At 40.2% G+C, this 63,969-nt stretch overlaps 4 protein-coding genes across 5 annotated transcripts in view; all 4 read right to left on the bottom strand.

Moving 5' to 3' along the window:
- Nucleotides 1-8,744: 8,744 nt before the first annotated feature.
- On the bottom strand, nt 8,745-11,964 carry sox7 (SRY-box transcription factor 7). Its single transcript, XM_080883926.1, has 2 exons — nt 11,433-11,964; nt 8,745-10,475 (listed from the first exon to the last, which is right to left on the bottom strand). Exons 1-2 carry the CDS (start codon nt 11,662-11,664, stop codon nt 9,484-9,486), a joined length of 1,224 nt encoding a protein of 407 aa, XP_080740052.1. The 5' UTR covers nt 11,665-11,964; the 3' UTR covers nt 8,745-9,483.
- A 3,443-nt stretch (nt 11,965-15,407) lies between these two features.
- pinx1 (PIN2 (TERF1) interacting telomerase inhibitor 1) lies at nt 15,408-36,745 on the bottom strand. The gene is made up of 7 exons (XM_080883536.1): nt 36,586-36,745; nt 35,892-36,001; nt 35,643-35,735; nt 35,349-35,430; nt 32,863-32,952; nt 27,708-27,790; nt 15,408-17,015 (listed from the first exon to the last, which is right to left on the bottom strand). The coding sequence occupies exons 1-7, from the start codon at nt 36,602-36,604 to the stop codon at nt 16,359-16,361; spliced, it is 1,134 nt and encodes a 377-aa protein (XP_080739662.1). The 5' UTR covers nt 36,605-36,745; the 3' UTR covers nt 15,408-16,358.
- Nucleotides 36,746-43,154: 6,409 nt separating this feature from the next.
- Nucleotides 43,155-48,496, bottom strand: tdh (L-threonine dehydrogenase). Its single transcript, XM_080881785.1, has 9 exons — nt 48,347-48,496; nt 46,607-46,801; nt 46,210-46,252; nt 46,019-46,089; nt 45,190-45,339; nt 44,911-45,083; nt 44,604-44,694; nt 43,928-44,197; nt 43,155-43,811 (listed from the first exon to the last, which is right to left on the bottom strand). The coding sequence occupies exons 2-9, from the start codon at nt 46,791-46,793 to the stop codon at nt 43,672-43,674; spliced, it is 1,125 nt and encodes a 374-aa protein (XP_080737911.1). The 5' UTR covers nt 46,794-46,801; nt 48,347-48,496; the 3' UTR covers nt 43,155-43,671.
- A 3,191-nt stretch (nt 48,497-51,687) lies between these two features.
- mtmr9 (myotubularin related protein 9) overlaps nt 51,688-63,969 on the bottom strand; it is a 13,088-nt gene continuing 806 nt past the window's right edge. For both annotated transcript variants that reach the window (XM_080882480.1, XM_080882479.1), the window contains exons 2-11: nt 63,840-63,969; nt 61,907-62,015; nt 61,628-61,753; nt 61,356-61,529; nt 59,693-59,910; nt 58,631-58,792; nt 58,394-58,535; nt 58,067-58,287; nt 57,670-57,821; nt 51,688-53,623 (exon numbers count right to left, since the gene is read on the bottom strand). The exon at nt 63,840-63,969 is cut by the window's right edge and continues 55 nt beyond it. In XM_080882480.1, the coding sequence (XP_080738606.1) occupies nt 53,460-53,623; nt 57,670-57,821; nt 58,067-58,287; nt 58,394-58,535; nt 58,631-58,792; nt 59,693-59,910; nt 61,356-61,529; nt 61,628-61,753; nt 61,907-62,015; nt 63,840-63,969 (1,598 nt within the window). In that variant the 3' untranslated portion in view covers nt 51,688-53,459. The remainder of the gene's footprint in view (nt 53,624-57,669; nt 57,822-58,066; nt 58,288-58,393; nt 58,536-58,630; nt 58,793-59,692; nt 59,911-61,355; nt 61,530-61,627; nt 61,754-61,906; nt 62,016-63,839) is intronic.

The raw sequence follows: 63,969 nt of genomic DNA, 5'->3' as shown, positions 1-63,969 counted from the left end.
AGTGACAGCTAAAAGTACTCAAACACCTTCTTCTTTTTGCATGATTAAACCAAGCTGTGGCCCTATCTTTTTATTTGCTAAGCTATTTAGCCTTTTAGGATAAACTGAATATCTACTACTTTGTCTTAAGGGTACAAGACCTGCTCCTTTATTAACCATAAATTGTTGAGCCAAATGACCATATGCTACAAATCAATCAGTGGTTCTAATAGCTTTTGGATTCATGAAAGAAAAAGTTAAAGCCAATGATAACCCTCCTTTGTGTGCTATTACATTTATAGCAATATACACACTTTGATATCTGGAATTACAAACTTACAAGAAAAAGTAAGTCAGCAAAAATCTCACAAAGGAATAGACAATCTATTTAAATATTAATTGAATTTTAAGAGGAGGAATCCTTCAGTAAGATTCATAGAAAGCCATACCTGTTCCTATACCGAGTTACCTCTAAAACAACCCCATTGTGGCATTAATGTGCGATTGCACAGCCTGTTGAGTAACAATTTTAAAAACCCTCGGTCCACGAAGGGCCTTCCCTTAAACCCTGGATCCTCATCTTAAACCCAGGATTTAAAATTTGTACCAAAGGTTGTGTGAAAACTCACTTCACTATTAAATATGCTGTATTACCGCATATGAACCCAGATACAAGCATAAATAACAGGTTTAGCACGTTGAGCCTGCCTTCTATTGAATGTTGGATTCCATACACAGGAAATGTAATCCCCACTACTTTCCTAATCTAAACTTTGACTGTTTTTTAAAAAAAAAATACATAACACTGTTTTGAGAATAGTTACAAATATGGTTGTTCAGCTTTTCTAATTTAAAGCTATACTGTGATGAAAAACCATGTTACACTGTGCTAAAAGGTTAGTGTGAAAAACTCAGACCACAGAGACTGGGAGGAGAAAATACCCTACCTTGTTTTTAACATTGTAGGGCACGAAGTTTGCGAAAAAAGGAATGATGTCAGAAGTGGGATTCGAACCCACGCCTCCAGGGGAGACTGCGACCTGAACGCAGCGCCTTAGACCGCTCGGCCATCCTGACAACTACGTGCTGTACACTCGCAGTCTCATATGAATCATAAAAGCATACTGCCTAATGCCACAACTTTCAGTTATAAATGTTTTAATGTTAACACAAAACGCGTAATATGAATCTAACAATGGCGGGAGCGTTGATGATTTACCTCTCTTGCTTTATAAGATGATTAGGGCAGACGCAGCTACAGGAAACTGACGTCTCCTCTAAAATAACGCTGTTCTTGTGTAAGCAAACCTAAACACAAACCCGTTGTTCTCCCGAACAAGGGAATATAATCTACCATAAACGAATATAAACTGCAGCATAACCCACAGGATAGACATAAACACACGTAGCCGGGGCTTCGTAGTGCTGGGATGAGCAAATGGCTTAAGCCTGCAGTACCTCACATGTCCGCTAGAGGCTGACGCCGACAAAACTACACTTCGATTGGACGCCTAAACGTCTCTGTAAATTAGCAGGTAGGTCGTTTTTTATTTGGATTTCCTCAATGGGAAGGACAGAAGCTAAGCAGATAGAAGGTTGCTATTTGTTTCAAAAGAAGGGCAATTTATTTTTCACAAGGGGGAGTGTGCTGTGGTCCAACTCGCTGCAATGCAAACAATTAGCATTAAAACTGAAGAGCCACTAAATTGGTAGAGGGGAAAAATGAACTGAGTTTTGTATTCGCTGGCTGTGTTGGATGAATATAATGCAATGACATGACAGTAGCTGGGCAGAAAAGGTAACCGTTATTAATAGCCGCCTCATCCATTTAGCTGTTACTCACCGTAATTTGTGCACTCTCGTTATTTTTGTCTGCAAAACTATGGTCCAACTAATTTGTAAATTAATTTATTTAAGATTGCCATGGGCTACAATTATTTAGTCCTTTTTATCAAAGCTCCTAACCCTTTGGGAATTCTGCCCCTTCTGAGTGTAAATGGTGTGATATTAAAGTGTGTGCAATGTGCATAAAAGAGCTGTGATTCTGCAAAAACTAGATATAAATATTTGCAAACGTTTGTTGCTTTTCTGTGTTGTTAAGGAACTGAGAAACATTTTAAGTGTCCAAGGAGCCTGCTGCCAGTTTGCATGCCAAGCTCGGTAACAGAGTTACTTCTGCATTGGAAAAAAACAAAACAAAAAACTGAACTATAGTGTAAGTTACTGTAAGACTATTAGCCTTAATGGTTTGTGACTTCCAGTCCAGCCTTTGTGTGGGCACTTGTAGCTCATAGTGGGTACGTGACTCTAGCTGCTTAATTTGCTTATCAGAGCTTTCAGCTATCACTGCTCTTTAAGTATTCTGCCATCTGTAATAAACATAGACCCATCCAGCTCATATCCTGTTTTGAACCTGTCAACATGGTACTTTAGCTCAAGTGTCTGAACTCCTGGGACAACTGTGTGACTCATTTCCATGTGTGTCATTTTTGATGTTGAGTCTTTAAGGAAACAGGGCCGAGCATCCAGCAGGAAGGGATTCCTTCAAGCTCAGACATCAACAACATCCCGAATATTAAAGCCATAGAGTAAAGTCAGAGGAATGGGAGCGAGGATGGAAATTATGCCAGACTTACCCTCTGCCAAGGTCAGTCACAAGCAGTCTTACCCAGAAATTTTGAGCACACATCAAGGCACGGGAAATGCTGTGTGTCAGAAATGACGTACTTCATCTCTGAATAAGCAGCGATACAGCGATGCTTGTTGTTCCTGTGTACAGGAACTTGCATCATTGATCAGCCACGCGAGACAAAGCTTTCCAGGCCTTGGGCGAAGGAGACTTTAAATATGATTCCAGAGATGTAGATTTGGCACATTTTATGATTTCGATGATAGTAAAGAATATTATAGATGCAACTGACCAGTTTTGGGGGTTTTTTTTGCTACTGAAAATTTTAATCCATTTAATCCAGAATCATCAAGTCCATAGGTTGTGCTGCAGGGTTGCAAACTATTTCTCTTGAATGCAAAATGTATGTGCTTGATAGAGCTTTAGACACATGAAATACACAAGTTTCTTGATTAATTTTAAAGAGTAAGAACTCTTTTTTGTGGTAGTGCATTGACAGTGATTTATACTGTTGAGTACTTATATCCTAATCCAGTGTGGGAATCTGGGAAGTCTGATGGCGATAGTGGAACTTCTTTATAGGATTATCCTGGTAGTTTTAAACATGGCTTTTATTTTTAATATTTTGTGGTGTCTTCCTTTTGTTGGAAAATAAGCCCAGACTTAACAGAATAATTACAAGACCCTCACCAGATACCATATTTTACTTCTTTTTTTTTTTTTTTACTATATTTTCTTTTTTTGCACACATTCATCATTAAAACAGCGCAAAAATGCCTTTAAATTTTTTGATTGTTACATTGTAACCACTGCTATAATGTAACTGCATGCATCTTATGAATGATAAGTGCTGAAACATCAAACCTTAATGGCTGTCCTCGTGTCTCACTAGCTGTCATCAGACAGCCTGCTGGTTTGCTTTGTCTAGCCTCTCCAGTAGCTGTTAAAAGGGGCTCTCTCACACTGCTGAACTTATAACATCACTCATCTAAATCATTACTGCGTCTGCTTTTCAGGATGCATGCTGAGTAAACTCTGTTAGCGCAAGAGAACACAACCAAAGCTACAAATGGAGTATGTGGGCCTCCTAAAATGGAAAAGATGGGGCATGATTTAAGCTCAAAGGCATGCTGCCCTTTCACTTAAAAAGAGCTATGTTCCTATGTTTGGACAGCCCTTTATATTATTGTATATATATATTTTTTTTACATAACTGTGTATAAAGGGAAAACAGAACCATAAAAATATATGCAACCAATTTCTAGGGTTTCCAAATTAGAAATTAGCCATTTACCTGGATATCACGAGTATCAATTAAGAATAGCTGTCAAAAAATTAAGCATTGCAATCCATATTGTAACTAGCACAATGAAAACATGGATCAGCACAGGTAACGTCGCCCCGTTTATTCCCACACACGGTTTCAGTTCACACACACAACAGATAAGTACCGTATGTTCTATCTCTTAAATGGAACAACCACATTGCAATTAGGAAGCACAATAGGAACATCCTCCTCCACATTTAGGTGAAGAGTTATACCACCCCAGGGAAAATCTGCAGCAGTCAAAAACAAGCCAGATAGCGCTACAGCATACGTGCTATAGACCAGTGCAAGCCATGCTAGTAGAGAGAGAGGCACCAATGCAGGCCAGGCTGCAAAAATAGGACACGCTCTGCATTTTTGCAAACCTCATGTTAGGAAAAAAAAAATCCATCTGTAGTAGTATACATAAGTTTTCATACCTTTTTATTTCTCTGTGCTGTTTCTGCTTTGAGATATTAAATAAACATTTTGAAAGCGCTCATAAAAGTTTACTGAAATGCACAGAGGAGAAAAAAACGATTTTTCAGTCCCTTTTTTGTACATTCTGCAGTAGCGCGCAAGCTTTACCGCCTGTGCTGATTTGGTAATCAGGCCGTGCTTATGGGTAAATGGAAATCTAGCCTTCTCCTTCCCCGGGTTGGCAGCCATGTGCTGGCCTCCCTCTGTGCTTTTGCTGGTCGTCTGTATCTGCTTAGAACAGGTGCCGGATCCCGTTCAGCTGCAGCATTCACAGCACAGGTACGGGTGGGAGGCCCTTGGCTGCTCGTTCAGTCCCCCAAGTTTTCCAGGGGTCCCCATCTGTGTCCCCGCACATCCTCTGCCACATGGCACCTGTCCCTCGACGAGTCTGGTCCATTCTTCGTCCGGCGACGTACACGCCTGCCTGCCACCCCACACTCTGCCTGTTGTTGAGCCACAATGAGATGAAGAATAGCTGCACCCATAATCCCTTGCTGTGAGATGTGTGTGTGTGTTTGTTTGTGTGTGTGTGTGTGTTTTCCCTTCTTTTTCCTCCTTTGGCCAGATCCGGGGCCAAGTACAAATTGTAAACAGGTTATAATGCTGCTGTAACACACTCCAACTGGAAATGCACTCCAACAACATTTAGCGTTTGCTGATGTAAATGTGTCTTTATCCGTCACATAGAGTAGTTTAATTTGGTGGAAAGTTCAGTGCATTTACCGCTGACGATGACGACGACGTTGTAATGGGTTTGCTGTTTTGTGTGCTCGCAAAGCTTTGCGGGAAAATTCCATCAGAATTGCTCGGAACAATAAGTTTGCTCCATTGAGCAGCAAAAGCGAAATCTATTTTAAGGAGAGGTCACTTGTGATCACACAGCATTCAGCAGGAGCAGCTAGATAATTCAAATGCACTATATTTTTGCACTATATTTTTACACAGGACGTAGGTTTAAACAGCGTCTTAGTCTCCATGGTATGCCTTAGTCACGTAAAACAAATCAGCCACATCCTCTTGGCCTATAGTTAATGCTAACAACGTCATATAGCGCAAATGTTCATCATCCAAATATGACGATACTGGACGCTCCCTCTCTAGCTACACTTTAGTCCAACCAGACAGACAGCCTCCTCAGTTCCTCCAGAGGACACAATATCCAAAGTGATCACTGATCACCTCGGTCCCAGCAGATGGATAATACTTTACACAGCTGCGAAAGCTCTGGGCTCCGTCCACCCACACCAAGCTTTTCTCTGTTACCTTGACAGTTAGTGTTGCATTGGACCAGTGAGTTGTTTGTTTGCCTAGGGAAGTGACATGACGGCAGAGGAGGAAATAGGAAACATAACAGACTACCTGACAGACTCATTCCATGGGCTTGACCTGAGACTGGAGCTGAGCCAGCCAGCAATCAGAGAGAAAAAACAAGAGGAGCCTTTTTTGTTTGTTCAGTCTGTATCCTTAAAATCATTGAAATTGTAAATTTGTGATCCTGCACATGTGTCAAAAATAAAATTAACCAAATTAAAGGTATTATTAAACTCAGCCGGGGTGGAGAAATCAGCTGTAAGAGAAAAAACTTAACTGCGCATGTGTGCATTAAATCTAAAATTTACATGGTTCACCACCGCTGGTTGACACGTCATTTTGTCTTTCCGTTCTTGATGATTTATTGCAGTTGGGAAAACAGCAATGGCCGTCTTTGGATTTCAGCAGATGGCTCTGACTAAAGGTTTAGAGTGCTGATGAGTCAACTTCGAGCAAGGACAAAAATTGAAGATGACAAACTGAGTGTTTCCCGTAACCAATAGTTTGGCAGTGGAGATGAGTTTGAGATTAAAAAAAATTGCTATTTATTACCTGGCTGCATGCGTTAGTCAAAAACAGCATGGCTTGGAATGTAATTTTAGCACGGTTATTTGCATATGTGTGGAGTTTGAACTTGTTGGTTTAAACCACTTTCATAAATGGAAGCTATGTATCTCTCAATTTATGAAAATTCAAATAAGCTGAACCTATAAATTAGGGGTGTCAAACATAAGGCCTGGGGCCCAGAATTGGCCCACCGAAGACACCAAACTGGTCCACTGGACAGTTCTGGAAATTTTGAAGGAGGGAATATATTTTAGACTTTATCTGTGTCTGCTTTGATACCTCTTTTATTTCCACTCGTCCTACTCCAAAGTGAAAGTAACAGATAATCAATTAAATGATGGGGAGTTCATGTTTTTTTCACCATTTACTATAGAAATGTATTATTTATGCAGTGGGTTCACAAGGAAAAAAAAACCCAAAAAGGGCACATTCTGTCAAATAAAAAACAGTTTTTGTTTTATAACTGCTGGAGAGTAATTTTACACATGTATTTCTTACAAGTTAAGCCCAAAGCAGCACTTCTTTATCATGTGGAAAAAGACAGATGTTTTTCTTGAAATTGTTGTTCTTTTTCTTGAATTAAAATACCTCAATGATTAAACGTTTAGTTAAACTTCTCTGCACTGACAGAAACAGGAGTTTTACTGCTCTGGCTCACTTAAGATCAAAGTTGGCTGTACATGACCTACAATGTAAAATGAGTTTGACATTCCTGTTTTAAATGATAACAGCTAAATAAACTATTGAGAAAAAAATATTAATTAGAAAAATGTATTGTATAATAATAAAAAGCCAGGACTGTGTCTGTAATTTAGGAAAACTACTTCATGTATATTTATGTGTGTATATTATTAGGCCCTTTAGCTGTTGCTGAAATCTACTACCACTGAAAAAAAACAGCCTCCTTCATTCTGAACAAACTTCTGCTTTGTTCTGTAATTTATGTCAGATGATACTCGGTTGATGCTTGCATTTTTGTCCTTGTCACGGCGTCCTACCCTGAGGTGGTGGATTTGATTGTTGAGACATTGCTGGTCATCTTTACCAAGGGAGTCTGCACTAGCACCCTGAGCTGACCTTGACACTTGTGAGGCTGATGCCCCATCAGCGATTCCCTTCTCACCTTAAATGCCTGGGGCACCACCCGTCCGACAATCAGAATATGGTTGCGTGCATATTGACCCTCCACAGAGTTTTAAACCCTGCAGCTACAGAGGGTAATGATGTAACCTCAGAGAAATGAACACCAATACCAGCTGGCTGCAAAGACGAGTATATGATGAATGTTGTCATTCTGGCGCGTTTTATCACATCTGCCATGAGCTGTGTCAGAAAATACACAATTGTGGTTGACTGTGGGTAACTATAGGGGTCAGAGTTAGTGTGTGTGCTCACTACAACTGTTGTTTCAGGATAACAAGCCTGCTTTAAGCTCATTATTGTGTATGTTTGTGTGATGTGTCTTTATATTTGTGGTCAAGGTACAATAGGCCAGGTTGACAGAGACTTTCCCCGAAAAATAGTGGATAAGTAAAGACGGGTAAGTAAGATGCTAATCAACACGGCACCGTTTCCTCCCGCTGCTGAACAGCGGGTTCCCTTCCCTCACTCTGACTCTTTAATGCAGGGCCCAGCCAGGCCCAAACATCCTGACGGAGAGAGGCTTTTCCCTTATCAGTCAGGAAACACCGCTCCTCCGCCACATCCTCTTTACAAGAAGCACGACTCAACCATTCCCAAAAAATGCAGGAAGACCAGCCAGACTCCAGGATTTGTCAAAAGCCCCCTGAATTCCTTTTATCGAAAAAAGAAAAATTCAAGAGAACAGAGAGGTTGAGAAGGGGAGGAATGGAGAGTTTGGAGGTGGGGGGGAGGTAAAACAGTAATTTTTTTAACTTATTTTTTCCACAGATTACGAAAGGTCTGCATCAGCAAGATATAACGTGGGGTGAGGGGGTGGGTGTAGAAGGGGGGGGGGGTCCAGCGTGCCGAAGAATGGCACCCAGAATAAGACTATAGGAAAACAAAGGATGGTTGAGATGGAGGCGGGCGCCGACGAATGTGCCTGTTTTACACTAATCCTCTGAACCGGGATGAAATGAAAGCGAGAGGAGACGGATGGAGAAAGATGATGTAGGGTGGAAAAAGCCAGCAGGGGAGTGGGTGTGTAGAATGGGCCTCTCACAGCTAGACAGAGCCTGAAATAGAAGAATACACGGTGTGACACTCAATTCAAAGATGGATGTGATCTTTCTCCCCCCGCCTCCCCGATTTGTTCATGGAGACTAGCAGGACTCCTGCTATCCTCAGTTTTTATTTTATTTAGAAATCTAAATGTATTTATTAGGACTTAACTAGCACTGCCTGAACTTACCTTCCCCAGGTCAGATATGAATCTCCTGTTTATAAGAGATGCTCAAAATTGTGCCTTTTAAAAATCTGCAGGCTCATTATCCAAGCAGCAAATGCCTTAATATAAAAATTGACCTTTATTTTTAAATTATTGTCTTTCACAAACCTAAATCAGCATACAGTTACAGTTAGCATTATTATTTTTCATTGTAGAGGTCGATTATATATTATTAAGTACTTGAGAAGAAGTATAAACGCCTTTCTGTCATCATCATATACATCACTTTGTTAAATTGCATAAGAAATGTCCAAACTAAAACCTCATTCAATTACAACTACTGAGGTAAGACTCCCAAACTAATGAGAGCAGGAACATGATACAAACATTCGAATGGAAAGCGCTGATAAGAGCATTACAGTTAGCATTTATGCAAAACATCAAAGGACTTAAATTAGCTTCTAAATAGCATCTGTACATGACTCGCTGGCAACAGTAACTGGTGACATTTACAAGTGGACAAACAAGTCTTTTGTCTTTCTTTTTTTTCCGACTGTTTTACTGGTTTAGAGATTTCATGACAACTGGAGGTGGCATACTGTAAGTGTTTTGTGTCTGCATCCCTGAGGTGTCCATCTCCTTCTCTTCACAGTCCTCCAATTGCTCTTTGTTCTTTCCCTGGCTCCAGACAATCATATTGCTCTGTAATCAGTTCAGTTTTTAATCATGGTTGGATTCATTTGCCCTTAGATGCTAAGGGTTTCCCTTTTATCAGCACCCAAGTGCAACATCGTCCTAAATTTCTTCAACCTTTGTAGTGTCTTTGATCAGTCACGCATTCAATAGGAGTTGTGACCACGCTTACGAGATGCCATAGTTGTTGTAGTAGGCCGCCGTCGCGTCTGCTAGCACGGAAATGAGGCTGGTTTCTGTGGAGCTGCTGGGACACGTAGTGGCAGAAGTGGTGGCGGCAGATGCCACCTGGATGTGTCCTGTAACGGTCATGCCACTGCCCTGCTCCGGGTGGAAGCCGCTCGCGGTAGAGTTCAGGTACTGGTCAAACTCATTGCGGTCCACTTCACCGAGAAGCTCAGCTTGGCTCAGCTGGTCTAGAGTCTCCAGGTGACCTTGTGTCTCTGGTGGGGGGGACAGCTGACCCAGGTGGCCCTGGTGGACCCCGTGGTGAATCTGGGGGAAAGGTGGGGAGCTGTAAAAAGACAGGGGTGGGCCAGGGATCAGTCCACTGCCACCACCAGTTTGGGACATGTGAGAGATGTGACCTAAGTGTGAGCCCCCACAGTGAATCTGGGCGTGAGTGTAATCAGAGTGGTAAGGGGGCGGGCTGCCCATGTGTGTCTGATTCTGGTGGTGCTCGTCTGGACAGGAGACTGAGGAAGAACAGGAAACAGAGGAGCTACTAGATGTTGAGTAATAAGAGGGGGGTATTTGCTCGTGGTCCACCGCATCTAACGGGGACATCTCAGGAGGGGTGGGCAGGCCGTAAGGGTAGGTGTCGAAGCTGCTGTTGGAGCCAGCCGGGTCTCTGAAGCTTCTGACGCTGGGCAGAGCAGGGCTGGAGCTGGAAAAGCTGGTGACGGCTCCATTAGGGCTGCCCTCGTCTTTGTCGAGGGGGTGGCAGAAGGCTCGTTGATCTGGCAGAGTGCTGTGGTCAGGAGCCAGCCCGCTCAGGAGGAACCCGGGGTCGACTCGCTTGCAGATGCGTTTCAGCTGTTTCTTCCGGCGAGGCCGGTACTTGTAGTTGGGGTAGTCCTGCATGTGCTGCACCCGAAGCCTCTCTGCTTCCTCAACATAGGGCCTCTTCTGAGGGGGAGTGAGGGCCTTCCATGACTTGCCTGAATGCAGAGGAAGAAGAAAAAAAATCTCAATCTGAATATGGTTCAACAAGTTATAAAATGCAATATATATGCACTAGTTTAGCAGTCTTTATTATTATAAAATAAATTAGCATCTTTTAACTTACAAACAATTTATAAATAACTGCAAAAAAATTATTTTTAAGTTACAGAATCACATTTCTTTTAATTCACAAGCAAAATATCCAGTTCTGAAAATAAGGCAATTAGAAACGTTGGCAGGCTACGGAAAAATTAAACCTCATTGTTTAGAAATCGCAGTCTAAATTAACGTCTCAGGTTTGTGATCATAAACAAGAAATAAAATCAGTGTTTAATTTCACCGCAACTTTCTGCGTCTTTTGTAGCTCTGAATTACATTTAAGAAACTTACCAACACGCATTAAATGTCCGCTTTCAAGCCGAACGTCAGTTTTTAAAGATAAATACAAAAATAGACACATGTGGGCCTCACAGATTATTTCCGATTTCCGCAAGTGCCAGATTTAAAGTTTAACCTTTACCAATAATCTAAGAAGCTGTTAAGAAGCAGAATAAAACGCTAATTTTTCTCCGCTTCTGTCTTCTGCCTCTTAACGAATTTACTGCAAACTAAACTAAACTAAATACACGCGGATTCTGGCGATGCGCTTTTGAAGGCAGCTCTAACTGCGGCGCAGTTTCATTTACTTTAAGAAAGACAATGGGCAATTTATTCCAATTAAATTTTAAAAAAGTTTTAACACGTTTTTTTTATGTCATTTTAAATAAAGCAGCTCATTTGGCACTGCCGGATACGTGTATTAAAACGTGTTTTACTACAACCGAGGCCTAAGAGAGGAAAAGTAAGTAGAAGTGAAGTGTGTAATAAGTAGCTTAAAAGTAATAATTATAATGATGATGATAATAATAATAATAATAACAAAACTCGTAACTTTAAATAACTTTTTTCCTCACCCAACATTTTGCTGAGCTCGGCATTGTGCAGGTCAGGATTTTGAATCGCCAGCCGTTTGCGCTCATCTTTGGCCCAAACCATGAACGCGTTCATGGGTCGTCTGATCCGCGGCTCCGGCGCCTTTTCCCCGGCATTCCTGTGAGGACCATGCCCGTCGGCTCCGTCTCCGTCTCCCGGAGGACACTCGAAGGACTCCGGCCACGACGAGTACGCGCTGATGAGAGCAGCCATCTGCGCGCTCTCCTCTGCAAACTTGCGATGCGCGTCTCTCAGAGAAGTTGTGTTCTCACTGTCGGCTAATTAAGCGACCGAGAAACTACACAGACATGCTTAAGTGATGATAATAATAATGAGAATAATAGTACAATTAAAACTCCACGGCTGCTTGACTCACTCACTGGATCGCTACGGATTTGGGAGAAAGCAAAGATGTGCTCAGGCAGCGGCTCCTCTTCTGAGTTATGGTTCAGTCTTTCCTGGTGGATGGGAGGAAGCGCTTTATATTTGACTAGCAGGTTCCAAGAAAAAAACCCGCAGGACTCTCGGCTCCTCCTTGATTGTAAGTTGCGCCCCGTGGAAGGGAAGAGAGAGAGAGAGAGCAACATTTCAACACTACCAACTCTTTAAACTCGCCTCTCTACAAAACAGCACTTTCATCCTCTGACAGATATCCCATTTAAGAGATAGGTCAACTCATAAAAGTAATTCATGATTCTTTCGAGCTATTGATCACCGTTTGATCATCATCAGCTGGATTTTCACACAGGAAAATAAATACTTTGCAAACCTCATTGTTGTTTCCTGTTACAGGTGCATTAATGCTCACGTGTAATGATGAAAAAGAGGGTTTTGCAATTTTAGAGTTTTTACGAGTTGACAAGGAAACCTTCATAGAAAACACACCTAACCTGCTTTTGCAGTCTACGCAAGGCTTTACTCACCAGACTAAACTGGTTAACTGGTGTTTCCAGATTTCCACTGAACTCCAAGAGCAAGCAGCGTGACAAGTAAAACGAACACATACCTTTTAAAACTGAGGGAGGACGAAAACAAAACAATTTTATTTAAATTACTGTACCTTGAAAAGTAATTTGGTCATGTTTTTGTAGTCCTTAATAGTTTTGAGTGATTTTTTCACAATTAATCTTCTCATGCTCCCACAAAGAATCGTGATGAGTCTTTTTCTGAAGTTGGGGCTGTAGATTAATTTCTGGAACCTGTAAAGAGACCACGTCACACACACACACACACACTACAAACAAATCAGTTTCCTCCTGTGGCAAGAAGCGGCTGCATATCAAATCCTGGAGTTCCTGTTGACAGGATACTCTTGGGCTGCAGCCATGGAGCAGCTCCCACTCTCTCACAAACACACTTGTCAAGTCCGGACGCTGATCACAGGTCAGATAGCGTCTTGATCTATATCACGCATGCAGACTACACACTGGAGGAACACTTCTTTTTTCCTTGCAGGTTGAGTTCACAGGCATCAATGTTAAGTTGCAATATGCATCTTTCGGTTGGGTGGCTGTGTCTGCTCCTTACACATCAAACTGAAGTGTCAGCTTTGTGTGAAACTTGCAGTGCACAGGAACAGGATACGGCACCTGAAGCCACAGATTGTGTGTGGAGCAGGCACATCGGTGATATATAGCGCCACACTTCCTCTTGCCTGTCTGACAGGGGTCACACATTGATGTGTAGTCAAAGTGCCAGTGAAAGTCAGCATGGAAGGAAAGTGAACGTGCGAGATCAAGAGCTAAACATCACATTTGCAATTTGGAATTAAAACACATGAGCGCTCAAAGTTGAGGGATACTGAAATGACTAATAGCTCCTGGTATTAACCGCTGTGTGGGTGAGAGCTGTATCAGCCTGCTGTTCACCCTCTAGAAGACATGTGGCTACTGAATACCTGGCGGGGTCTGCCTCCATACCAGACGACTGCATGTTTTTAAATCGAGCCTATATCCAAACCTATTTATTAATAGACTATTGTGTTATTATAAAAGTAAAAGCTTTGTCACCTGTCATGCATGGCCTACTGCTACACGTCCCAAGATCATCCTTTTACTTTCAAAATAAGTGAGGAAACGGAGGTAAGTGGACAATTGCATGGCATATTCTGTTAATGTTAAATAGTTTGTTTTTAATGAACACCTCCGTGCCCTTGCTGAAATTTAGGAGGAATAAAAATCTACATTTCTAAAACCATTTACTCTTTGATAGTTTTATTTTGTATCTATCCACAAACTCATTGTGGTTTCTGTGTGTGGTAACTAACTGAATTGCATAATCCACAGCTATTGATTGCAGAGGAAAAGATACCCGGGACGTCTTTTCGTCACAGGATGACCAATCACCATCTTCACTTTCAGAAGTTTCCGTAAAACCTAAAATAGAGACGAGGAATACTACAGTGTTTTCATGTGCAAGACTGGACGTCTTAGTTTCCCTTTTCCTCCTTTGACTCATACCAGACGACTGCTGAACAAGACAGACTAGTTGTTAAGCTGTCATATTCGGAAGATTTCATAACATTGTGCGTCACATTTGAAGTGGAAAAGGTGAATCTTCCAGAAACCACCTGTGTTTGAATATACGTGTGTGAATTTCTTTTTACTTTTTGAAATCTCTACAACCAAGCAGATTTTTTACCTCATCTCTTTCTTAATGTTTTTTTTTAAGTGCTCTTACAGTGTGCCGTGCAAAAATCTTGACCCATCTGGCGTTTTAATCCCACATTGCTTCAATGATGTTGAGCCCTGGGGAGGCCAATCCATGAATGATAGAGTTCCACTGTGTTTTCTATCCAGTTATGCTTTTACTGCATTGGCAGTGGGTTTGCGATCATTGTCGTGCTGAAAAAATGAAGCTGTTGCCTCTAATACAGTGGTGTCCAAACCAGGCCTCAAGGGCCAGTGTCCTGCAGGTTTGAGACATGTCCTTGATCCATTACAGCTGATTTAAATGGCTAAATTACCTCCTCAACATTTCTTGAAGTTCTCCAGAAGCCTGGTAATTAACTAATCATTTGATTCAGGTGTGCAGAACTAGGGTGAGCTCTAAAACCTGCAGGACACCAGCCCTCGAAGCCTGGAGCCGGCCAAGCCTGCTCTAATAGGTTTTACACTCACTCTCTCCTGACCTCCTCCATAGATTAGTTGATTTTGATGACCAAAATTTTCTAATTTGGATTCATCATTCCCTAAGTTGCAGTTGATCTTCAGTCCAGTTCTTGGGTTTACTTCAGCCGCTTCCAGTAAAACCATTTCAACTTCAGTGTGGATCAAATGAAGGGCCAGATGCATCTTTCAGGTCTTTACTGTTTATCTGTTGTTCCTTCTTTTCTTTTTCTTTTTTAAAGACTTCTTGTCCAGTTTTCTCACATGTTGAAGGACAGACTGCACACCATGCTCAGATATGTCAGGTTTTCAGGGAATCACCTTGTTGGTACAAAACTATTACTTTATGCTTGTCAAACAGTGTCATTTTTCATTAGATTCCACTAAAGAAATGGGAACAAAGTATGTTCTTACCACAAGCTGCCGGTAATCATCCAATTCAAAATTGGTTCTTTATCAAGTTATATCTTATGTGTAGAAGCTCTGGTTCACCATGCAAGTTTTTTTTTTATGGCTGAGTGATTCATAGGTCAGTAATAAGTGGTTAATAAATGGCCAGGGGAGGGGGTGAATTTACATACACATTATACATACACTAATAAATACAATCCTCTGAAAATGGTCAGGTACAAGTATTGGACTGAAACCAAGTGGAAGAGCAGCCAAAGAAAAGCTTTGCCTGGAGGACTATTGCTCAAGAGCACTTAAAAAAGTAAGAAGAAAAGAGTTTAACTCATTGGAAGCAAAACAAAGAAATCAGAGGTGTCTCAATACTTTTGCACAACATTTCTCTTGACCTATGGAGAAAAAAAAAAAGGGACACATTCAAAGGGTGATGGACATTTGGATTTATTAAAAAAAAAAAAAAAACAAAAAACTTCTGTAGAACTCAAGTCAAGAATTCTTTCATATATCTGCCAAAGCATTATCAAAGTACATCAGCCATGTGACATCAAAGAGAAAACATGTTTCCGTTTCATTTTGTAAAGCTGACAGAAGCTGTCTGAGTCACTTTAATAAAATAAAGGGGCATCAAAAGTGGTGGGAAAAAAATAAACCACTGTGAAAATGGGCAAATAGTAATGCATTTACATATAAGATGGTAATATACAAAATTATATTTTCCAAAAAATGCATTTTTATCATAGGAAATGTGGGCGATTCTACTCATTTTAATTCATTGGGCAAGAGAATTCATAGAATGAAGCACGTGTATCATCTAAATATTATTTTTATTTTAAAAAGGGATTAGACGACAGTCATGTCAACTTCTCTCTATATTAAATACATTTTTAAACATAGCTGTATGTCTATCCCACTTTAATATCTGAGCAGTAAATATGAGGCTAACTTTGCTAAAGATTGGAAACAGGAAAATGGCTAGTCCAGGTGTACCCTTCTGACTTGAACACTGGTGGTAAAACATGTTGGGGGTTTTATGGGAAGCTCCAGACCTTTTTCCTAGTTTGTATTTCCTGTTGAGCCATGATAGTGGTGTTTTTATTCTCATCTCACTGTCAGCAAGATGTCCATACTATCTCCTCCTACAGCAGTGTGTTCCAGAGGCCACCAGTGCAAGGTTGAGGCTTTTTATAGGCTGCTTCAAGGTTTTTTCCAGTGACAAACACTCCCTATCAGTTTTTTCTACAGTCACTATCTAAAGAATAATAATAAGAAAAAACCAGCATCAATGGATGCTTTAACAGATTATTATGGTGTGTATATACAAGGCATTTAATTTCACAATACAAGTACCCCCTTAGGAGTCAGGAGAATAGTGCAGTACTGAGTCACCCTGCCCTAATGTAAACCCTGCTCTTGATGCTTCCTTTTCTTTTTCTTTTTGGATTTCTTTTCCACCAGCTCTTCCTTCCCGTCTTCTGTTGCTACACTGTCCACCTCATCTCTGCGCTTCTTCTTTTTCTGCACTGTATTTAAATCTAGCGTTTCATCCTCTGCGGGCTCGTGTCCATTTAGTAGCTCACTTTGCTCACTGTGTTTTTTAAGCTTTTTCTTCTTGGTTTGTAATTCTTCACACTCAGTGCTACAGGTGGAGCTACAGTTTTCATTTACTACTTCTTCACTTTCTGCCATTTTTCTCTTTTTCTTTGAACGTTCTTTCTCTTGATCCTCTTTGTCCACTACTGCAGCGGGTGTGCTACACTGCTCTTCTGCAGCCTTTTTCTTCTTCTTCTTCTTTTTCTTCTTTTTGGGCTCTTCTGTATCATCATTGCTGTTGTGGTTGAGACCGACTTCCTCAGATGCATTTGATGTCTCAGGAGTATCTGCATTCTGGGCCCCACGAGCCTTTTTCAGCTGAGCCATACGCTGTGCAAAGTACTCCTGCATAGTGAGAGTACTCGTGACAGTCTTAGTGATGGCTTCTGGGTCCTGGTCAGAAGGATCAGGATTCACGCCATCCTCCGCCTCACCCTGCGAGTCACTGCTGTTGCTCTCCTAAACCACAAAGACACGAGTAAGAAGGCAGAGTCAGGCTTTGATGCATCACTTTGAGAATCTACACAGATAAAGACAACAACCAATGGTAGAGCGAGGGGGGGCTTAAGTGGTCGTCAATCAACATGTAAAAATTACCACGGCAGACTTCAGTGAGTGAAAAGAAAGAGCACACAACAGGATGCTAATTTAACAATAGTTGTTAAAGCCTTAAAATAAGCACTGAACCACATTTATCACCCAGTCATTAATAATCTTCATAAATCCATCAATCCAGCTGTGGGTGTTTGTCACAGTTAGCTTCTTAAACAGTCACCCATCAGTGATGGCTCACAATAAAGAATTTCAGGTACTTCCATTATTTTCTAGTATGTTTCTAAATTCAACAGTCCAAAAATCATCTTCTATTTTGTAATTGTTGCATAATTTCCCTCCTAACATTGATCCTTTGCTCATACTGAGGCTGCGAGCTCGTGGCTGGCTCTGCGTAGCTTTAGCCACTTTCTCTTTGTTCGTTTCTTTAAAATGTCACTGATCGGCTGGCTGAGGGTGATTTAAGTGTCTGTTTAGGTTTATTGTTACAAATGTTTTCCTGGTGGTCTCCAGTGGTCTACTTTGACAAACTTTGTCTTTTCACTCACAATGTAACACTTTCACGCTAACAAAATGTTTGTGTGTTGCACAAGTGTGTACAAAGCTCTTTGTCAGCATCATGCGTGTTGCACACTTATTAATGCACAGAATAACTCATGCTTTGCGTTATTATTATTAACCTTTGTTTTACAAGTAAAGACTTTAAAAATTCTAGACCTTATACCCAATTAAGCCAACAATGCCAGCATATGATAAATATTTTTTTAAATCGCTGTATTGTGGTGTTGGAAAAACTGTCGATAAGAAGACTAAGTGAATGTAGATTTTTGCGTTTACTAAATGTCACAGTGGTATTTCAAAAAGATTCAAACAACTTCAGCCGACTCATTGGCGATGTAGTGCACCTGTATGTGCCTGCCACTAAGATGCATCATTAGTTTAATTCTGAAATTAAGTGAGAGGTGCTCGCATCAGTCATCGTCCCCACGTTGATCGGAAAGGTTAAAAAGTAGGACAGTTAAGACTCATTCTGCCGACCTTTAGGCTCCACATTAAAAGAGGACAACTTTACAACTGTGAGGAACAACTACACTCCAGATTTTAACTCCACAGCATGAACAATTTGTCACCTCACCCCTGTGAGCCATTTGTCTTCATTTTCCTAATGGCCTACTCAATGCATAATGATTTGTTCAGAAGAATACAGAAGCTCCTCTTGAGGATCACACCAAACAATATAGCCTTTCCATATTACCTCGGAGATGGTGAATTATTAGATGGCATTTTTCAAACCCTACAGATTAGAGATAAATTGAAAACACTGTTGTGTCGAGTCACCTCGTGGTTTTGGCCTTTAAGCTTTTACATTATGATTACACTACTCTGACCCTCGGCAGTGATTCAGGCAGATATGCTAACTAATGTTCGGGTAAAACAATGCATGTATGTTCTGGGACTTAAAAAGGCCTTTAATGTAGAGTGAAGTTACTAGATGTGGCTTTGGTCTTGTGTAGGGATGATGTGCTGTATGTTACTGCATGTAAAAGTGTTTTTTTTCCCCCCTTTCTTTAAACCAGTCACCAAGGACTTCAGTGAGCCCCTAAAAGCAATTAGTCTTAGCCAACTAAAAGGCTTTTCATAGTCAATATAGTTTCATCAAGGGAAACGCTATTGTCTTTGTGGTCTGATACACCGATTCATGTGGTAAAAAATGTCTGAAGAGCAAGAAAGGCTGCAACTTATGAACAAGATTTTTATCAGAACGAGAATGTTTTGCTGTGAGGATATCAGAGTGTTACATAACACAATCGCATCTACAAAACAACAAAATCAGATGATATGAAAAAACGTGACTGAGGCTAAATGACAACGCAGGTGTTCAAATGGACAAAGTTTTCCACCCTGACTACAAAGAACTTCTAACAAGGGGAATGAGGCCCTTCAGGTGAGGTGCCATTATACAAAACTTTTCAACTTCCCTGAGAAAATCTATACTCCCCGTTACTGCACAATGGCATCCTCTCTGCTTGGGAGAGTGGAGATGGAGCTTTGAGCTGACATCGCCAAACAACATGTAACTGGGATTTGGGAAGATGGCTGGGGGCCACTTTAGAACTGCCTGTGAAATTACTCTCAGGAGGGAGAGGGAGGGTGAAAGAGCTGGGAAGAATGAGGGGAGAGTGACTGAGCGAAGAACATCTTCATCATCAGGGAAAGGTGGCTTGAGCTTGGTATGTGGTTCATCCTCACTGCCTGGGGATCTCCATTAGACGCTCATCTGACAGGAGCAGAAGTGCTGTGCTGAGCACAGGCTGGACACACATACAGTATGGGGATAAACCTACAGCTCCAGTCAGCATTACTAGCAGCCCTGGAGATTTTTCTTGGCGTGGAGTGTTGAGGGCAACATGTTACTAAGAAACTACTCTGCAGTAATGTTTGGGATCTTGTTTCCCCATATCCAGGTGTGTCTTCTATTCGTTAGTAATTTCTTCTGCTTTACGGCATATGGTACAGACCCAAAACTACAAAAAAGCTGCTTCTTCTTTTTTTTAAAAAATGAAAATAAAAAAAATTAGGATTTCACAGTACACTGTAAACCTTGTTGTTGCAATAAGATTAATGGTATACTAGCAGCAAGAATGGTGGCTGCTTCGTGAGTTATTATGGTAAAGCTTCCCATATTTAGTGGCAGAAGTTGACAAAATTCCAGCGACGATGACGGAACTTGAAAAGAAATCCTTGCGAAAAAGAACATAAAAAAAGCACAATATAGACAATTTTTAAAAAAACAAAAACTTAATCTTTTAAAGGCATCTTTTCCTTCATTTACACAGATATAAAAGCTGTATTATAAGGTACCAAGTATCACATAATCACTGTATTGTGGGAGTTTTTGTCACATGAAATGTATTGTCATAGCATTGTGAGCTACTCCATGATTCTCTTTTATATCATTTTATCTGTCTCTACATTTTAAAATACTGTCATTAAAAAAAAAAAAAAAAAAAAACCTAAAATGTTTATTTTTAAATGAGAATACACTGAATACTTACGGCCAATTATTCCACTGGTATAGAAGGGAGGAAAATAGGACGCATCATGTAACTTAACAATTTGATTTAATTTTACTGGCCACAACACCTGCAATAGTGAAAATTGAGAGCATATAACTTTTTCACTAAGGCTACAAGTTATAAATGTGTATGCATAAAATGATTAAAATCATCCAAAAGAGAATGTCATTTCTTTTTGATATTTTTCCTTTTGACAGTGGTTAGTTTAGATTCACCAATAAACACGAAATAATGTTTTTTACTTAGCATATACATACTAAGCTATCCTTTGCATAAGGATGTACCAAATGTACAAATTTATAATTGCTGGGACTAGAAGAATGACTTAAATAAATAAACAAATAAATAAGCCTGTGCTGTAGAACACACCTATATCAAGCCATGTCTACTCCTTCTCCTCCTCTTCTCCCAGATGCAGAACCCCAGGAAAAGGATGCACTCAATGCACTGTGTGCAGTTCTGAGATAAGGCTCCTTCAGCAGAGGAGCGGCCTGGCTGGCTATCGGGCCCTTCCTGCTCCGCTCTCTCCTCTGGCGGGGGCTGGGCAGGGAACACAGGGAGGGTCCACAGAGGGTCCCAGAGAAAAGGAGAGGGTGGGAAGACATTCAACAGGCCGTCTCCTTCAAGACACTCCAGTTCTATCTCTTCTTGGTAATGTAGTCACTGGAAAGCCGATGGTAAGACATGTGGCAGAGGTGCCAGGATACCGAGGCCAACACATTCAGTGGGAGAGTCAATCAAGCCAGCAGAGAGATGATGGAAAGGGTTCACCAGAGTGCATGCAAAACTTTTCTCCCCAGCAAAATGTAGCAAAAAGAAACAGAACGATGTTCAGTTCATTTATTACTAATTTGCTCTAACGGCTTTGCAGAGCAAGCTGGGTTACTTTATGTCTGCCTACTTCTAAAGAGAAACCAAAAGTTCCAGGACAACAGCTCAAGTAACATCTTAAATTAAGGATTTTTGCCAAGTGCAAGATATGTTAGGTAGTAAGTGATCGATTGGTTGTAATAGTCACCTTGTTGAATGTAGGGAAAATGTTCAGGTGTAAAAATCTGATCAAACTTTAAAATGAGCCAGATTTTACAGGCAGTCAACCAGATCAAAGGATCTCAGTAACTATAGGACTTGAGGGTGCTAGCAGTCAGGAGTAGAGTAAAGGTCATTACACAGAGAGTGTGTTGCAAAAAAAATCAACATGAAATTCAGAATTTTCTGGATCTAAACTTGCCATGTAATGTGTACACACGAACGCGGTGCATTTTTGTGGAAAAAAAGAGAAATACTGCAAATCCATCTACTCAAATTCAAACACAGGTCTAGTAAATATATGTAATAACAGAACCACAGTCTCTTTAAAAAATAAAAATAAAAAAAAAGTTTAGAAAATGCATATACCAACATGCACGTTAAACCTGGGGGAAGTTACAAAGTTTACCTGTATTTGATTTCTAAAAGTCATTAAAAACCGGGTGAATGTGAATAGTTTTGCAGACACAACACGCCTTCCAACTCATGTTAATTAGGATTTGACAATGCTCCAGTTGCTCATTTATTTTCCTAAAAAATAAATAAATAATAATTAAAAAAAAAAACTGCCTGTTTGCATTACTTGCTTTTTTTTTTTTCTTCAATAAATTTCTAGCCAATATTGGTCGGGTCTGTAATTGCACGAGTGTGCCCTCATTGTTCTGCCACAATAATAAATTTGGTGATACTCAAGGTCTATGGATCAGGCCCTGATTAGCCAGCTGTCTCTCCCTGATGAACACGCAAGTCCAGCAGCCCCATCCTTCATGAGCCTGATGTGGGCGGACACGGGAAAAGGGGAAAAAAATAGATTGATACTTTATTTCCTGGGAAATAGGTAAATGTTTCAGTTGGCCACTTTAAGTACTGATGCTGCCTTCAGTGTCATTCTTTCATGAATCCTTGTTCTGTATAAATGTGGCCTACACAAAGTAAATTTTAAAACAACAAAAAAAGAAAGTAAATAAAATGATGAAGTGTACACACATCAAATGCCACACACGGTATGAAGCTTCCACAAAGCAATACTTTGCTTAACGCATAGCCTCAGTGTGCAGTTGAGGCAAAACGCATTAAAATGGGTTTGAAAAATTACACTTTGTGCCTGGTGCGAGAACGTTTATCATAAGTAACAAATGAAGACAACATTATGCATGCAGCATGACTGCCCTGTGCTTGTTTAACATTGCAAATGCTTGCTGACAATGCCCCCATCACGAACATTGGGGTACTCCCCCCCCCCATCCCAATCCCAAGCCGGGGGAGAGAACAGACCGTGATTATTTTTCCCAGCTGTGATTTATTAGATTAAAGAGTCAGTGATTAAACGGTAGTCTGCGGCTGTAAACAGCCGAGAGAGCTGGAAATCTTTGGGCGGTTAGCTTTACCAGGCGGTAATTACCCTGCTCTCATGTATTCTAGCTTGGGCTGTAACTAAGAGACAGACACCCTCTTTTCTTTTCCTTTTTTTTTTGTGTCCCACGCTAATCTGCAAGTGTCAGCGAGCTGGCATGAGAGCAATCCACACAACTGCCAGGGAGGTAAAGTGGCAAATGCGATGTGTGTGTGTCTTTTAGGGAGTTGGGGGGGGGGAATTTGGCGGGCCTTGATATTTTCGGCGGTCGTGTAAAAGGGCCTGTCAACAAAAATGCTCAAGAAAGGCAATGCTTTGCTCGAAGCAATTAGATGTTATCTGAGAATGTATTAGAGCTCTCCAGCTTCACAATGAGCCCTGCAGCCTGCGCGAATGCACCGCCCTGTTTAAAACTGCGGCAAACACACTGCGACAATGCACGTTTACACCGGCATCCCCTTTCAACATTTGAGTTCTGCATATTAATGGAAAAGTGAGCCAAAAAAAAAAACAAAAAAAAAAAAACTTGACTTTTGGGGTTGTATTTCTATTTACAATGTCATTTTTACAATACAATGGCCTATACATAGTCTCTTTAAATTACATGATATGAAAGATAACTTCTCAGTTTGCTTACATGCCGTAAGTACAGCTGGTACTCTGGCTTTTTCTATGACCAAGCATCCACATTTCCTGGTCATTTTTAACTCACTTTACTCTCCACTGGCCTCAGTACCAAGCTGTAAAGCATAATAGATTTATATTTTAAAATAAAATAAAAAAAGGTCCTGAAAAGAAATCCTGCTTCTGCGCCATCAGCAAAGTTTCGTCTGACCCCCCTGGCACTTCGGCATCGCATCTTCCAAATGCTCAAGAGCCACCCGTGTCACCCCTGCCCCATATTCCTTAACACGGCAGTATCGGGGGAGCCCCTGCTGAAGCGCGATCCTTCATGTGGACAACGCGTGGGCAGGAAACACTTGCAACAGGTGCCGCCCGATGACGCTCGATCCTCGGCCCTTTGTGCCGGAGCACGAGTGGGAGTGGGAGAGGCCGCAGGGGTCGCGCTGACCCAAGAACAGGGCGCACCATGCCTACTGTCTGACTGGAGAGTCAGACGTCAAAACAAGGATCGCACTAAATTATTCGCCACCATTTTTCTTCCCTGACACTTTTAGGGAGTACAGAACTAATGAATGGATTGATGTTGGAACAACTGTCATGTCTGTAGTGGTCATAACGGTTAATATAAAACCGTAATCTTTAGATGTTTCTTTTTTCTTATGACTACCAGCCAAGCTTTTAGTTTTCAAAACTGGTAAATTGAAAACTCAAGCACCAAACTTTTCCATCATGCTGCGCGTCTTAACTTTAGTATATGAAAGATTAAAATACTAAAAAAATAATAATGATAATAAATCTCATTCCCTTTAATTTTAAACTAGTAGTGGTTTTAAAAATGCATCAAATCATAACTATTATTATTATTGTTATTACTACTACTACTACTACTACTACCGCCACCACCCACTCCCTTAAAAAGAGAAAGGAAGAAGGAAATGTAGGTGGAAAAATAAAACTATGGCTTGTTTCCACCTTTCAACTGAGCTGGCGGCTTTAAAAAATGACTAACTTTTGTTGATGTATGAATCGGCGGGGAGTCTATTTATCAGCAGGCCCTCTGCGGTCGCCCGCTTGGGTCCCTCAAGTCACAAGCCGCGTCGCTCCCCTTTGACTGATTAATTAGCCAATCAGAGGACATTTTTCACTGGGCGGCAGAATGGTTTATTTCAGCTAATGCCGGGGTTTCGAGTTGAGGCCCGTTGGAGCCTCGTTGGCTCTTTCGGCCTGCCTGAGTGGCTGGGCAGAGGGGCAAGGGAGATAAATCAAGCTGGGCTGGCCCTCCATGTGGCTCCCCTAACTAAACCCCCAGAGGAGGGCACAGAGAGCAGGGGTGGTGGAGAAGGAGGGGGGAGGAAGGAGAGCGGGACGCAAGACGGCCAGGGGCACTGCTTGCCTGCCGATAAGAACGGGGAGCAGGGCGCTGCCAAAGTGCCTTCATTTAAAAGTGGCCGGGGCTTTTTTGATATCTCGGCAGAGAGCGCCTGTCATTTGTCATGCGGTGAGTAATTGTACCGAGGGGCACAAGGAGGAGGCAGGAGATGGAGGCGGGTTGCTAGCGTGGGATGGGTGATGGATAACCGAGAGGTAAGTAGATAGACAGGTGCTACGCCGCAACCCTCACAGTAAGGCAGAGTAAATAAGGTTGTTTTGTTTTTTTTAAGCACATATTTTCATGTGGCTACATAAAAACTGGTTATGGATGACATGGGAGATTCTCTAAGAACACGATCTTAGGAAATACTCTTGCACGAGTAAAATTAGGTTACAATCATGCTCAACTACATGTTTGTACATGCAATTAAAAGAAAAAAAAAAATCAAACAGTGCTTCTAATCCCTGCTCTATCATACACTGTAAGAAAGGAGGGAGGAATGTGCATTTCACTATGATATCCCATATGTCAGCATACTTAATCACAGATAATCACTTGTCAGTTAATTAAAGTTGACACAAAAATGCTTGTTTAATCATGGTCTGATCAAATATCTGCTGAACTATGCCAGGAAACAGGGTCAGTATGAGTTTCCTTTAAGCTTTCATGTGCATTTCTCTTTTTTTTTTTAAATATCAAAAATAACAGTAAAAAAATTGCAAAAGAAAAAAAAAAATGATGCAGATTTTTCATTATGTACAGCTTTAAAATAAATACATTCTTAACCTGGAAGATAAATTTTTACCTTAAACAGAGCTCTACCCTCTGAACAAGATATTTACATTTAATATTAACACTAAAGGAATAGAGCTACTGCTCCCTGTAAATAACCAATTAAAATATTCTCATATACCGTTTCCAATACATTCTCATCTTTGATGAATAGAGGCATCTGGGACAGCTGAATGTGTACACACTGTGTGTGTGTGTCTGCGTGTTTGTGCGTGTGCGCATGCGCTTGTCTGCACTTCAGGGAGGGTTGTGAGCCGCGATAAGAGGTGAGCAGGAAGCACATCACTGCAAAGGAAGGAAAACACCAGCAGTGAGGAACTGGTGGAAAGGAGGCCGGAGAGACAGCAGTGGGTGTGATTGTGCTGGAAGATTCATGAGGGGGAAGGAGGGCAGGTCTGGAGAAGCCGATCCAGATTTGGTCAAAGTCTCTTGGCCTCACCTTGTCACGATGCAGATATGTGATATAATGCGACCGGTGGCAGTGGCTTCTGCAAGCCACTACAAATCAACTACACCATCAAGCCAAAGCTCGTCGCTACTAAGGGTTACAACTCCATGGGGCATTGAGATTACTGCAAGCATATATTATACTTTTGCAGCAACAGCAGTTAAATGTAAGCACAGATCAGTGTGAGCTGAGGGTCACTGGCAGCGTCGCCTTCACTCTCGCAGGAGATTCGGCAAAATGCCTAGAGCTCAATTGGTCCATCACCCTCTTTGCCTCTTTTCCAGCAACCTCAGATGTTGCTGGGTTTCAACACAAGGCCTCATGGGAAAGCATTGTAATTGTGTTGAGTGTTTTCGATATGGTCAATGGTGTCCCTCCTGGCTGTAAAATAACAACCCATAACCAAATGTTTAGAGAGGGAAAAAATATGGTGTGTATTGCTTGCATTTCCAGTGTTAATCAGCTGGGGAGCAGCTGCCATTGTGATGCTATGGCTCAGCACCTGCTGGGGGAATAGGGCAGGGTGGATTTTGTACAATTTATGGATATTTAAGATGCCAATTTCTTCAAGCCAAATGCTCGAGATAAACACAAGAAGCCAGCAAGAGGCTTTTTCTGGGCCTTGGAGTCCAAAAGCTAGATATGTTATTGTTCTTCTGGCCCTCTACTGGGCCAGTAAAAGTTCTAAGAACAACAAAAAAAAGTTTTTATTGCACATTTTTAAATGTGTTATTTTTTTCATAATAAAATAATAAAAAGTACAAGTTATGTGGGTGCTTAATAATTTCCAGTTCTTCTGTGCATGTAAATCTGTTCTATTAATCAGCTTAGATCATTTTTAATAGCATCTTTTATGTACATGTATTTTTAACTATATAATTCACTCATCTGTCTTTCATTTCAATAAATGACATCTTTGATGTGAGTTTGAATAAGTACGGCTTCATATAACTCCACAGATAAACACTTGAGCTGATTTTCTGATTAAAACAGCTTGGCAACTTATTTAAAAATCAATAGAAAGATGATGCAGGCAAATTTCATAAATAACATTTTGCTTTTGATATGTAAGCTAAAGGTTCTTACTGGATTCGAAATACAACTCTGACCCGCAGGAGCCTGTAAGCCATGTTCCAAAAGCATGAGACCTACCATAACGCCAAATGGCAAAGTGACGTTTGAAGTGATGGGCCCACCAATGCCAAGAGCAAAAAAGAAACTTTTTTTTGCAAGCGTCATCATTTCAGATTTCTGCACACCTCACTGCAATTTTGATGTTCCTTTAATAATGCCCGCTGGCACTCTTAACTAGCTGATGTGACGCTTCGAGACAGAAGTACAGCAAAGCAGGAGTGCGAGGGAGAGGAGTAGGGGGTAAGAGTGCAAATCCCTTAACTGGATTTAGGCGCTCTTGCTGCCATCGGTGGCCTGTTAGAGGTGTTAAAGCTGCATGCTGTGACACGGCTAATCTAGGGCCACGGGCTGCTCAAGGAGCCGTACCCCGCAGAAGCAGAAGGACCAGATGATACCAGAGTTACCGATGGAAGGAAGCATCAGCAACCAATAATCATTTGGAATTACCAAGGAGACACAGATAAGTGCAAGCCAGCTGGGCCAGTGGTGCGGCATCTCCTGCTGGACTGCACGCTTGACTTTGACGGGGTTAAGGAAGATCAGAGTCCTGTGCCCTTGCACTAATATTTTAGGAACGCACCCACTGGATTAGAATTACTATCTACAAAGCTTTTGTGCGAAGCCACAGGACAGTTTGTTTTTAACTTGTTAAACTAAGTGGATTTGATTAATAAAAATAAAAACTAATGTTTTTATAAATTATAATATTGAAGTCTCAAAACAACTTTTTTTCTAATTCTGAATGATGTAAATAGGTGTAATCTCTTACCTGATCTTGGACTTTTGCTGATTTAGCCCTCTTCCCAAAGATACAGTTAAGATCTGTTTCACTACGACTGGATAGATCCTTTCCTGAAAGAGTAATAAGCAGAAAAGAATATGTACAAATCATTAACACCAGGCTGGAAAACTTTTGTGCTGCGACTCGGAATAAAAAGACCACCTTATGAATTAAAAGGTGATAAAAATTGATTCACAGTCCCATTTTCAACAACATGCACGCTTTTTTTTTCTTAAAGAACATTGTTTATTGTTTCTCTTTTTTCCAGGCAAACCTTTAAATATTGCAGCTGAGTACCTTATGTGTGTTTGTGTGTTGGGGGTGAGCAGAAGGTGGTCACTGAGTAAATAAAAGAAACAGGGTAGGGGTGGTGGGGGGCTGTATTCTTTTTGCAGGGATAAAACGGTAAAGAAAAATAAACTGGACGAAAAGGTCTGCTACGCCACGCCTCCGGATTCCCCTTTTCAAGCGGGTCCTCAAAGACTCCTGAAGCACACAGTGGCTTGTCTCAAGCCTGGGTCCTGTTCATGCAGCTGCATCCTCTTCCTTCAGCGGGGCTCTGATAACATTTGGTTATTTATTGCTTTTAAACCTCTATCTCCCCTGCCCTTGGCTTTGAAAGTCCCTGCACATACAAGGTCTAAGCAGCAAAACCAAGAAAGTCCGATGAAAAGTAAAATAAATGGAAAGGACGGTGGGGGTGGGTGGGGTGGGGGGGTGTTTGCTGTGGTGGTTGTCATCTAGTGAACTCCGGTCAGACAAAAATTATATCCAATTTGACCTTTCTACTGTTTGGATGAGGAAGTGCCTGTCAAAATTGTCAGGCTTTCAGGTGAAAGTGCAAATAACAACGTTCTGATTAAAAAAAGAAAAATCCTAGTTTTTCCCACTATGCGTTTAAAGTTGGATGAATACACTTAAATGGGATGAAGCGTGGGTACTGCCCACATGCAGTGGAAAAGGTTTGCGGTTTCCAAGGTCACAGATGAAACGACAATTATCAGTAGAGACTTACAGAAGCTCCAGTGAACAGAAAACACTGTCAGTGAAATTAGAACGGGAGGTCCTCAGCATATATACATGTAATTCACACGGTCTGTTAGGCTCCATCAATTCACTTTGGCCGTGATGCAAAAACATGTTTAATTAAAAGCCCAAAAGCTGGAACGAAGCCAACACAGAGTAGCCGATGGAGAGCTGTAGTTAAATTCCGCATCAACCACCCTTGCTGCCCTGACAGGTGATAGATGGAGGTAGCAATTAAAACTGGGTTACTGGTTTATGCTGTGGGCCCTGGACCTAAGCAGTGGAGATTTTGGTGCCTTTCCCCACAAACAAAGGCCATCAATCCTCAGCGCTGGCAGAGAGAGAGCCAGCATGAACAGGATATCAATATTAAAAAAAAAAAAAAAGGAAAAAAAGAAAGGGAGAGTCGGGAGGAGACCTGCACTAAAAGGGAGAGGTACTGATGATGCTGTGGCCACAATGTTTTTACAGCAGTACTGCAGGAATGCACTGAGCTCAGTGTCTGGTTATAGACCAAGCCAAGCCAATTCTCAAGAATGGGGCAATTCGGCAGAAGTGAGAGGGGAAGACCCGGGAAGAATTTTAACTTAAACTTGCTTTTGAATCAAAATGTGAGTACAAAAAAAGTTAAGCAGTACAAACTGAGAGCCAAAAAGAAAACATAGATGATTGAAATAATGATCATAATGGAAAAATGTTTAATTATGGCTAACAAGCATTAGATAAGAGTACGGATAAACTATTAGATCCGTTTGTTGGAAAGAGGAGATAAGCTGTTATAATAGTTATAAGTAACTGAATCTTTATCTAGGAGTTTTTTCAAAGGCATAATCAATTAGTGACTAAATGGAATCAATAGCTGTTAAATGGAGTGCACCAGTGTTTTGAAATGGTGGGCCAAAAGTTGCAGATAAATGGTTTAAACCAATGATGTCAAACTTATTTTACACTGAGGGCCAGAAAATAACAGAAAAGATCCATTTTTTTTGGCTATTTAATTGTTTATCTGTTACTTAATTACTTTGGTGTCGTTTGAATGCCCATGAGGGAGGTCTTTGTAGGTAAGACAAACTTATGAAAATACAGATAAAAGTCCAAAATTTATGCCCTCTTTCATATTTTCCAAAGCTGTCCAATGGTCTGGAATCTAGGCTTTGCCAGGCCAATTCTGGCTCCTGGGCTTTATGTTTGACACCCCTGACTTAAACAATTCACAAGCATAACTGCTCTAAACAGAGCTAAAAGTAGTCCAATCTTAGAATAAAATTAATTCAACTGAAGCTGCGCGGTGGTGAAGTGTTTTAGATGCAAAAAACTACTGGACTAAATAAACAATGTACTTTAAAATGGCTCAAATGAGGTTGGAATATTCAACCAGAGAAACTATCACGAAAAGGCTGACAGTCAATGACAGAGCTATTACCTGATCTTTTCAACCTCTCATGTAACAAGCTTAACAACTCTAAATCCAAGCCTCAACTTGGCAACAGCTTCACAGAGAGGAGAGCGGTCGGTGGAAACTTGCAAACAGCCGTGACAGGTTATATGTTGCCAGGTAACTCTTTGGTTTTAATCTGCGCCATAAACTGAAAACAAAATGATGATCTGTCAAGAGGAAGTGCCCAATACATAAAATACTGTCACCTGCCACTTAGAGAGAACAATAAATATGTTCTCAATTTAAAAAGGTCAAAAATGACAGTTCTCTAGTTCAAAGTGCACTGACCATAAACGCCTATCAGACCACTGAGAACTGGGAGTCTCAAGTTTCCAATTAAATTATAAGTTGCGTACAGTCAAACATGAAATACCAGCCTCCTTTATTGTTGCGTGACAACGGTTGCCACCTCTTTGTATAGCAACATGTTAAAACGGTGTTATATTCCCAAAGACAGTTGAAGGTCTACGGTCAACAGAGCTGCACTCTCCTTCAAGAGTCCAGCTACAATAATTGCACCTGCAATCCCCCTAAACGGTTTCCTTCTCAACATGCCAAATGCAATGAACTGCAAATTTTCTCTTTAGTTTCCTCTGAAATTTTATAAACATCTGGTGGGAATAAGAGTAGCATTTCAGCAGGTTCACTAGAAACATGTAGAAGACACATTTAACAAGAAACTGGTGTGAAACAGTTCAGACTAATGAGACAAAATTAAACTTAAATTTTCAACAACAGAGACCACTATAGAGACGGCCGGGGCATGCATTTATGCCAATGGAACTTGCACACAAGACACACTACGATAAATCAGAGATTTAAAAAAATGTCCAGAGCAGTCAAACAAGCCCAGGGTTCAACAAAGGCTCCGGTCCACTGGACAGTTTAAAAAAAATAAAAAATAAAAAATGTGGAGGACCTCACCCATGGCTATTCAAACTACACCAAACTAACCGAGTTGTGGATTTCTGTATTTTACACATTTAATTCTTACAATTTAAGCACAAAGACTCGTGCTGACAGCATTTTTCGTCTTTTTCCTTCAATGATGGTTTCTCCTTTATTACACATGTAGTTAAATTTCTCTACACTTACAGAGAGGGGACCTTCACTGTATGTGGCCCATGATGTAAAATGAGTTTGACATCTCAGTGCGATTCCAATTATGTGTTAACAGTCATCCTCTCCCATACAGATGTTGATGTAAACCTACTCAAATTAAATCTAAGCTTCAGCACAGTATTTTATAAAATAACTGTCCAGAACCAGATTGGACTAAATTTTATCTTGTACACTCATGAGGCCTAATAACATATAAGAAACTTAGTTGGCCATATTTCACATTTCAAAAGCAGATGTGGTTAAAAAGGCAGTGCGCTGTATATAACAATGTAAAGCGATCAGGAAGCAGGCGGAAACAGAATGAGCCAAAGGTGCTTATGGGTGAGTCACAAAGGTTTCAATCTAAACTAAACTTCACACAAGGCTGTACGAGCACTCAGCATCTAACTCTGATCTGTAGTGAACCAAGAAAAACTGAGCATCAGCATCATCATCATCATCCCGCCAAGTCCACACTTTATGCTTTGCGTGTCTCTTGTATAGGTGAATCTCATCTGTCAGGAAACACTCACGCAAAAAAAAAAAAAAAAAAAAAAGGGGTCCGTTTTTGGCTCCTGCTAAATTAAGACTACAAAAACAGGGCAAGAGGGTCTGGGGGAGAGACCGAGGCAGTGTTTTATCAGGATGGGTCATCTAATAGGTCACGGGAGGTTGTTGTTTTTGGGGGGCCAGTAAATGGAGATGCCAGATGCCCCAAACAGGAAGCAGGAAGCTGCTATTGAATGACGTAAAGTGTAGAAGGCTCTTCCAGGTGAGGCAAAAGTTGAGGTATTTTGTTTTTGCAGAGCATGCTGACTTGATGAGGTAGATTTTAAGCTAGTGACAAATAATTATTGTTATTGTATTATTATTTAGACATGTTTACAATCAATGAGTGCACTAACATACAAAACAAAAATAGTATCTGTATCAGCTACATAATCCAAGTACAAAATAACACACAGTTTCATCATTTCACCAAAGAAGGTAGGTGTGTGATCGTGAAACTATGCTGCAAGCCCAAATGCAGCGACTCAGCAGTAAAATATGGGCTAGCAGTTACCCATTTTGGTCCAGAACACAAAAGTCCTCCTTACGCCTATCAGTGTTCTGGCCTTGACCAGCAAATCTTAACTTCCTGACGTGTAAAAGAGCAATGAAAGGAGAGGGGAGAGTTATAAATAACCTCCCCTAGTGCTCACACCAGGCCAGCTGACCCAGGACAGGCTGACGGAGCTCTGATCAGAGCCTGTGGTCTGAGACGAGCACAAAGCTTAACGAGGGTCAAAGAGGTTGTCTGTCCGTCTCCCTGAGTAGATGGTATGCAGGTGTATATTGGCATCAAAATAAGAAAGCAGGGGGGATTATTTTTGCTTGCAGTTAGAATGAACTAATTATCCTCAATGCGTTTCTAACTTTCTGCTGTGTTAAGAATATAATCAGACCTCCTGGCTGACATTTTAATTGTTTTTGACAGGTAATTGCTGCAGAGAGCAAGAAAACTGTGTTTAGCATCGTATATCTTAGCACATTTATTCCTGTTCATCTCGCTCCATTGCCACCTCATGATAAACCCACCTTTAGTGAATTTCATGTAGTGGACCCTCTTTTTGGATGTCTTGGATTTTTCTTCCAAACTGAAGCCTTTCTGCTCATTTGGTGGAGTTTCTACAGAAGAAGAAAATTGAAGATAAAAGTTGAAATATGACCCAGATTGAGTTAGAAAATTAGAAGAATGTTATTTAGTATCATCATCCGGTAGTGTAAACATGTTTTTGTCAGCACTGAGGATAATGGTTACTGTGAATATAGCCTTGCCTTTAAGTAACTAAATGTTGCACTGTAGCACCCTCTACTGTCCAACGGGCTGATTGATCAAAACAGACTTTTTTTGTTTTTTTGCAGTTTTGTGTTGCTTGATAACAGATAAAAGTTTTCACTTGTTTTGGAAATGTTACTATTGAATATGAGTTTGTTTTGCATTTCTTTTAACACCAGCATGCACCAACACTACATGCTTTACAATATAACATTCAGTACTGTGCAGAACTCTTGAACCATTCCTAATTTCTTTACATTTTGCTTCCAAGGAGCCACACCGTCTTATAATCAAGTGCTCTTGACCAATAGTTCTAAAGGATTTCTGGAGAATTTTAAAGAAATGACAAGAAAACGGCTCAAGCGAGTTGAACAATAAAGGTGGTCATACTAAATATTGACTTTAAAAGTCAGAATTCTATAAACTCTGTTGTTGAATTTTATACTGTATTTCCATGCATGTTTGAACATTTCAATAAATGAATGCATCTATTTCCCATTTTCCTAGTAAAATATATGACTCAAGACTAGGGCTGGGCCATATTATACCGTTCACGGTAATACCGGTATAATGTTAGGCAACGATAGGAAAATGAAATATCGCGATAGAATGGGAGTAAAACGCGCATGCGCAGTGCCTTTGTTTTCATACGCACATGGCCGATTGTTGAGTGAAACAGATGAACCAGAATTGGTTTGTAAAAATGGTGCAACTTCCGTGATGTGGAACTGGTTTGGTGTTTGTCCGTCAGATACACAACAAAGCACATTTTTTTGCAGAACATGCAAGCGGCCGTTGTTATTGTCGTATTTGTCGGACTAAGATGCTCTTAAATCTGGGAGTAATCTGGGTCCTAAACTCCGTATGCTTCAGGTCAAACAACACTGCAGCATCACTTAGAGTTAAAAACTGTCTAAATTCTTTCATCTTTAATAAAACGATCAGCATTGCTGCTTTACCAGGTGTAACTATAAAGTTTAACTTCCAGGCATCCATGAAAACAAAAGTTATTACATTTAATGGAGTTAGAAGTTAGCAGGAAGCTAGCGGAAGTTAGCTCGCTAGTTTCGCTAGTTACCTAAGCATGATATAGCATGTTCTGACTGAGAGATTTCTGAAAAAATTCAAACGTACAGCTCTGCTATCACTTCCAACATAAATGAAGACAGGAAACTAAACAGCAGTGACGTTTGTAGGGTTACTGAAGTTGGGCTAGCTGGTATATAATGATGTGATACGTGATCGCTAGCGACACAGCTATGTTAGCATAACATAAACAGTGAAGCTGGAGGACGAACACTAACACTTTTCCACTTATAAAAGTTAACGTGAAGGTTCTTCATGGTTAGAAACAAATGCAATCGCATGGCAGGATGCTGTAAACGGACCAAACTTCAGTCAGGAGAACAACTGAGATAATCCATCCACAATACGAGGTTAGTCATTAATATACTGCAACAACATGGGAATAGAGCAGCTGCCAGAGAATTCAACATTAATGAATCAATGGTACAGAAGTGGAGGAAGCGAGAAGAATGAGTTTAATAAAGTTTGATTTATCTGACTGCTTTGTTTCGCTTAATGTGCCTTATAATCCCGTGCACCTTATGGTCCGAAAAATACGTACTGCACACTGCAGTTTAATGTTGCAAAGCACCTCTTTTTAACTTCAGTGGATATTATACATGGTTATGCTCAGGACATGTCAGCCCATTTCTACTGGAAATGCCTTTTGGTTAAACTTTCAGCAAGGAATTTGCATTTGCACTGTTACATTTTTATAAAGCTTTAATGTACATAAAAACCAGCTTCTTGTTTAAGTGAAAATAAATGGAAGGTTGTCTTTTTGCGCTAGTAATGTTGTGGAGTTGTATTTTGTCTCACATCAATTATATCGTCAGTTATATCGTTATTGCAAATTTTCAAATATATATCGTGATAAATATTTTTGGCCATATCGCCCTGCTCTACTCAAGACTTTTGCATAGTACTCTACATAGTTGATCAATGGCAGAATGAACTATAAAACTAACCAAATATAATTATGAACATGTAGGAAGTCACTATATCCTGGCCATCCAGGATATCATCGTATACTTGACATGCTGCTATGACACAAGACAAGCAGCCTTCATTAGTTTTCATTAGTTTGTCTTATTAAGATATGATCGCCTTTATTAGTCCCACAGCTCAGAAATTTAGTTGTATAAAGTTGATAAAGGTTTATCGGGCTTCGTGTACATACCACTGCTGCTGTTTTGACCATGGCAGCTGTTCAGTTGAGCAAGCAGCTCATTAAAATCATCTTGGTGAGCAATCCACTTATCCTGTGGAAAAATCATACACGGCAACACAATGTGACTAAAAAACGACAGGTTAAAATGACAACTTAAATAATTAATGAGGATTTGTAAAAGTCGAAAAATCTCAAATTACACCATGCAAAACAAAATGACGTAGTTAGGGTCAACACAGATGTGACTTTTTAAAAGCCTTCATTTGATTCAAACGTGAAACTGGGCTTTAAACGTTTGCTTACCTCACAGCTGGCATTTGCTCCAAGCCCATAGCTGTCATTTTTAACTTTCACTTTGATATGGTCAGTTGAGCCTTGCTCACTCCTCCCCAGACCCTTAATTCAGATTTGAAAAAGAAAGGGAAAGAAAGGGAAAAAAAAAGGGGGGGGGGGAGAGAGAGACATGAGACATGCTCACCAGTTCTTCCAATGTACAGTCTCTGAGGGAAAAAACCCCCAAAAAAACCAATATTAACCGCTTTCATTACTTACCTTTCCCTTGGACCACCCCATTCGCTCAAGCATCTTCTGGCCAAATTTGGAGTCATCATTACTCCAGGCGCTGTTCCTGGGGTCGACAGACCACTTAAGCTTCCTACGAGCTGAACATACAACAGCAGCAACAGTGTTACATAACAGGAAACCAGAACAAGTCAGTCACATCGTCTCCTACTTTAAATGGTCTATACGCCTGACTGACACTGGGTTTATGGAGCCAACGCACATATGATTAACACCGATAAAAACAAAGACGGGATGCATTATGCGTGTGTTCATGACAGGAGCTAACCTGACAGTTATGAGAGATCACAATTGAAGTTTTACACTCCAACCATGCTTCCAGCGAGCTTTCTGCCACAACTTACGATTAAAGAGTTAACAGAGTGCATGTTTTAATAAACTTCTGCATCCCCAGAGCAAAACCTAACTACAAATGAGTGAGTTACTGTCGTTAGGAAGCAGTCAAAAGAAAAAACACGTGTCCACAGACAGCTGTTAAAAATGCTAATGCTAACTACCGGAATACTTTAATACACAATTCTACAAACTAATGAGCGTTTTCAGGAGGAAACTATGTGACATATTTTGTAGACCGGGGGTGCGAAAATAACCACCTAAACGTAGCGTCATGCGACGTCAGAAAAAATAAATATATATTTTAAAAAAGTGAAACAAGTATACATACGCTCAGCGAGCATGGACATCCTGAGGTCCTTTAACAGCTTGACGAAGGTCCAATAGGGTTCTCAAAATATGCCTGCGCAAAATACACGACTACGGCGGTATCGGAGGTGAATATCGCCTCACGGAAGCAAATGTTGTGTGCCTCATTCATTATGAATGACACTATACTATATGAATTTTTATATTATTTTATCGTGTCATATTATCTTTACTTTATTTGTTAACGTTACAGGTGAATATTTTTCGCAGACAGAGGGCGCTACAGCCAAACAGTCAGTCATTGGTCAGGACAGTTTGCTGCACGTGGCAGCTCACGCGTGTTTAAACAGCCAATCAGAGTTATTCTGGGTTTCTGAATTTAACACTGCTATAATGCTAAATATACAAATACATGTAGAGCCCACCTATAGACAATAATTGTTAGACACAAAACTAAAATGGGTTGGTGGTGTAAGTGACATCATAGCAGAAATTAATTAATACAAACAGTTTATATTCCAGCACACATCACAAGACCACTTGGCCAATGTATGTGCAGTGATCCAATTCAGCTGATATCAGCTCCCAGATCTTTCAGTCAAGTTCCACCCAAACTATTGGGACCTGTGCCCAGGTCAAACAAAGCACTGCCTAATTTCCTTCCCATACATGCAGCGGAGAAAACAATATCACAGGTGCATTTGACAAAATGACCTTTGACTATGCAGCAACACATTTAAAGAGGTTTTTATATAAAGAGGATTTGTGAACCAGAAGAACTATAAAAATATCAAATGATTAAGGAAATCTCAGTGCAGACCTGCTGTGGAAAGATTGTTGTCTGTTTTTCTTTTTGTTTTGTTAAAGTTGCTTAACTCATGGGAGCAAGGAAGCAAACCTGAATCATCTCTCCTCTCTCACTTAATGCCCGATATCACTTTTCACCTTTAGAAATCCTGTTGAAAGGTCTCTCACTAAAAGAAGAAGCACTTGAACTCTGAAAAAGAAGCCTGCTAGCTGCCTTTGAATTCGGCAGCTTTACCCACAGCAGAATAAACAGTAAATGCACATGGGCCAACTGAAGTTCACACAAAATACTGTAGTCATGCTTATGTAACTTAGCACAAACCTAAATAAAGACACAGCAATAGTATCAACAGATGCAGTGGTGGACTCTTTAATAGTGACTTTCACTTTGATCATTGGCATGCTAAAAAATTAAGCTTAGAGCATGGTAGATCAAAATCTGACATTTCAACACTCACAGCTGCATCAGTTTTGATGAAATCTCCAACAACACTGATTGAATTGCAGCCCCAACCCATGACAGAGTCTCCACCATGTTTTTCATATGGCTGTAGACACTCAGTATTGGACCTCTTTCATGACCTCCTCCTACAGCCGTTTCTCCCTGTCATTAAGAATGACTTCTAGACAGCCACCCTTCCACTGAAACAATTTCTGATGATGCTTCAGTGAACATTAGATGGATAAAGGTTCAGATGGCTCCTATGGGTCCTGTGTTAGGTCTTTGCTGGGGTTTTGTGCATTTTTTGACATGCTGCTGGTAACAAAATGCCTAAAGATATGACTTAAAATTGCTCAATACCCATTAAAACAAGTCACAAAAATCTGGCTCCTTGGAAACAAAATGTAAAGGAATGAGGGTTGACTCAAGACTTTGTACAGTGCTGTAGATTTGTGACGTTTACTCTAAATAATCTCGATATTCAGATTAGTATGAGCATATTTTAAGGTACTGGGATTTTTGATTTAGCATCTCTCAGCATTTTAAGCTTTACTGAATGAAGGGATATTATCATGTATTTCACCTGCTGATAGCAACCTTAAAAAATCCAAGCGCACATGGCTCAATATGTTTGTTAGAGATCACTGATCTGCTTTAAAATATATGCAAATTAATTCCTTTAAAACATAACAGCTCTAATATTGTTTAACAAGCAGGAAAGAGTTGTTTTCTCAGGATTGATGTTGTCACACTCGCTTTATCTGTAACTAAGAGAACAGTCTGTACAAAAGTTTTTGGCATGGCAAGCTGCCCTCCTCAAGCCCGAGCACAACAGCTTTCTCCTGTGGTGTGCGAGTCTTGAATTTGCTGGAGGTCAACAAACCAATGATTAAATAAAAGGTGTAGAAAGTTTTAATTGTGCAAAAGAACAGGCAGAGCCTAATGAGGCTTTCAAGCACAGAAAACAAACTTCAGAGATCATTTTACACAAACACAGACACCTAATATTGTTGCAGCAGTACATTGCAGGGTCCTAGCTTTGCAGGCAAAAGTGTTAGGATGGAGTAAGTGTTTGTAGAAGCTTTCTGGGAATATTTATCAGACTTCTTAGAAGAAAACCTGAAGAGTAAAACTCTTATTCTTGATATGTTATCCTGGGTCACCTTCACATTTGTTTATGTAGAAAGAGCAAGAGCAGGAGTTGTTACTACTAAGCCATTTACTTTTCAATTGAATTCTTGAACAGTGATTCCAAATGAAGATTTCACATAGGATGTTGATTATTGTCTGATATGCAGCTGTTTTGTTCATTCATTGTGTTTTAAGTCACTAAGATGATCACTCAAACTGAACAGTTTTGGTTTCCATGTTTTCTGTGCCAAAGACTGAAGCTTGTCTGACAGCCCAGAATAAATATGTCACTAACTGCTACATAGACTCTGTAAATTGGCTGGCATAAAGGTGAAACCCAGCCTACACTGTACACCGACATGTTTGTATGCCACGGAGTCTAGTCCTGAAAGCACAGATTTACTCAGATTAGAAGGAGCGACTCTCATTTTATCTGCTGGTCCAGTGTCAGGTATCACTTGGGGTTTCTAACGGTCAAAACTCTATCAAGGGAACATATAATCTGACCTGAACTGTGGCTGGGGTTAACACCTCAAGCAGGGAATTAGGTTGCGTAACCAAAGCCATGAAAGGATCAGGAGAAAAAAGTGTGCTCATCTTAACTCACAAGACAGCAGAACCTACACTTAATCAATCATCATTCATTTTTTCATGAATCTTGAAAGAGTGCTTTGCGTGTTACAGCAACGAAGCGGGTTATATAAAATGCTAAAAGTGCTTTTCTAAGCATGTGCACACCGTGTACTTGAGGTGAAAAGGTCAGATCAGGTCTAAACATCATCAAATTAAAAACGTGGAGCTAAATTTAGAGATAGTTTAACCACGCAGTGCATCAAGGGGAACATAACCCCGCAGTAAAAATTGATTTTACGACAGCTGTAAATATAGCCCAGTTCCAGACGACTGAACCAGTGAAAAATACATTGAGAGATTTGTAACCAACAATATTTCATATTCTTTATTGCCCTATGGGATGAAGCGCTTTCTGCAAACTCATGTAGTGTAAATAAATGTTTTTTTTATTTTTATGAATGCTTCCATCACCCATGCCTGTGTGTAACTGTGTAATGGTTTCACAGAGCTGAGAATCCCCAGTGATCGCACTCATAGGGAGGCCTATACCGTACAGCAAAGGCCTCTACTGTTTTCTGCTGATGGCGGAGGGTGTTATATGAAGGCTTGTGGTCTTGGGTCCTTGGTGCTGGTGGTGTTAGGAGAGTGCCTTGGCCTGCATCCCCATGGCAACAAGCCTCCATGTAGACTAACAGCTGGCTGTGGAACAGAGGCTGTGGTGTCTTCGGCTGACTGCGCCAGTGTAACATAATCTCCTGAACACTGTGAGAATCTCTTTACACGATGACGACCAGAGCAGCGGGGACCGAGCAACAAGAGAAGCTCTCTGACTGGCTGGTGGAAGGCAGCGCCCAGGGAGATGTCTTACATAAGAGGCTGAGTTCCACTTACAAGAAGGGGAACAGAAGTAGTAAAAACAAGAGAGCCTCTCTGTTTCCTGCACTACCCTTTAATGCCCCTCCTCCTTGTCACAGACATGTTCACTCGCATTCAGATACAGTCATCCATAGCTGAGTTTCTCTGGGAGAAAACTGCCTCTGAGAACTTAACCTGCAGCCAGACCAAACTGTTGTATGCCTCTGTAGTGCATGCCTGCACACGAGTGTAAGTTAGCTGCGAATCCTACAGGTTTTACGTAGCTTTTTTGTTTGTCTTTTTAGTCCAGAATAAGCTTTGCTTTTAATTCACAACAACAGAGAGTGAAAATGGTGCAAATATTGATTTTTATTTTCAAGCCCATAAAGCACAAGACTGCAAGCACACCTGGTGTTATTCAGGAGAGTAGAAATCACATAAAACTCCCATTTTAAAAGGATTTGTACAAGGTAAGGTGGAGGTGGGACTAGTTTGAAATCCCACAGTTTTAAAAGCTTCCCCGATAGTTTGTTGAGATTTTCAAATAAAAAATAAGAAACCTCTCAGCTTGGAGGTATACCTGCAGTTTTGCTGACAGATATTAAGACTGAACAGGTGATCATTAGTGATGAGAGCTCATGAGAGTAAGATAAAAGGCAGCGCCCCTTCTTTCACTTCACTGATATAAACTCCCCGTCTGTGCTCTTTCTCGTGAAGCACAAACTGCAAACAAAGCAAAGCGAGGTCACCTGGAACAGCTACAGCAGTACTGACACAGAGAAATATGAGACAGGCTGTTGAATGTGTGGAGGACATTGCTGTCCTCAGGGTTACAGTTTATGATCCCGTTTGTAAGGAAAATCCAGCAGCTCTGGTTTATTGATGAGGAGGACACTTTTCTTTGGGAGGTTTATTTCCTCTTTCTTATTCTTCTGTGGGAGAACATCATTGACTATGCAAACTGGGTCAGTGTTTTGCATTTTACAAGTTTTTGGTTGCTAATTAATTTCAATTTCTCTCAAATAATCAAGCAGAGAAGTAGTTTGGTGTGTCTCAAATTTCAGACTGCATTACTGTTTGAGATAAAAATTTGTTCTGTCAAGATGATCCAACATTGCTTCAATAATGTTGAGGTCTGGGCTTTGGGGAGGCCAATCCATGACTGATAGTGTTCCACGGTGTTTTTCTATATGGTATGCATTTACTGCATTGGTAGAGTTTTTCATAGAATCAGCTAAAGGAATATTAAATATACAATTTTTCAGATACTGTTCATCTGCTGGTGATGCTTTTTCTAATTTTGTCCTTCATTTGTCCAGTTTCCTCAAATTCTTAAAGGCACACCGCACACCATGCTGAGATATACTAGGGTTTCAGCTAGTGACTCTTTGTTATTAAACACCTATTTGGTGAAAAAAATACAATTTAATTCCTGTCAAAATGTTTTATATTAGATTCAGTTAAAGAAGTGGGAACAAATTGTGTTTTTTGACTGGCTGCTAGTGCTAGTTATGTGTAGACATTGCATTGGTTCTTGCTTTGAGGTATGTGCCTTTTTTATGTCTTAAAAATTAATAGGTCAGTGTTAAGTGGCTTAAACAAAAACAACATTCCTCTGAAAATGGTGAGGTACAAGGACTTGACTAAAAATGAGTGAGAAAGCAGCCAGTGTCCAAAGAAAAGCTTTGAAAGACCTTCAGAAAGCTGGAGAACTGTTGATCAAAACCTCTTTAAAAACAAGAACAAGAAAGTCTGGCTTCTTGGAAGCAAGATACAGTTGCCGAGAAGTTACTCGAAGTTTTGACATTTCCACTATGTAATCTTTATATTCAGATCAGTAAAGAACATATTTGACTGTAATCTGATTGTCAGTTCTACATCTATCAACAGGTTAAGCTTTGAGCAACCATTAAGGCCAGTAAATGCATACTATAGCACACTTAACTCTGCTGTCAGTAACTATATTATCCAAGTTCTGATCAACAACATGCACAGCTCACAGCCCAATATGTGTGCTAGAGATCACTGATCTGCTTTAAAACAAATGCAAATGAATTCCTTTAAAACGTAACAGCTCTAACATTCTTTACAGAGAAGGAAAGAGTTGTGTTCTCAGGACTGATGTGTTCACACTTCCTTTATCTGTGGGAGAACAGTCTGTACAAACGTTTTTGGTATGGCAAGCTGCCCTCCTCGAGCCCGGGTTTTGAACTCACTACAGGTCAACAAACTGATGGTTAAATAAAAGGTGTAGAAAGTTACTGGAAAAGGACTCAGTTATGCGATTTCTCTTTTTATTGTCAAAGCTTGCTGTTTGAATGAACAGGCAAAACCTGCTAAGACATTCACATAGAAGACAATCAGAGTTCCTTTTACACAAATACAGTCTCCTCTAAACTCTCATTTCTCTTTCATGTGAAAATAATCAAAGACCTAATGTTAAAAATGAAGTAACAAACATGGACAGCAACATGTGGAAATAAAAGAGAAAGAGAGTGCTAAGAAGTGCTCCCGCATATTAAAACACCAACAGAATAAATAATTTGTCATGGAATACAAAGAAAAAACAATTCTTAAGAATCCCTGCACCACACTGCTTGAAAAAAAAAAATGGATACAATGTATCAGGTATTCATCCCTGTAGGTGATTAGGCTCCTTTATTTGTGAGAGGTTTTAAGATCCAACTGTCTAAAGTGCAACAAAGGATACACCTCGTGTACGAGTATACCTCTTGCTTGAGTTTGGCCCCAAAGCTTTAGGCCTAAAATTCCCAGATTATGGAAATTTAGCAGGAAACCCCCCCCCCCAAAAAACCTTACCATTTGGGTTTTCAAAAGAAAAACATAGAAATGCTTTCAGTTGTACAATGCAACATTCCCCATTTGTTAACTAGATTCATCAGAAAATATTGCAAAAATTTGCACAATTCTTCAGCATGCAAGTTACCCTTTGTTTCATCTAAACGCAGCTTCAGGTTGATAATGTTGACACCAATTCAACTCATTGACTGCCCCTCACCCAAATCTCTAAATAGAAAAGGGATAAAAGAGAGCAAAGCAGAGGTGGAGAGACTAGATTCCAGGGATGGGGGTGAGGATCTTCTAGTCCTCATTGACCATTACATTTGAGACAAGCCCGGTCGGTGGCAAGCAAGAAGGACCCTGCTGATGTTACACAGAGAAGTGAGAGGATGATGATGACTTACAGGCCATGTTTCTCTGTTCTCTTTGGTCAGTGTTTTACATTATGTACAAAAAAAACATTTTAAAAAAAAATACTACGATTGATGCCGCGTTGCCTCAGTTAAAACGAGCCATGCGTGTTTCTGAGCCAAAGAAGTTGAGCATCGTCTGAACGAGTTCTGGGAGATCATAATCGTGTTTCCAGGCCCAGTCATTCCGTGCATTGGAGTCATCAAAGTTCATCGGCCAGCTGTCAGCTGAAAAGGAACAGATTTAAAGCATGTGTCAGTTTATCTTATAGGATTTTCACCATCAAAAAAATATCAAAGATTAATGAGAAGTTTCTCCTTTAAGAAATCAAAGCCTTGCTTACCAATTGCCTGTCGTACAGGGTCAACCTCATATGTGACCTCCAGCTCAGGCATCTGCTTCTGGAGTTCCTGGGCCAGTTCCTCGGGGGTGAAGCTCATGGCGTTGATGTTGTACGTCCTCATGCTTAGTGTCTCAGCCGGTGCTTCCATCACCTCCAGTGTGGCACGCAGGCAGTCGTCGATGTACATCATGGGCAGCCTTGTGTCAGGTCTCAGGTTGCACTCAAACTTGCCAGTTTTGATTGCATCGTGGAAAATCTGGACGGCGTAGTCTGGTCAGAGATGGGGGAAAAAAAACAAAAACAAAAAGAGCCTTGTTACAGAAATGCTGAAAAATCTAAACTCTGTTATGCACTTAAAGAAAGTAACAAATGCAGCAGAAACAGAAAGTATACCAAGTAAAATATTTGAGGAACATGCGATTATGAAAAGCTAAACTGTAATTAAAAATCTAACTGATAAGAGGATTTGGGTGTGGTGGCTGAGCAAACAAGTGAAAATATGGAGACACCGGATCAAGTTATGCGATGGCATGAAGAAAAAAAAAAAAAAAATGCAACAAGTCATAACAACACTCTGAAATAGATCAGTTGCATAACAAAGTTGACACTTGATAGCAGCACAGGAATAAGCAACCGTTAAAAGTGTAACCTTATCTGTAGTCTGAATCCACCCTACCTGTTGTGCCACCACCGGGCATGGAATCAGCAGAGATGATTCCAGGATAGCGTAGACAGCGGAAGTCCAGCCCATAACGGTGGTGGTAGTACTGTTAAAGAACAGAAAGAACTCCGCTATTTAGAACAAGCAGCTTCTCAGATGAACTTAGATTTAACAGTCATCAATTGATGATAGATGAAAACAAAAGAAAAAAACAAAAACAAAAACAGGCACATGCACTGAGGATCATCAGTTTTCAGGACATTCTATGGTTTTGATATCAAGTTTGCCCATTAAGAGTTTAGATTAAACTCTGAGCTCTCACCTCTCCCATCAACTCAGCATGTACTTTGGAAACACCGTAGATAGTGCGGGGTCTCTGCACACACAGATCTGGCGTAGGGTTGCGAGGGGATGTGGGACCAAAGGCACCAATGGTGCTGGGGACAAAGAGACGCAAGCCGTGCTCTGCTGCAATGTCCAGGATGTTGTGAAGCCCTGAAAAACAGACAGCTAAACGCTCAGCAAGTGCCCCATGAAAAACAAGAGCATCATCCTACATCGTTATGCCCACATGAGACAGATTGGTTACAAATTCACTTACCGGTGATGTTAACAGAGCGTGCCAAGGCCACGTTAGCCTCTCCAACAGCACTGAGGAGGGCGCTGTAGTGAACCAGCCAAGTGATGCGGTTGTTCACCACAATTTCCCGCAGGTTCTTGTAGTCCAGGATGTCTGAGTAGATGAAGGGGCCTGATGGCGACAGATGGATAAGCATTGTAAAGAGTTTTGTTTCACCTTCACTGTGACTGCGCTTGTTTGTCAAGGATGCTCCCTAGCCTTCAGTACAGGCTGCCAATAGGACACTTCGGAATTTGTATGTTCTCCATGTTCATAAGCAACTTCTGATCATTACTAAATGTTAGCAAAGTAACTTAAGAAGTTTCAATTCAAATGTTGATTTAGAGAAATTTATTAACACCCCCCCCCCCCCCCCCCACACACACACACACAGGGAAAGGATAAATCAATATTAAAGCAAGAGGCTTTATTTGCAGACACTTTACTATTCAAATGTGTCCATTTCAGTCTGACGCAATATGCTGTGATTTATTTCAAAAGCGTAACAACCTGTATTGCCAAATCCCTGACTTTTTTTTGTAAGGCTGGCATTAGTCAGCAATACACCCAAAAGAGGATCATCATACTGAAAAAAAGACTGTCTGCACACTCTACAAATATTACAGTTGGACATGGCTTTTTCAGTAACACCTGGGCTTATAGAGAGAGAAAAAGTTAAAGAAAAGGGCAAAAAATGTCTTGTATGTACTTGTATATGCTATGCAACGTAATCATTAAACACCGCTAATATAGTATCTTTTGTGTATCTGAACTGTATACATTTTTATATAGCATATGTGAGTATACTCACCACTGTGGAAAATGCTGTTTTGAGGTTTCCGGATGTCAGATAGAATGACGTTGTTCTTTCCGTACCTCTTCCTGCGAAGGAACCAATGTTACAAAGTTTGCCTTATAATAAACTGTTTAACTGCAGTGTTACAATTACTAATCAACACAAAACTTGTCATTTATTATATTCGGACAAATTAAAATCCTTACCTCAACAATTTGGCCAGGCCTACACCGAGCTGTCCCAGGCCACCTGCAGAGGTTGGAGGGAGGTGGAAATATTATGAGTGATCTGAGGACACCATACACAAATCAGATGCGCAGCAGCTAATAAGTACCAGCGCTTAGTTTCCATGGAGACTGAAGTACCTCAGGAGGAGAGTGGCCATAAGAAAAAAAGGTCACAGCACTGGACGCCCACGTTTTATTTTTTAATGGCATCCCTCTCAGCTCTCATTGCCAAACTTGTCAGAAACCCCGCTGATCTCAAAGTCCCAGAACAGCATATTTTCTAACCCTCGTGCATTTTAAAACGGCCTTTTTTTGTTAAAGCATTAGACTAAACTGCATGGCTGCAAAAGACCAAAACCTGATGCTTCGTACGTACCTGTGATGAGCACCTTGGGGTGGTCTGTTTCTGAGAAGGACACAGAATGGAAGCTGGCATCAGAGGTCACCTGTCGAGGGGAGAAGCTGATGTTGCGTACAGCCACCGTTAAGGGCTGGCAGCCACAGCCTGGGGTACTGAGTAACGCCTGCTTGGCCACCTTGCTGAAGATCCTCACGACAGGCATGTTGGTACCTGGAGGAAGGGAACAATGTGTCTGTTTACTTTTAGGTGACACTTTGGTTGGTAAATTCTAATGAAAAAAAGAAGTCTAGCAGAGCTCTACAAATCTAATGAAAGCCAATTTGCATTTATATTTAATTAGACTCTGGCATCATTTGGTGGCCTCACTTCGCAACATTTTTGTCATGAGGTTTTCGGCTCATTTCCAAGCCTCAAGCTCCGAGAGGTGGACAAACAAGTTTTAAACGACAAAAGTGGCACTCGGAAACTTTTTTATTTTAATTCCCTTAAAGGGCAGATTGATCAAACGCATCTGAAAACACTGAGATGAGAGAAAACATACCAAAAGCGAAAACACGTGGATTGCAACAAATGACATGCTAATGACATGATGCAGAGAAAATGAGTGCAATGGAAGAATCAAAGCGCATAAAAACACCAAAACAGTCAAAGTTGAGCAAAACTTTAACGCAACATGACTCTAACTCTATCTATCTAAAAACATTATAAAACACGAACACCACATATCTTTAGAAAGGTACAGAACTGCAGAAAATTAAGCATACTGAGCTACTACTTCATGCAAAAATAGCGCAATAAAACTAAATTTGTCGTTCATTACGGGACGTCTAGACTTTTACGCAACGCATCACTTCAGAAAAGACTTACCGAGGGTTCAAAGAGCTTCCTAGTAAAAGAATGAACGGAGTTACTTTGGAGTATATATGTACTGCCCTGCCTTCAACGAGAGCCAATCAAGGAGAGAGGGCGTACAGCGGCATACAGAGCCTTGGAAAACGGTGCCAAGATCAGGGTGGCATGGACTCAGAGTCGGAATGTGCTTTCATTTTGTTTGCCTTCATTTTCTTACAAATATATATTGAACCATAAAATTATTAATAACAGAGATCATGGATTAAGCATGAAAACATTACTTTTGCACAAAAGCACGCTCTCCCGCTCCATCATGCTTGTGGCCTATCCCCTTCTGAGAGCATGTGCTGTTCAATATTGAGCCAACATCGTTTAAGGTACTCATCATATAAGCCCCCTGTTTAATATGGGCAGCGCGCCACAGCTCGCCAAGACTCCTTTCTATGGGACATGCCGATCGTTTAATTCCTTAACGTCAGCGTAACTGATCTCCATACCCTCCAATGTGCAGCTGCTTTTCCACGAAGGCAAAACTGCTGCTGGTGGACGAAATTCTGAATGAGAGCAACCACTATTTTAGATCCTAAATATTTTCTCTGTCTGAGCTCAGCACGTCATTGTGACTTAGCAACCGGCTGCACTTCAGAAGAGGACTTTGCTTTGGTTTAAAAAAAAAAAAAAAAAAAAAAAAAAGAGCGAGAGAGAGATGGTTTGATCGGGATAGAAAGGTTAAACACACGTGATTCAAAAAAAGAAAAAAAAAAGAGTGGAAGCACGAATTGATAAATTGCGCATAATTTCCCTAAAATTAAATTTTAAATTTCCCTAGAAAAGAGGACTAATTAAAAAACGGCCGGGTTCTTAAATGTAAAAGAAATCAAATATCGGGATCGGTGCACTCACCAGATAATCTGCAGTTAACACAGCCACACACAGAAAGAAAGCTCCTCTGCGATTTGCGTCTTTTTGAGAATGGGATGCTGACGTGACGTTCGTGTTATCTCCGTTCAGTGTTGCATCAGCTCAGCTGCGCCTTCAAGCTATATATCAACGACCATCTGCTTAAGGGGAAGCCGGCTTTCTCTCGGATTGGCGGAGACCCGGAGGTGCGGTCTTCCCTCGCAGACCACTCCCTCCCGTGGCGTCACCGACGCCCGGTCAATCTTTGTGCATCCACGTAATCTGAGGCCACGCGGTTTATGCATTACTTAAAAATACCCGAGGCTGCACATTGGCAGGGGATGGTGTGATCGTGTCAAACGTGCAAATACTGTTGCAAATACACGTTTACCATGACAGTCGCATTCACATGATGAACGTGGGCTCAAAGTCCAGCTTCAGATCAAGAGTGTCCACTCTAAATCGCAGGAAAAGTTTAGGATATAAGGCCCTCGCCTTTTCAGGCGACCAAAGAAAGGGGGCAGTTGACGTGAAAGGCCGTGAGGTGCTATTCTTCATCAGTTAAGTGGGTAAAAAGAGGAGTGGAGTGGGTTTAAAATGTGATTTTCAATTTCCTTTTGGAAGCTGTGGCTGTGAATCTGCAACATGCAGTCAAATGAGGTGAAAGTTAAAGTGCCTAAAAAACTGTGAGCTCAGCAACATAAAAGGGACTGAACTTCAACAAAGGGCAACAGTGGGGTAGATCATCACAACATCCGAGTTGTGCATCCAAGAGAGCACTCTCCAGCAGGTAAGCGTCTTCATAAGTGAAGATAAGTATAAGAAATACTTTATTAATCCCCGAGTTGGGAAAAAACTCTGTCTCAGCAGTTATCCTAGTTGTTTCTATTGAGAAAAACAGAGAGAAAATACAGACTATTTAGCACAAGGTGCAAACAAGTCATCAGTCACAAGAACAAAAAGGTCACATTAGATTTATGCCAAAACATTCAAAAGTCAAAAAAGCTCTGCAAGATCAATCACATCAACCACAGCTGCTACATGGGAATATGTACCAGTGTAGTAAAACACATTTCGCTATACTGAAAGCAAACAGTTCGAATGCGCTCATGTCTTTATGGATATGAATGGTGCACAATTTAGAAGTAGCAGACGTCTACGTAAAGCAAAACAAGGTGTTGAGCCCGATGCAGCCCTGCAATCAAAGAAATTGGACGATTACAGGATGGACTTTAAAAGCCATTTAACACCAAATCCTTGGCTTCACTGGAGTTTTTGTGACCTGGCAAAATTAAAAAAAAAAAAAAAAAAATAGAAGCTCTCCAGCCTCATTGATTTGAATCTAGATGTTTATCAGTGAACGATATGATGAATGCACACACTTTCTGTTTGACTTTCAGGTTTGTTTGCAGGAGATAGAGCCGAGTCAGAACGACTGATGACGTTGCTGAATGGAGCAAGCAAAGGGTGGGCTTAAGGCCTGCACTGGAATATGAGTGGAGCATGCGAGCACACCCCCATGCCTGTCATGACTGAGAAAGAAACAGCTACCTGAAAAACAAGTTGACCTGATCTTTGGCAAGAAAAACAAGATGTAATTTTTTCTCGAAAGAAAAAAGAAATCGTAAATATATTTTTCCTTTCAACCGCAAACTGGGATAATCTTCTAAGTAACCTGCAATTCCAGGAAATGTGAGACAAACATGACACTTGATAGCTGTGAGGTTACATAGCTCAGTGTCACTACTAAAAATGGGAATCAAAGTCTCTTATAAACCAAGCTATAGTTTCTATCTAAAATCTTACTTGATAATGCACAAAATCCTTCCTTGCTTCAAGAGAATTTTAAGGGTTCCCTTGTGAGTAATAAACATGAAATTAGGGTATTGATAGACACAAAGACTTAATGATACAGACAGAAGAGTTGTGGCTGACCAGCAGCACTGTAAACACTTACTGCAACATGGATATCTCTCCCTATGAAGCAGCTGACCCTTGGCTATTTTTTGCCCCAGTCGCCGCATCAGATGATTGTGTCGTCACAGCAATGCGAACACATTTTATTAGGGTGCTGTTTACTAATCTTCGGACAGACTGTCAAGGACAGGGTACATAACGTGGATATTTTCTAGGACTTCTTTCTGGTATTTGGAACCTTTGGAAGGGGGAAAAAAATAAATAATACTGATATATTTAAAGCAGATTTTTGTCCACATGAAAATAATGGAACAATGACCCAGACATGTTTACATTAAAAAGTTGTCCTGTTGAGACACAGTCAACAGTTGGCCTGTTGACTGTATATAAAAGATGGACACAGCCTCCAAGTCAACGTGTCAGTCAATGAGGAAATGCCTTATAGTGGAAATATTTCTAATGGCCAGCAGGGGGCGATGTTTTTTCCTGCAAAAGAAAGTCAGACTGTAAAAAAAAAAAGAAAAAGAAAAGAGTATGTTTAAAAACAAATGTACTATTCTCTTCATCTCTGAATTCAACAATAAACACCTCCCTTCTGATTTTATTGTTTTTATTATACAGCACTAAATGTGTACTCATTACCTGGTTGTGATTGGTTACTGGAGGTTACTGGCAGTTGCTGTGAAATTACTGACGTTGCACTCGCGCAGGCCTACTGACCGACCAGCCTGGAAACCCCCGTTCACTGCAGAAAAACATGTATTCTGCATGTGGTAGCTGGTAGTCAGTAGCGTGAAATTGTTCACAAATAAGTATAAGACGCTGCACTGAAAAGCCCTCTGTGATTGCTTTGGTTCTTTCAGCTTGCTGCAGTCAGTAGGAATTTGCATGGAAGACGCTGATTTGTCTGCAAAAGCGGAAAATGTGAGAAGTGCAACACAAACTGTAAACAGAGCACGTTGACCTTCAAAGTAAAAGTTGAGCCTTTTGATATGTGTCGGTTGCACAAGTAAGGTCCAACTTTTACTTTGAAGGTGAACGTTCTCAGTATACCGTTTGTGTCGCATCTTCTTTCAGACTCATCTCAGACAAGTCAGTGTCTTCCACCTTCCATGGCAGTGAGATCCACCACCAAGTCATCTCATATAGTTTGAAAATACAGAGTTGGAGATGAAGCCGAGGCTTTGAAAAAGGTCTTCAAATACCAAGGGCTAACATTAGGGTAGCCCTTGGTATGGGTAGGATAGGTATATTTTATTGCTAAATGCTCAATTTACAGCCAACTAGGTGGCTTTCACTTTGTTTTCTTAAAACAAAAAACAAAAAACCCTAAAAACTAGCTTAATGAGACTGGTGACACTGAATCACGGAAAACTGAATGATGCACAGACTGTGTGGTGATTAAAGAACTGAAACGCTTCCTTTGTTGTAATACAGATTTTAATGGCGTGAAAACTTAAAAAAAAAACACAACAACAAATTTTAATCAATATTAGATTTTTCAAGCATTCTGATCAGCAGCGACAAATATGTACACATAATTTTGAATCTGGATTTTACAGTAAGGCATTGCACAAAGTACAACAGACACGATTATTTATCTACTGTGTGACATTACATTTTTGAATTTTGTCAACTTTCTGACAAAGCGAAAATCACTTAGGCATCACACAACTATAAGAAATGTTCTATCCATGCACACATGAAATATACACGTAAACTTTCTCTTTGTCAAAGCATTTCAAAGTAGTGGAAGTAAGTTAAGCTTAGTGTGATTATTAGTATTAGTATTGAGCAGACATCGAGATAAATCATAGATCATTTACTTTGTTACAGGCAATCAAACAAAACTGGCCAAAGATGGCTGCAGTGCATTTAATTTTTAATCCCAGACCATAATAACAAAAAAATATATTTATATTTACAACGCTAGATGATGTTTTTCTAATGGTACTACCAAAGAGTGCACTGAAAGATGAAAGAACTAAGGTCTATAAGCAAAGAGCGCTGCGGGTTTCAGCTTGCCATAATGACACAGACAGCTTTACTGACCGCTGAAGTTTAGGATAATTCCTATGTTCGTGAGATAAGTATGAGCTTGGATGTGAGAAGCTGACAATTAAGCACATTTTCCAGAAGAGACACGAGTTTTGGAGTGTAACATGTGTGTAGGTTAGTTGGATACATATTGTCCTGTTTGATATTTGGACATTTGTCATCTATTATGGCAACAACTGATGAGAGATCGTTTTCAAAGTGGGAGTAAAATTGATTTGCGTATACGTACATACAGATAAAGAAATGCTTTTGACACAAAGTGCATCAGTTCTGAATGTTAAACTCAAGAAGTCAGAGATGCTCAGCAACCGATCTAGTCGTTAGATTATTGTTATACGTGGTTACATCAAATCGTTTGTGCAAATTCTGGCTGTGATACTGGAATGTCAAGCATTGATCTGATATTTTACATATTATACAAACCTCCCTCCTCACTGGCCTGACCCTACCTACGCTTAGTATGTCATCTCAATGTGCAGCAAAAGCACATGCTCCCTTACAGCACCCTATATGTTGCCATAGTTACTCTGCAGCGGTCTAATGGTGTACACATTCAGCAGAACTTTTACGAAATATGTGAACCCTGTAGCAACTGAGACACTTTTTTTCTCCAGCTGTCCTTAAAATGCCCCTTTAATCCTCTACTACACAAGATCAGTGCTGAGAAGCACAAAAGGGTCCACAATGTCATTTTTACACATCACGTATATAGAAATGGAAGCCAGCAAGTACGAGTGTGGGTGTTTGAAGAGGTTTGGCAACAGTGAAATCAGCCGCCCAGTCACAGCACAATCTATAGAAATGAGCAGTAGGCATGTGCAGGTCTGGCTGTACACTGATATTAGACCACAGTGTGATAAGGGAGGTTTAGCTTTTATCTGCACTCTGAGAAATGGCTAATAAGGACGGCGCTTTTGTTTCTGAATTTTTTCCTCTTACTCGAGTGTAGTTTGCAATGAGTCACCATGATAAAAATGTTTTTCATTAAAGCATCAAAACTGAAGTTCATTTAGTCGCGTTCACAATAACTTGACAATAATGTTGTTTTCTTACATTATGTTTTAAAAAGGGGAAGCTAAAGCTGGGATGTCTGTGATTTTTGAATGTACCATCTCAATTACTTTTAGAGGTCTCTCTCTCTTTATGGCGTATGCAGCAGAGGATCTTCAGTTTCAAGCTGGGCCAGCTGCCTGCGCAGGCTGTTTACTTTGGTCTGAAGCTCCTTGTTGTACTCTATTATATGAACCATTTCCTCATAGGCCTCATCCAGACACTTGGAGGAGCGGTTCCAACGAAGGAACACTCCTGTCACAGAAGAGCAGGACCAATCAGAAAACAACAATTCACAAACTGGTTTCTTCCAGTTCTGGTTTCTTCTAAACACTGCAGTCTCACAACCTTGATAGAGGTTATGTAAGCGTTGCGTGTGCAGTCACTGTACACTAACGGGAAAGCATGCACCTTTCTTATGAGAACACATACTTACACATACACATACACACATAATTGTGATAAAGAAAACAAACAGCTAACAGATAAAGTGTATTATCGTGCTGGATGTGGTTCTTTGTGGAGCTTTGAGTTGGAGTACAAATACAAGATTCTGACATGTCTAAAACTTAAAGCAGTCTCGAAAAACAGTTCACACAGTTTGTGCTGAGCGCAAAAAAAACAAACCACTGGATCTTAATGGTGGTTGGAGGCTGTTGGCAGAGAAACAGGTGTAAACACAGAGGAGCTGTATGACTGGAATGAACCATCGCTTTACTTGTCAGTCATAAGGAAAGCCAGTGTGTCAACAAACTGAGGTTTCTGAACCCAGTAACACGTCTGTAGATAGCACTACTCAATAAGATCTCAGTTATTTTAGTTCTTTTTAAGTTTGGGTCATTGATAACAAAATACTTGTGAAATGTATGGTGGCTGCGGAAGGATGTGCATATGCATCCCTATGTTTACGCAATATTTGGAACAATTAATTAACTGCAGCAAACTTGGACCTGTACTCCAAATGCCCATTGATATATTTTATTTACTGCTATTTAGACACACTTGCCTCTGATCCCTCAGTGAATTTCTTGTTGTTTAGCTGACATTAAAGCCTTGCTTTTACCCAATTTCCTCACCTTTAATGAAAAATAAAAATCTTGTCTTTTGCCTGATCCCTTTAGGGGCTCACCACAGTGGATCCTCCTTCACTGCATCTATGAATCTTCTTCGTGGTCTTCCTCTTTCCTTCCTGCATGGTAACTCTATTATCAACATCCTTTGTCCAATATACCCACTATCCCTTCTCTGCACATGTCCAACCCATCTCAGCCTTACTGCTTTTACTTTGTCTCTATATTGCTCACTGTGAGCAATATTTCCAGTATTTCTTTGCATCTTAGGTCGTTGGCATCATATTGTAAATTTCATGTTTTGGGGAAAAAAAACAAAAAAAACCCTGTCATTTTTTACTCTTCTTTTAAATAAGCTTTACTGATGATGTTTTAAGACACTTAGCTGTGTCATCAGTGACTGTCAGAAAAGAAGGACGGAAAAGCCCTTCGTTTAGTTTGTGCTGATAAATAAATCCTTCTACCCACAAGTTGCAATCACCGTGAAAAACCCTATGCACAATTTTTTTCCCTCTATATTATCAGAAATTATTATCATAAATTTCCTTGAAATACCATTACATAGTTTTGAGGCTTTATCGCCCAACCAAGAACCAAGAACATGCAAACTCCACACAGAAAAGCCCAAGATGGATAATTGACATTTCACCAGTCCTGGATTTTATTACACAGTTATAGCCGTGTAATTCAGAAATAATCCTGAAATCCTTTTGCTCATTAACTTTTTGGAATTATATTGAATTTATAACATTTGTGTCTTTTGTGAATAGTGTTGACTGCTTTCCATTTCTTTCCTTTGTATTTGTAAAGTCTTTTTCTAACTGGATTTTAAAATGTTTAAAAGTCATGTTTATCAGTGTTTTAACTCTTACATGTCTTTTAGCTATTTTTTTAAAATTTAATTTCAACAGTTTAAAGTCGGCTGTTCTTAAATGTGCGACACAAATAAAATGACTAAAACCTCCACATTTTTACTCAACACCTTTAAAGTGATCAAACTGCAGTCCAATTAAAAACAACAACATTATTTTAGTGCATTTTTTGTTTTTTCAATTAAACCATTATTTTTATTCAATATTATTTCGCTAAGAATTACACAGAACTTTTGGGATGTAAAGATTTTACACACGCCATCAGTTTCTTTTAGTGTCCACATCAGCAGCTAGAGTTCAGGACTTCCATTGGGTCTTTTAAGGTGGGCTGAGGAGTGTGCGTCACTTTCTATGAAAGAGCTGCATAAGCAGGATATCACGTGCTCCACTCAGTTCTTATGCATTCCACTTCATATAGCGTGAACGGCTTTAGGCAGTAAGAGAGGCCCCATGCACGAAATGCATGAACCTAATGACCTCTAGTTGGTCTGGATTCCCCCTCCCCCAACTTTTCTTTATGAATGGTCTAACACAGATCTCCCCAGGGCTTTGTTGTACTTGTTGCACTATGCTGAACCCACTGACATTAAGACAACCATAGTTAAGAATAAGAATAACCACCATTATTAAAGTTGTGGGGGAAAAAAACCCCTCATCAATTAAGAGTTTCACTGCAGTCACTCAAATTCACAATTTAGACAAATTCAGACTTACATATTCATTCTGAATTTGTTAAAATCAAATTAGTACACTGTCATTTCAATAAAATTGAATTGAATTGAATTGTCAGTGGTTTAAAAAGTGTGAAAAATGTGAAAAAAGTAATAATTTTAAACCAAAAACAATGATGATATAATGCTAACATTGGTAAAGCTGGTTTTATCTGGCAATTTAAATAAAAACGATCATGTAAAATGATCAAATAATTTTGATTTAAAAAGATTTAGGATCACATTTATATACACTGATATTCTGATATAACTTCCACTGATACATGATGTTTGTGTTTAATGCCAAAAGGCACTTGTGAAAAAACAGCACTTTAAATTACCCACAACAGATTTTGTGGTTGTATGCCTGTATCAGTGCTTCTTTATTTAGCACCATTTTGCTACTCATGCTTTACCATAATATCATCACACTGCCTCTCAGTGAGGAAACTGTTTGTAAAAAGACACACAGGCAGGCTGAACATGTCACGGACACACCTCAGGAGCATTTTGAACAATTTCCCAAATGCCAAAGTGTGTTCTACCTCTTCTTGTAAAATGATTCATAATGCTAGCTATACCGGAAACTTCTGCACAAGTACCACCTCTCCACCAAGTTACATGAAATTCAGCTGAGTCATCTAGCTGAGTTTCAGGTGGCAGGTCAGACAGCACTGATCACATACCTCACCTGTCATGTAGCTGTACACAACATGACAAAGCTGCAACCAACAGTTTGTTCACTATTGGATAATCATGGGACTGAATGCTTATCTTTACTAAAGATCAAAGGTGACTGTAAAAGGAATAAATTGACGTGCAACATTTTGTTTATTTATCTAAAATTATTTGCTGATAATATTTTTTAAAAATCCTGTATAATGTATGTATACTTGTCTTCATGCTTGTAACCTTGGAAAGCACAAATAGCTGGTCCTCGGGTCCCAGTGGCTGTCAGGGTCATTCAGGGTTCAAATGCTCAAATCAATGCTGCCCCCTACTGGTGAGATTTCAGAACGTATGAGTGAGCAAATGTGTATTTGTAATTGTGAGTACGCCCAATTTCTAATCGTGTACCTGCGGCTACAACAGCAGTTTTATCACCTGATCCTCATGGTGGGTTTTTAGATATTAACCTACTCCATCTTCAGACTGAGAATAAACTTAAAGCATGAGTCAAAACTGCAAAATATGTACAGCATGTGGTCTCACTGGACTGCTTTCAATGAAGAATATTAACATTTGCCATTTAATTGCTTTCGTGTTGTAAATGAGACACTCAGTGTAACAGTTGGATTTAATGTATGTATAAAAAATACATAAATACAGCTGAAACTTAAATAAAGATTAAATTTAAAAAAAAATACTCCCAGCTATAAATGTTCCCTTAAAACCTGCAAACAAAACTTTATGTGTACTTTATTATTTTAAAACTTAAAATTATCTAGCACGTTTCCTTTTTTTTCACTTTAGGAAACTTTCTTTTATAAAAAAGGAAACAAGGTCTGAAAATGAAATTTGCTGATTTTTCTATCTATCCATCTATTATGGATCACAGAGGCAGATGTCTTTTGTACAGACACCCAGACCTCCCTTCTACCTCCTCTCCCTCTTCTTAAGAGATACCTACGAATATATTTGTTTCTTACCTTCCCACAGCAGCAGACTCTGAGGGGCCACAGATGGCCAGATCACAAGACTGTTGGGCTCGTAAAGTGGGTTGGTCAGACGCTCCAGCTCCTGCGGCCGATTCACCCATGACCAAAGGGACACAGTCTTTTCAGGCAAGCACAGTCTGGCTCTGTGAAAAGACAGAAATGTGTCAGACTGACCAACAGGAAAACTGGTTCACGGCTGTTTTATCAGAGGTGGTTCACAGCTGCAGGGAGAGCATCGTGATTTTTGCATGACCTAACTATCAGCAACACAACAAATAATAACAAATGATGTATTCTTAAACTACGTAGGGTGACACCCACATCACACAGCTGAAAGCATAGCCCTGACATAAACTGAAGGTCTTACATCAGCCAACTCCTATCTTACCTCTCAGCTGCACTGTTGCCCAAGAATGTCCCAAACTGAGATGCGTAGGCGTGTTCGAAAAGCAGTACCAAGAAACTCTCGTTGAATTCAAAGGAGCAGGGAAATTGGCGAAGGATCTGCCACACACAGTCCAGGAAGAGAAGAAAGACAGGGGCCTCATGGCGAGGTTTGCTGTTGGAGAAGGCAGACTGGGCACAGCGTTGCTGGAAAGGGTGACCAGCCTGTGTAAGCAGTCAAAGAGGTGAAATGAGTGGAAACACTCACACTGTGGAGGAGAAGGTGAAAGAAAAGACAACATTTGGCTCTAAACAGTGCATCTAAGCTCACCTGGAGCCACTCCCGCTCTACCAGGCTTTGAAAGCCTTTAACGGTCCTGCACCCGGGATCCAGGATGATCTGAGCCAAGGAGGTGACCTGCAGGGTGGAGTCTGTCCCTTCTGTACCGTGAACAAGCACTGACGCTCCCTCCCTGAGATAAACACACAAGCCCACAGTCTGTCACTGCTCGCTGCTTTTCGAGTTTATGTTTACTGGGACATGAGGACAACCAAATGAAAAACAGACCTGTCAATACACTGGGCAGCCAAGCAGGCCGTGGTGAGGATCTCTTTGACATTAGTTTGCCAGTTGGAAGCCTCCAACTTGCTTAACCAGCGGTCCATGCTGTGGGACTGGTCGTTACATGCCTCCACCAACTTAATCAGGCTCTCCTGAAGGACATTATACCTGCAAAAAACAGATTTATTTAGATCATTTAAAGTATGAGATGCATTTCAATCAGTTTCCACTTTATCTAGTCTTCTCAGTAATACTTTACAATACAGCCCACAACTAAGGGTGTGATTCCCTTTTCATTAAATTAAAAGTTAATGTATTTTATTTGAAAATACATTGTCATTATATTTACCTGAAAATAATTAAAAGTAGGGGTAACGAGTCATCTTTTTACAGGGAATTTAAACACAAGTAAATTTAAGCTGTGCAATTTCTTGGTAATTTTGCAGAAAAACACAAGTTGCACTTTTCAGTGCCATATTATGGAGTGGGTTAATCATGCTTTTTACATCTTTGTTTTTTTTAATATTCTTTATGTTGATGTGCATGATGGACGTTCTATTATTCAAATGTCCTTAAGACGTGATCTCCCTTATCAGCTTACAAGAAAAAACAAATACCTTCAAAATCTGCTTGTCTATCTAACTGTATAATGATGAATGATGAAGCCAAGTATTTTTTTCTTTCACACTCACTTTTCAAGCAAAACTTTCAAAAGGAGTGTACAGTAAAAAGAGTGTCTCTGTTCCTGTTAGGCAGTTAGTTAGGCAAGGTTAAGCAACTCCATAATCCAACCCAAGCTGCTTTCTTGCAAAACTGCCAGAATTCAGGCACTACTTAAATGTACTTACAGTATAATTATTCCTTTGTTTCCTGTATAAAGGTGAGTTGTTACCCCGTATTCTAGCGAACCCACCTTTAAGCATTTATAGGCAATTATAATGACATTTTAATTTCTAATAAAATAGATTGAAATTCCATTTAATCACGAGGGAATTGCAATGCAACAGACTCTAAACAGGTCGTATTATAAAGTGTTACTGTCTTCTTAATATCTAAGTGTCCAATCACCTTTCAATGGCCTTGTGGATCCTCCTCCATTGTGGGTAGTTGGCCTCCAACTCAAACCCTCCACCTCGGGCTTTGGCCTGCTGAGCAACATTGATAGCACGTGTATCAATGATGTAACCACGCTTTCCTGGCCGCAGAGTGGCGTTGATCAGCTTCTCGTCCTCCTTACACCGTCGCCCATTGGTGCCCGTCAGTGGCTGTCCTGCTCGCATCATCACCTGGAAGTGGAAGTGATTTGTCAGCCCCTATAATTAGAGATGGCTACTTTTTTATGTCCGATACGATATCATGAATTTGGATATCTGTCGATACTGATATGAATCCAATATACTCTATTTTATGATCAATAAAAACTGTTTGTTTTTTTTAAATATCTTGCTGCATTTTGTATATGTCTAGCAGTTTTATTACAGAAGCTCCTTCATTCTAGTCTAAACAACAGTGTCTCAGTAACTTTCCACTAGAGATGGTCCCCTCTTATCTGCATTTTCCCAGCATGAGCGAGAGTCTGCAGCTTTCTACTCCCCAAGGACACATGGTCTAATGCTTTTATTTTCAGGGCTGTGTCCACTTAATACTACACTATATAACTTTATAACACTTAATAATAAAAAAGCATAGCATTATTGAGGCAGTGAAAAATTATTTATTCCCAACAGTTCATACTCAAATTTAAAAAGACAAAACACTAAAGCTATTCTATTACACTTGCAAAAAATATCCCACTTCCAAAATATTTTGCATTTCAGCAATACTTATCTTTTTATTTAAACCTTCAGCAGATCTGTAAATCTAAGTATTTAAAGTAATTTAAAATGCAGTTTTATGCAAATTTCAAAAACTCTTTGGTTCTGAAAAAAGGAAGTGCAATATCAGCACAAAATAATGTTTATATTCAACAACAACAAAAAAAACGGGTTGTAGAATGGACCCTTTTATACTTAAAGCTTAGCATAAATAGACATCCAGAGTGGAAAGCAGTGCAAATGAATGCAAACACGCCTTCATGACACTCATGTTTTATCAAGATGGATGTCAGTGTAAGCTGTTTCAATCACATTTAACCTGAGATTGATTTTTGTGTAATTTCTATACAAAACATAAGTATGAAAAAAAATGTTTTTTCATAGTTTTTTGGGAACCATGGAACTGTTTTGCCTGCAACACAGGTTTTTTTTTCCCAAAGTAAAGCTCCATATATCGGTTGTTAAGCTTAACATAAAAATGCTTTACAAACATTCAGAGATGAACTTACACAATTGCTTTACTTATCTGGGACAGCTTGCTCAGAGGTGAAATACCGGTTTGGCAGCACGTAGCGAGGCTCCAGATGCTTTCAGTGACAAACAACTCCAGACCACCGACAGGTCTCCCACGCAACAGCCACACTATCACGTGACGCATACTGCTCCCACGTGCTAAAGTCACTACCTGGGTTAAGCCATTTTGCAAGTTTCGTGAGGTGCTTTTGTTATATTTAATGGATCGGGTTACATTTTTTATTTCTCCCTGATATCCGATCCAGTAATTTAGGTCAGGATCGGACCAATACCGGTATTGTATATTGGATCAGTCCATCCCTAGCTATAATGTTCAAAAACACAAACGATGAGAAGCAAAAGAGACGGTCAAAGGCAGAGTAATTATTTTTCCTTGCGCTTACCATGCCGTTCTTCTTGTGGTAGTAGCTAAGTACTGGAAAACGGCCACCGTGACGGAAAGTAGCTACTTTCTTCAGCGTTTCATCATCAAAATCTTTGGGTACTGCCACTAGTGGGGGGTATGACGGACACAAGCTGAAGTCTTTGTTGACCTCACTCAGCCTCCACTCATCTGTCTGCAAAGTGCGGTAGAGGGGATGGAGAAAACAAAACAAAAAAAGGTCTAATAACCCTGATTCAAATTGAATTACTCTGTAATGTCACCTAAACGTACCATGGACTCCAAATCTTTAAAGGCATTCTGGGGAAGAAATGAATTCCATCCATCCTCTATGACTTCAAACATTGGCCGGTAGAAGAAAGGGTACATCAGGGAGACTAAATCAAGAGTGGACAGAGCCTTGAGAGGAATGAAAACATTGACTTGTTATTCACAATATTAATCACATGCAGAATTTAACTTGACATGACAAAAACAAAGAGAGCCTGAGAGAAAAATATAGCGTAGCTAAAAATAATCACTCTCTTTCCGACGGGGAGCCTTTGTTCTTACCTCGATAGAGCTGGCAATGTTGAGACACTCCTCCATACCAGTGATCTCAAGCTGAATCACTCTCAAGTCTTTGCATTTGACAGTGATGTGCCCCAAAGACCCCACAAATCTAAAATTTAAAAGGTGAGCACAATAAAGAGGATGAATGTCATGAACAAACACAGAGTATCAGTGAACTACTCTGAGCCCTACAGCTCGGCTTTCTGTGTGTAATTTCTATGTTATCGTCATGTTGGGTTTCTGGAAGAATTGTTGAAACGACTTTTAGTTTGACTGTAGATTCAGTGATTGTTATTAAAGGCAGTATCAGTACTCAGTGCTCAGTACGTAAGCTCTAAGCAGCAACGTGCCCCAGCTACAGATGAAAGAGTGGATTGGCCAGTATCCAAGTACAATGAGCTGCATAAATCCATTCTTAATGGATTAATGTGAAGGCATCTGCATGAAGTTCAGTCAGAAAGGCAGGAGGATTTATGAGTCATTTGCTTTACAATGAAAGAGACAATACAGTGCTGTGAAAATGTATTTGCCTGCTTCGTTTTTTTGTTTGGTTTTTCTGCATATTTGTCACACTTTAATGTTTCAGATCAAATATTTTTTAATATTAGACAAAGACAACCTGAGTAAATGCAAAATGCCATTTTAAAATGATGTAATTTATTAAAGGAAATGGATATCCAAACCTACCTGGCACCATCTAAAAAAACCTAATAACGTTTTGCCACCCTTGGCAGCAAGAACTGCAATCAAGTGTTTGTGATAACTGGCAATGAGTCTTTCAGAACACTTGTGTGTTTCAGACCAATGTCCTGGTGCATAACCAAAGTGTGCTTGAGTTTCAGGGCATGAACTGATGATTGAACATTTTCCTTCAGGATTTTTGGGTAGTGGGGAATTTATTAAATAAATTTGAAAATTGAAATTGAAATTTTTATTTCAGTCAACAACAACAACAGATTATAATTTTACATAAAAGTACTCAAACAGTAACCGAAAAAGGAATAGGCTGAAGCCTTATGGCTTATACTTATCCTATCCCTACAGCAAGCCATCCAGATTCCGAAGCAGCAATGCAGCTCAGACCATCACACTAACACCACCGTGTTTGACTGTTGGTATGACTTTGTTTTTTAAATAAAATGCCATGTTACCAAAAGGTTCAACTTCTGTCTCGTTAGTCCATTGAGTATTTTTCCAAAAGTCTTGGGGATCATCAAGATATCTTTTATAAAATGTGAGACAAGCCCTTTGCGTTCTTTTTGGTCAGCAGTGATTTTTCACCTTGGAACTCTCCCATGGATGCCATTTTTGCACAGCATCTTTCTTATTGTTAAATCATGAACACTGGCTTTAACTGAGGCCTTCAGTTCTTTAAAGGTTGATCTTGTGTCTATTCATACCTCCTGGATGTGTCAGTGTTGGTCGGCTAGGCACTCTTGGGAAGGTTTACCACTGTTCCAAGTTATCCTCCATTTAGAAAGCCCATACCAAAACCTAAAATTAAACCTTAAGGTAGTCTGCAGGTTATTAGGCCAATACTGTAATAGAAACTGACAGTTAAGTACTAGGCAAACCTCCTGAGGCTTGTGTGTCCAACCTGATTTTGTGTCCAACATAAAATGTTTAAAAACGGTACAATTACCAGAAATGGCAGTGAAGAAAAACAAATTCTTTGCCACTACAAGCCCCGTGTCTTTAACCAGTTAATGTTAGTTTCTCTAACCAGTTTAACTATAAGCAAGTTATGCATATGGACACTATTAATAAATAATAATCGGATCTGCAGCATGCACTAAAAAACAGGCGGAACTCAAACGGATTTTAACAAATGCATGCCCTACTGACCTGCATCTATTTAGGGTAGGTGATGTACCATTTTCACAAAGAGATTACATAACAGTCATTTAGAAAAACAATAACACAACGCTGTCACCTCTTCTCTATCGAGTCAATGTTTGAATGAAGCAGCCACAGCTCCTCCGTATTGTCCTGTCTGGAGGAGAGAATCAGGTGATGACCAGTCAAACACAGAGTCCCCTCCACAGTAGGCATGAAAGGCCTGT

This window comes from Rhamphochromis sp. 'chilingali', assembly GCF_963969265.1.
Source record: "Rhamphochromis sp. 'chilingali' genome assembly, chromosome: 5".
In the NCBI taxonomy this organism is placed as follows: Eukaryota; Metazoa; Chordata; class Actinopteri; order Cichliformes; family Cichlidae; genus Rhamphochromis; species Rhamphochromis sp. 'chilingali'.
The sequence above is the reverse complement of the archived record's forward strand: the minus strand, read 5'-3'. Positions and strand labels throughout refer to the sequence as shown.

Excerpts from the sequence above, each read along its gene's own strand:
- tdh (XM_080881785.1), bottom strand. The coding sequence starts at position 46,793 with ATGCCTGTCGTGAGGATCTTCAGCAAGGTGGCCAAGCAGGCGTTACTC. Across the intron at positions 45,340-46,018 it reads AAACAGCATTTTCCACAGTG|GCCCCTTCATCTACTCAGAC; the intron begins GTGAGTATACTC and ends TGTCGCCATCAG. Across the intron at positions 43,812-43,927 it reads CCCTGTACGACAGGCAATTG|CTGACAGCTGGCCGATGAAC; the intron begins GTAAGCAAGGCT and ends GTTCCTTTTCAG.
- sox7 (XM_080883926.1), bottom strand. The coding sequence starts at position 11,664 with ATGGCTGCTCTCATCAGCGCGTACTCGTCGTGGCCGGAGTCCTTCGAG. Across the intron at positions 10,476-11,432 it reads CGAGCTCAGCAAAATGTTGG|GCAAGTCATGGAAGGCCCTC; the intron begins GTGAGGAAAAAA and ends CTCTGCATTCAG.
- pinx1 (XM_080883536.1), bottom strand. Across the intron at positions 35,736-35,891 it reads TGGGGTGGTCCAAGGGAAAG|GGTCTGGGGAGGAGTGAGCA; the intron begins GTAAGTAATGAA and ends ATCTGAATTAAG. Across the intron at positions 17,016-27,707 it reads CAGCAAAAGTCCAAGATCAG|GAGAGCAACAGCAGTGACTC; the intron begins GTAAGAGATTAC and ends TTTGTGGTTTAG.